The sequence below is a fragment of the Malania oleifera genome, chromosome 2, assembly GCF_029873635.1.
Source record: "Malania oleifera isolate guangnan ecotype guangnan chromosome 2, ASM2987363v1, whole genome shotgun sequence".
NCBI lineage: Eukaryota > Viridiplantae > Streptophyta > Magnoliopsida > Santalales > Ximeniaceae > Malania > Malania oleifera.
In genome coordinates, this window is record NC_080418.1 from 103,954,543 (window position 1) to 104,026,631 (window position 72,089).

A 72,089-nucleotide genomic window follows, 5' to 3' on the forward strand; every position below is an offset into this window, starting at 1 on the left:
AAGGATACTATCAAGAAATTTCTGAAACAAACTTTCCAACAGAATCTCAAATTTTAACTAAAGATCAAAGAGAAATTCTAAAGGAGGAACATCAAAGAAAAAATATTATGACTATAACCAAAGTTTTTGAACCAGTCATGGAAATAATTAGAAGAGATTACAAGCATGAACTTAATAAAAGCAATAGAGAAAAATTCTTTAAAAAATTCAATAAAAAAGAAAGAGAAGAAATAAAAGATGAATGGTTTAAAGAAATGCAAAGATTAAAAAAAAATCCCATTCTTTAAATTTATCAAAGAAAGACAGTCGGTTAATGTTATTCATGATTGCAAGAAAAATTGGAAACTTATGGACAATAATCTTGTCACATCAATACATCCTCCACAGAACTCATTAAAATTAAATTACAAAGGAATGAAAGTTGTTGCTTGACCATTCAAAGAAGTAAAAGGAAAGTCAAAAGCTGATCAAATAATTAGCTACAACAACTATACAAATCAAATGCTTCGAACAATGACTGATCAATCAACAAGAATTGAAAATCATTTAGAATATCATTCAAAAATAAAAAATAATAGCATTTACGAAATAGGAGTATCTAACAAAACAAAACCTAAATTAGAAAAACCAATACCAATTAATACTTTAGACAAAAGTTTAAAAAATTTCAAGTTCAAAAAACAAATTGAATTACTTACTCAAAAAATTGATGAACTTATTAATAAAACTACTAATTTAAAAATTAATATGCTATCAAAAGAAGAAGCTATTAATACTTTAGAATCAAACTTTAGAAATGAAGAAGACTTTGAAATCAACAAAATCAGGAACTGAAAAAATCAAAGTCAAATAACTTATTACAAAAAACCAACACCTCCTAGCCTCTTATTTGACGAATCAAACGAAATGTTACCCCAAAAGATATTTCAAGGTAATGAAATTCATGAATGGAGAATTGATGGTCTAACAAAACATTGAATCCATGCCTTACTTCATCAAATGTCAGTTGCAGCAAACAAATTTTAGGCTTCACTCACCAATAGTTAGTGAAGGTCAAATTGTTGCCTTTATCACTCATGGATTCGTAGGAACCCTCAAAGAATGGTGGGATCATTATCTCACTTCTTATGAGAAAGATCAAATAATGGAAGCAAAAAAGGTCAAAGAAGAAAATGGAATTCAAACTCAAGAACGTGATGTCGTCGCAGCACTCATTTGGTCAATCTTTAGGCAATTTATTGGTGATGCAAGTAGTTAACATGAAAAAAGTAGTGTCATACTTTTAAATCTCACATGTCCAAAACTATTAGATTTTCAATGGTACAAAGACATTTTTATTGCAAAAATAATGAGCAGACCAGATGGGAGATCTGAGTTCTCGAAAGAAAAATTTATTAATGGTTTACCAAAATTATTTGCTCAAAGAGTTAGAGATTGAGTCAAAGAAACCCTAAGATCAAATTATGAATCAATTACTTACGGACAAATTGTTTGTGTAATCAATCATGAAGGATTAAAACTTTGTAATGAATTGAAAGTCCAATCTCAAATGAAAAATGAGTTTAAAAGAAATAAAGGAGAGTTTGGAGATTTCTGCGCTTAGTATGGATATGAAAGAATTAGAGCACCTTCTAACAAACATCACAAGAAACAATCGCATAGAAATATAAACCATCAAAAGGATATTACAAAAAATATGATAAAAACTATTATAAGAAGAAAAAGAGAAATTATGAAAAAACTTCAAAACCACAAAAAAAGGATAAAAGTCAAAATAGAGACAAGAGTCAAAGAACTTGTTTCAAATGTGGAAAAAGAGGCCATTATGCAAGAGATTGTAGAGTTAAACAAGAAATCAAAGAAGTGAATATTGGAAATAGGCTCAAAAAATAGATGTTAAACCTTATTATTAGCAGCGAATCAGATAATTCTGAAACTACTTCCTTTTCTGAATCAGAAAATGAATTTATCAATGATATTCAAACTATTTCAGAAACCTCGAGCAAGGAAATGTCCTCAGAAAAATCATGTCAAGAAGATGTTGGATTTTGTAAGTGCAATAAATGTTCCAAATCAATTAATGTAATTTCAAAAGAAAGTGAAATCATTTTTGAAATGATTGAACATATCAATGACCCAAAAATAAAGAACAAATATTTACATCAACTAAAAAGAAACTTAGAAAAAGATAAAACTCCAAAGATTAACAAAGGATTTGATATAAATGAAATTATTAATAGATATAAAAATAAAGAATTCAAATCGAATAAAGAACCCAGTATTCAAGACTTATAAAGAGAAATAAATCAAACTAAAGAAGAAATTAAGTTGATAAAAGAGCAAAATGAAAAATTTAAACGAAATATGTATCAACTATAGTCAAGAATTGACAAAATTGATACAAAAGGAAAATAAAAAATTGAAGAAATTATCAATTCTGAAGATGAAGAAGAATTTCAATTTCAAATTGACCAAGGATTCCTCGGATATTTATCAAAAATCAATATTCATAAATGGTATTCAGAGATTAAAATCGTGATTAATAAAACATTTGTTCTCAAAGCTCGTGCTCTATTGGACAGAGGAGTTGATATGAATTGCATTCAAGAAGGACTTATACCAACTTATTATTATGAGAAAACAAAGATGCAATTATACAGTGCAACTAATTCAACTTTGAGAATCCAGTACAAATTTTCAAATGTTCATGTCCGTAATCAAGAAATTTGTCTTTAAACAACATTTGTACTTGTCAAAAATATGCAGCAAGATATTATTCTTGGAACACCACTTTTTACAATGATTTATCCTTTCAAAGTTGATGAAAACAGTATTCATATGACAATTGGTGGGCAAAATATTTCATTCGAATTCATAGATAAAATGCAAGAAAAGGAAGTGAATACTTTAAAAGATCTAGCCGTCAGTAGAATTAATCTTATTCAAAATAAAGAAAAACACATAAAGTCTCTATCAAGAGAAATTCATCATAAAATAATAGAGGAACAAATTCAAAGTTCGGAAGTCAAATCTCAAATTGACTCATTCAAAGAAAAACTTGAAAGAGAAGTTTGTTCAAATTTACTAAATGCCTTTTGGAATAGAAAGAAACATTCTGTTAAATTACTTTATACAAAAGACTTTACAGAAGATAAAATACCTACAAAAGCAAGACCTATTCAAATGAGTAAAAAACTCCTTAAGTATCGTAAAAAGGAAATTCAAGATCTACTTAATAAAAAATTAATACGAAAAAATAAATCCCCGTAGAGCTGTGCAGCCTTCTATGTTCGAAATCAAGTTGAAATAGAAAGGGGAGCCCCTAGACTTGTTATCAATTACAAGCCTTTAAACAAAGTCTTTATAATGGATTAGGTATCCAATGCCGAACAAAAAGGATTTACTCAATCGATTAAATATAGCCTCAATATACTCAAAATTTGACATGAAATCAAGATTTTGGCAAATTCAAATAGCAAAAGAAGATAAATACAAAACAACACTTATAGTTCCATTTGGACATTACGAGTAGAATGTGATGCCCTTTGGATTAAAGAATGCCCCTTCAGAATTTCAAAACATAATGAATGAAATCTTTAATGCTTATACAAAGTTCACCATTGTGTACATTGACGATGTCTTGGTTTACTCAGAATCAATAAGTCAACATTTCAAGCATCTCAACATCTTTTATGACATAGTCAGGAGAAATGGATTAGTTGTTTCCCAGCCAAAAATCAAATTATTTCAAACTAATATTAGATTTTTGGGACAACAAATATATCAGAATAAAATTACTCCTATACAAAGATCTTTAGAATTTGCAGACAAATTTCCTGATGAAATTACAAACAAAAATCAATTACAAAGACTTTTAGGATGTCTCAATTACGTTGCAGATTTTATTCCAAACATTAGGATTTTAGTCAAACCATTATTTAAAAGGCTTAGAAAGAACTCTCATGCTTGGATAGATGAGTGTACCCAAATTGTTATCAGGGTTAAGGCTTTAGTTAGGACCCTTCCCTGTCTCAGTCTTCCTGAACCTAAAGCCTTTATAAGTGTTGAAACTGATGCCTCTGATGTTGGATTTGGGGGTATCCTTAAACAAATAATTGATTCAAAAGAAGCTCTTGTAAGATTCCACTCAGGAGCCTGGTCAGGTCCTCAAGTCAACTATTCAACCATCAAAAAAGAAATTTTATCAATAGTCTCATGCATTCAAAAATTTCAAGACAATTTATTCAATAAAAAATTTTTACTCCGAATAGATTGTGCAAGTGCCAAAAATATTATTGAAAAGGATGTTAAAAATATAGTTTCAAAATAAATATTTTCAAGATGGCAAGCAATTTTATCTGACTTTAATTTTCAAATTGAATTTATCGAAGGTACTTCAAATTCAATTCCAGATTTTTTAACAAGAGAATTTTTGACAAGTCAATATTCCAAGAATAACAACTAAATACCTTTATTCAAAGCCCCAAGACTCAAAGACCCAACTGTCTAGTTCAAAAGCCCATCAAACCCAAATTCCTATTCACAATAGGTTCAATCCCCTTTTGAGGCCACAAACTATTCAAATCCCTTCTTTCAAAGAAGTTATGGAATCTAAAGCACCTTAAACTAGCCAAGCCCAAGCTACTTTGAATCAAAAGGTGTCAATTACAAAAGGATATTTTTCAAAAGGCTTCGAAGATCTTTTTCCTATTGAACCTGAATGGGATGATTCCACTCCCTTCGAAGTCATTAACAATTATTTTTTCTCTAGGTGCCACTTTGGTACTTCGGACCCTCTGAAAAATAGAAAATTTTACGAATCAATTCTTGTGGAAACTAACTCGATTGTAATCGATCATAATTACGACCTTCAAGATTCCTCAAAAATTAATTTCTCAAAATTCAAAATTTTTAAAATCATTTCTCTCACTGATTGGGGAAACCATCCATGAATCTCAAGACGTTTTAAAGGGAATTTTATTCTGCAAACTTTTGACTATAAGGATTACATTGACGCTTGGTCAAATGTAATTTTCTTCGTAATTATTCTCATTCATGGTTTATGCATTTTTGTCCAAAAATTAGCAAGGTCTTCCCTTCAAGGTTTCTCAAATGGTTTAAAAGTTTTGGCCCTGAAAAAGAAATCTTCCCTGAGATAATTCAAGATGATCATGAATTATTTCCAAAGAATTTTTGTCCTCCTCAGGATCAATCTGACCCTTTCTTCAAACTTCTTCAATTTTGTTTAAACTTTGGAATAACTTGGATTTTCTGCTGGGACTACGTTTTTGCTTCCCCAGAAGAAAGTACTCTTTGTTTTTCAAAAACTTTAAGAAGACTTTTTAAAGTCCGTTGGTGGGAAAAATTTACTCTCCCTGAAGGACAAGTTCGTGCATGGCTTATTCAACATGATACTCAAACTTTGAATTCTCAAGGTTCTTTGATCAAATCAAAAGACAGATTGAAAGTCCTCGAAGACAATGACACTATTTCAATCTCCTCTTCAAGAAAATCAAAGTCTTCAAAATCAGGGAAAATGAAGATCCAATTACTCAAAATGATCAAATAGTTGGAAAAATCAGATAACTCAGGTTCTGCCCACAACCAAGATTCAAGCAGAACCGTTGATCTTGATCTCGGTTCAGATTTTTATCAATTACTTCAAGAATCCAAGAAAAGTCTCTTTAAAAGGAAAAGCAAAGAAAGAGAAATGAACTTTGCTCTCAAATTCAAAAACTCCGACAACCACTTCAAAGGCCTCGGCCACCACCCTTCAAGAAGTGACAGACCACCCTGTCTTTTATTCAAACCTTTCAAGAAATTTTTGCAGCTGGCAACCATTTGGCCCAGCTTGTAATTTTTGTGTCTGTAATTATTTTACACATGTCCACCTTATGGCCAGGGTTGTATTTTAAATCATTATTTTATTTAAAGGTGGTGGGTCCCCACACAAATGCAATCGTCCATGTGCTGTCACCTTTAAGTAAAGTTCTTTGTCCTTTTGCGTCAGCTCGTCTGTCATGTAAGAATCCTGTGTTAAATTTAGTGGTCGATGGGGCCCAATGTGTCACACCTCGAACCCGAAAATGGGACCCGAGAGTGAAAATATAATCTAACCTATCCCTGTATCATACAAATCATCACAGATACAGTACAAAGGATGAGGGTCCAACCCCGTGGGGTTCCAGGCACCCTAAACACATCCAATCATAATCATATACGCAACGAAAAAAGTCATTTATATCAACATATGCAGTACCATACCAGAGTTTATACAAGAGCAAAACATAACTCTAACAAAACATACAAACTGGGTGCCCAAATACAACTCAAAATGGCAACCCAACAAAACTACAGTCCTAACACTTATACAAGCGCTAATGCAGTACATTAGCCACTATGCTCCCTACACTAGGATGCTAGTTCTGGTTACCCGAAGGACCTGTAAAAATGTACGTACAGTAGGGGTGAGACACCTCTCAGTAGGGAAGAACACATGTTATATCGGTGTGTGGCATTTGAGTGTTATTATGATACAACATACACATAGTTAAATGCATTCCAGTACTAATTTACACAGTGCATACACGCACACATACGGTGGCCATTTATACGCAGCCTCATCAGAATACATACACATGATCAGTAATCCTCAGTGTCGTCACACTTTTTGGGCCAAAGCCGGCCCGTGACATACGGCGTTGGCTCGTAGCCAACCCGCGAACACGGCGCCACCGGCACATGGCTAGTCCCCGACTCCCATGGCATCGTACCGGCGCTAAACTAGTGGATCCACACCCTTCACCTTGATCTGCCGGAATAGGCTCACACCCTTGGATATAGAGCCAGACACTCTTGCCTACATGGCAGGTGATAACACACCCTCAGATATAGAGCCAGACACTCTCAGTACCTGGGACAATTTCGGAATCGAGTTCCTACTAGCATTTCAACAATTCACACACACATGCATGCTCATATAACCAAACAAACCACACTCATTTGGTAATCTAAATCATGGTTTTCCAAACAAATACAGTTTAAACAAAGTCAAAGTACGGCCATCCCAATATCACAGTATAAATCACACATATACTCTGTTTTCAACAAAAACCAGGATTCAAATTCGCCCCCTTTTTCCCAAAACTGTAATAATGAAAAACCCATAGTTTTCCCCTTTAGATCCCCCCAAATGAGTAGCCAAAATACACACAAGACCGTGGACCACAGTTCCACCAGTTCCACCAAGTCCGATTTCAAAAATAACCAATATAAACATAATTCCCCTTCCCTTAACCCCGTAAGCAAATCCCGAACTCCAAGGTCCCTAAACAGCGAACCGAGTTCCAAAACCTACAAATCACAGTACAGAATATGTTCACAATACAGTTATCTACAAATCTACTGGATCAGAATTGAAAACCGAGCCTTACCTCAATTTTACGCCAAAACCCGAAAATCTTCAAAACGAGATTCCGATCCGTAGAAGTTGTAGAGAATCCTTCCACGATCCTCGTGGTAGCTTCCGTTTTCCGATTCCATCAATGATCAGCGAAGAATTCTAGAGAGAAGCAGTTGGGAGAGGTTTAGAGAGAGAGAGAGAGATAAAAATCTAAGTTTGCTTAGCTCAAAAGAAATGAGAATTTCCTTTTATAGCCCTTTGACCCGGGCAATTTCCAATTTTGCCCTTCTCTTAATTTTTAAACCCATTTTTCATATTTCGGGTTCTTACAATCTCTCCTCCTTACAAAAATTTCGTCCTCGAAATTTGCTATCTCTTATTCCCAAATTCATACATATAATCAAATACATAGACACAACTTAAGAGCGAACTGGCGATTATCATAGCGTAGTCCCATTATACACATACACATAGACACAACTCAAGAGCGAATTGGCGATCACCACAGCGTAGTCCCATCATACACATACACATAGACACAACTCGAGAGAGAACTAGCAATCACCACATCGCAGTCCCATCTTACACATAAACATACACACCCTCACTTATGGCTGAGGAATACCGTGGTTATATATACAATAGTCTCAGGAGTTCACAATACTCACACTCCCGACGACTAACCACCTATCCCAACCCACAGTAGGATCATGTACAAGTGCTCAAAATAACTGTGGATACTTCCGACATATTTTCGTTTCCAATTCCCAAGAAGCTTCCTCAACCTCGTAGTCTCGCCACAATACCTTCACTAACGGTATCTCTCTGGTATGAAGCTTCTGAACTTTACGGTCCAGATGCTGAACAGGTATCTCCTCATACGCTAAAGTATGCCCAATTTCCAACTCATCATAACTAATCACATGTGAAGGATCCAACATGTACCTCCTCAACATGGAGACATGAAACACATCATGGACCCTCAAAAGTGCTAGAGGTAATGCAACTCTGTAGGCTACCGGACCCACTCGCTCAAGTATCTCAAATGGTTCGATATACCTCGGGCTCAGCTTGCCCTTCCTGCCGAATCTCATCACTTCTTTCATCGAAGCAATATGCATAAATACCTTACCTCCCACTTCAAACTCTAACTCATGGTGGCGAACATCGACATAACTCTTCTGCCGACTCTAAGCCGATTTAATCCTCTCCCGGATCAAACCCACCTTCTCAGATGCCTGCTGCACAAGTTCAGGTCCTAACACCTGACGTTCACCAACCTCATCCCAACACAAAGGAGATCGACACCTCCGACCATACAAAGCCTCAAACGTTGCCATCCCGATACTAGATTGGAAGTTGTTGTTATAAGCAAACTCCACAAGTGGCATAAACTGTATCCAACTACCACCGAAGTCTAACACACAAGCTCGTAACATATCTTCCAATATCTGTATCATCCTCTCCGACTGTCCTTCAGTTTGGGGGTGGAATGCTGTACAAAAAGTAAGCTTCGTCCCCAATGCCTTCTACAAGCTCATCCAGAATCGGGAAGTAAACCTCGAGTCCCAATTTGATACTATGGACACCGGTATCCCGTGCATTCTCACAATCTCATGCACATACAAATTTGCTAGCCTACTCAAAGGATAGCTAACTTTCATTGATATGAAATGAGCAGATTTCGTCAATCTATCCACGATCACCCAAATAACATTCTGTCTGTGAAGCGCTGGTGGCAAACCGGTCACAAAATCCATGGAAATATGCTCCAATTTCCACACCAGAATAGGCAAAGGCTGCAACGGCCCTGTCGGCCTCTAATGTTCAGCTTTCACCTGCTGACACGTCAGACACTGCTCCATGAACTGAGCAATCTGCCTCTTTATACCAGACCACCAGAAGGTCTCGCGCAAGTCCCGATACATCTTTGTACTACCAGGATGTACCGTATACATAGAACGATGCACCTCCTCTAGAATCGTACTTCTGATCTCATCATCGTTCTAAACACACAGTCTGGTCCCAAACCTCAACACACCTCCTTTATAGATGTTAAACTCTGTAGCCAATCCCTGCTATACCTTTTCCATAGCCTCTGCCAACTCTGCATCACTAGCCTGCGCGACTTTTATACGCTCAAATAGGGTCGGTTGGACCAACAAACTAGCAAAATAAGTCTGATGATCACCAACCCCAACTCTATACCTGAGCTCTCCAAATCCCGTCTGATGTGACACTGAGTTACAACCGTAGATACAGCTGTAGGTCCTAACTTCCGACTCAATGCATCAGCCACCACATTTGCCTTCCCCAGGTGATAATTGATCGTGCAATCGTAGTCCTTAATCAACTCTAGCCACCGCCTCTGCCTCATATTCAACTCCTTCTGCGTGAAGAAATACCTGAGGCTCTTATAGTCAGTGAAGATCTCACACTGCACCCCGTACAAATAGTGTCACCAGATCTTCAGTGCATACACAACAGCAGCCAACTCCAGATCATGCGTAGGGTAATTTTTCTCATACTCCTTCAATTGCCGAGAAGCATATGCCACAACCTTACATTGCTGCATAAGCACACAACCTAAGCCCTTCAAAGACACGTCGCTATAAATCACAAATCCACCATCCCCCAAAGGAATGGTCAACGCTGGAGGAGTAACCAGCTGGTGCTTCAACTCCTGAAAGCACTGCTCGCAATCATTGGTCCACTTAAACTGGACTCCCTTCCTGGTCAATCGAGTCAGAGGTCCAGACAGTTTAGAGAAATCCTCTACGAACCGACGATAGTATCCCGCCAATCCTAGAAAACTCCGAACCTCTTGCACATTCTTCGGCCTTACCCAGTCAACCATAACTTCAATCTTACTAGGATCAACTAATATTCCATCCCCAATAACCACATGGCCTAAGAATGCAATCTGACTCAACCAGAATTCACACTTCTTTAACTTAGCATACAACTTCTTCTCCCTCAGAATCTGTAACACTAACCTCAAATATTCCACGTGCTCTTCCATACTTCTCGAGTATACCAGAATGTCATCAATGAATACCACCACAAACCGATCTAGGTACTCATGGAAAACTTTGTTCATCAGATCCATGAACACCGCCGGAGCATTCGTCAACCCAAAAGGCATGACTAAAAACTCGTAGTGGCCATATCTGGTTCGGAAGGCCATCTTCGCTACATCCTCCACTCTAACCCTCACCTGATGATATCTTGACCGCAAATCGATCTTCGAAAAGACCCATATCCCCTGCAACTGGTCAAAGTGATCATCTATACGAGGTAAAGGATAACGATTCTTCATAGTTACCTTGTTAATCTCACGGTAATCAGTGCACATCCGTATCGACCCGTCCTTTTTCTTCACAAATAGTACTGGAGCTTCCCAGGGCGAATCACTAGGTCGAATGAATCCCCTGTCTAGTAATTTTTGCAACTGCTCCTTCAACTCCTGAAATTCTACTGGAGCCATCCGGTACGGAGCTTTAGAGATCGGCGCCTTACCAGGCAGCAACTCTATCGCAAACTCCACCTCACGATCTAGAGGTAAACCGGGTAAATCATCTGAGAACACATCTGGGAATTTGCTGACTACTCGAATATCCTCGAGTCTCAACTCATCCTGCAGAGGTTCCTTCACACAAGCTAAGTACCCCTGACATCCGTCCAAGAGTAGCCTCCTCGCCTGTAGTGCTGACAGAATCTGCGGCGCTGAACGCACACACGATCCCATGAACTCGTACTCCTGCTCCTCAGGATGTCTGAAAACTACCACCTTTCTACGACAATCGATCACGACATAACTGGAGAACAACTAGTCCATCCCCAGAATGACATCGAACCTTGACATGTCGTATACCACAAGATTCACCAGTAACAGCTTTCCCTGAATTTCAACTGGGCAGTCTATCAACATCTTCCTACAGAAAGATACACTCCCAAATGGCATAGTAACAGCTAATACCTCATTCATGTCTCGGGTCTCAATCCCACACCATCCCATAAAATTTATAGATACAAAAGAATGGGTTGCACCCGAATCAAACAGAACAAAAGTTTTATTCGAAAGCAATAATAAGGTACCTGTCACCACGTTACCTACATGCTCAGCATCTGCTGGAGTAAGAGAGTATACCCTGGCCGGAGCTGTATTCATTTGAGCGGTTCCCTGAGGTATCTGATTACTCCCTCGGTCCCCACTAACTGCAGGCACGTCTCACCTCGGTGCTTGACAATCACGAGACAGGTAGCCTGGTTGGCCACAGTTGTAGCAACTACCCCCAAATGACCAACACTCTCCCTCGTGCCACCTGTGACATTTGGTACAACGACCGCCAGTCTGGCTCATCTGAGAGTCCTAGCGCTCGGTATTTTGGCGGTAACCCGAGCCCTTGCTCCTCTTCTTCCACGATCCCTGATGAGATCCTGTCTGAGAACCAGAAGGTACCGTCCTCTTCCTCGATTCCTGATCCACCTCGTCCTCTCGGATACCAGTCTCGATCATCGTGGCTTTATCCACCAACACCGAGAACTCGCGGATTTGAAGCATACCCACTAGTCTGAGGATATCCTTCCTCAAACCCTTCTCGAACCTCCGAGTCTTCTCATACTCGCTCAAGATCATACATGGTGCAAAGCGGGATAGCTCTATGTATCGAACCGCATACCCCTGCACCGTCAAAATCCCTTGAGTAAGCTCAAAAAACTCATTTGCCTTTGCATCTCGTATAGAAGCCGGGAAGTATCTATCAAAGAACACCTCCTTGAATCGGCTCCACATCATCTCCTCAGGACCAACTCTCTGCTTCTCTAACTGATTCACCGTAGTCCACCATCGACTTGCTTCCCTAGACAGCTGGAAGGTAGCATAAAGAACTGGCTGCCTATCCATGCATTGTAGGACCTCCAAGATCCTCTCAGTATTTTACATCCAGTCTTCTGCTGTCATCGGGTTAGGTCCTCTAGAGAACGTCGGAGGATGTATGTGTGTGAACCTCTCAATGGTGCACCCCGCAGTAGTAGGAAAGTGCTCATGTCTCCTCACACTCCACGCGATCTCCTGTGATACCTGCCTCGTCAAACCCCAAGGCACAGAAGGAGACTTATCACTCGCAGTCTCCTCGGAGCCACTTTCCAGATTATTATCCTTGGGCTTCATTCTGTAATACAATAGGAATCTATCAGTATCCCTATAACACATACAGTTAACACAATGATCTACACTAATTGTGTTAACTACTTCTTGCTAGGTTTAGGTATGTCCTATCACACTGACACGAAAGTCATCAATGATCTACCCTACTTTTACTGGAATCGTCATCCCAGGAAAAACACGGAATACCATCGACAATTCCCGGTCTAGCAACCGAACAACCCTCAACCAACTCTACCCATATCCACATCCTATACTCTGGTATGTACTCATAACTAAGCCTAATAAAGTCTACAAGATCTAGTAACCTGGTTAGCTCTGATACCAAACTGTCACGCCCCGAACCCAGAAATGGGACCCGAGGGTGAAAATATAATCTAACCTGTCCCTGTATCATACAAATCATCACAGATACAGTACAAACGATGAGGGTCTGACCCCATGGGGTTCCCAGGCACCCTAAACATATCCAATCATAATCATATACGCAGCGGAAAAAGTCATTCTATATCAACATATGCAGTACCATACTAGAGTTTATACAAGAGTAAAACATGACTCTAACAAAACATACAAATTGGGTGCCCAAATACAACTCAAAATGGCAACCCAACAAAACTACAATCCTAACACTTATCCAAGCGCTAACGCAATACATCGGCCACTACGCTCCCTATACTAGGACGCTAGTTCCGGTTACCCGAAGGACCTGTAAAAATGTACGTACAGTAGGGGTGAGACACCTCTCAGTAAGGAAGAACACAGGTTATATCGATGTGTGGCATTTGAGTGTTATCATGATACAACATACACATAATTAAATGCATTCTAATACTAATTTACACAGTGCATACACGCACACATACGACGGTCATTTATACGCAGCCCTGTCACAATACATACACATGATCAGTAATCCTCAGTGTCGTCACACTCTTTGGCCCAAAGCCAGCCCGTGACATACGGCATTGGCCCGTAGCCAACTCGTGAACACAGCGCCATCGGCACATAGCTAGTCCCCGACTCCCATGGCATCGTACTGACGCTAAACTGGTGGATCCACACCCTTCACCCTGATCTGTCGGAATAGGCTCACACCCTCGAATATAGAGCCAGCCACTCTTGCCTACATGGCAGGCGATAACATGCCCTCAGATATAGAGCCGGACACTCTCAATACCTGGGACAATTTCGGAACCGCGTTCCTACTAGTATTTCAACATATCACACACATATGCATGCTCATATAACCAAACAAACCACACTCATTTGGTAATCTAAATCATGGTTTTCCAAACAAATGCAATTTAAACAAAGTCAAAGCATGGCTATCCCAATATCACAGTATAAATTACACATATACTCGGTTTTCAATAAAAATCGAGATTCAGCCCATCGCCCCCTTTTTCCCAAAATTGTAATAATGAAAAACCCATAGTTTTCCCCGTTAGATCCCCCTAAATGAGTAGACAAAACACACACAGGACCGTGGACCACAGTTACACCAGTTCCACCAAGTCCGATTTAAAAAATAACCAATATAAACATAGTTCCCCTTACCTTAACCCCGTAAGCAAATCCTGAATTCCAAGGTTCCTAAACAGCGAATCGAGTTCCAAAACCTACAAATCACAGTACAGAATATGTTCAGAAGATAGTTACCTACAAATCTACTAGATTAGAATTGAAAATCAAGCCTTACCTCGATTTTACGCCGAAACCCGAAAATTTCCGAAACGAGATTCCGATCCATAGAAGTTCTAGAGAATCCTTCCACGATCCTCGTGGTAGCTTCCGTTTTCTGATTCTGTCAATGATCGGTGAAGAATTCTAGAGAGAAGGAGTTGGGAGAGGTTTAGAGAGAGAAAGATAGATAAAAATCTAAGTTTGCTTAGCTTGGAAGAAATGAGAATTTCCTTTTATAGCCCTTTGACCGGGCAATTTCCAATTTTGCCCCTCTCTTAATATTTAAACCCATTTTTCATATTTCGGGTTCTTACACAATGAGCACCCGCACTAATTTTCTCCGGATTCCAAAATGTTTGAAGTCCGAGCCTGTATGTCTATATATTGAAGTTTTGTTTTATTTGTTCCTTGCACCAATTCAGGGGTTTCTCTTAGAGCAACCTAAGACGCCTTGAGCTCCACCTGAATTCTCTCGTCTCCCTCTTCTCCCTCTCTTTTGTTTTAGGACTTCTGTCAAGTAAATGTAATACAAGTAAGCTTTTAAATAAATTCAAAGTTAAGCTTTTGTGTTCTATAAGTATGCTCTGTACTCGCAGTCTATGACTGATCTTGTACAACAAAAATTTGTTGCATCCATTTGCATTCATGAATTATCAATTGATTGTTGTTTGATAATCCTTTTTATAATATCACTTGTTTGAAAATATTCAGGTTGTTTAAAACTTTCCTCTTTTAAGGACGATCCCTGTAGATAAACACTTGAAATACTTTTTCTTCCTAAGTCTTCTGTTATTCTTGAACTTGGTCGTCCTACACTTCTATTTCTTGTTAATAATGATTGAAAATTTATTTTGACATTTCCAATTTGATTTTGAATAATACTTGTGGCTATAGTCTTTTGAACACGTCTAATTTTCTCTTCATTATTTTCATTTAAATTGTCAAATTCTCATTCTCCCCCTGTTTGAATCTCATGCCAAAGGAGTTTCTTTGGTTGAGATACTAACGAGGTCCTTTCATAATTAGCTTGGAGTAAAAGAGTTTAACCTTTTAGACTTTCTTTAATTGCATTTGGAAAAACAGTTGAAGTTGTGACTTTGTAGTAAATTCTATAAATCATTTCTAAATTTGAAGATCTTTAATCCAAATTATAATTTTTTGCTTGAATATCTAGTGTTAATAATTTGTAAATTGACTCATCATGCAAATTTGCCCTAATATTTGGATAACATTCAAAATAAATTGGAACTTCTGCTATATTGGATTCTAACATTCCTTATAATGAATCATTAAATTCGTGATGTCTGGCATTTCTAAGTAAGATGTAGACGGGTTGGTTAAAAGCGGTTCTTGTTAAAGGAAATAGTCCTACTTGGACCATCCCTATATGAATTCTATCATATTTTGACCTAAAAACTTTTAAATCTTCTAAATTTAGTAATCTCTTTTGCTGCCTAACTTCATTCGTAATTAAGGAAATTGACTTATTAACAATTTTGACTAAATATTCTTCATTGACCTCTAATGATCCCTTTTGCTTAATTATTTGAGCTTCTGTTTTAGTCATTTTCCAAATTTCTTTTGGATCTTACTTTGGTAAGTCTTTACCATTCCAGTTTGCTAATCTCTTTTCGATTTTGCCTAACGAAATTTGAATTTCCTTTTTGTTTGTTATTTTGTTTGATGAAGATTCCTTTTGTTTCGTATCAACTTCCTTAAAAACCTTTCTTTAAGTTTTAATACTTCTAACCAATCTATCCATACTTCGTCTTAAGTTTTCTTATTTTGCAACTCTAGGACTCTTAATCGGGACCACCACTGGGACCACCTTTGCATGCTCTCCTGGCTCAATGGGCTGACCATCGGATTTTCATTAGCTGAACGACACTTAGGTGAATTAAATGATGCAATTTTCAGAAAATTTTAGAAAATTTTTGAATAGTTCTAGCTCTGACACCAAATCTTGGCAGGATCGTTTCCTAATGTATCTTTAATTCTATCTCTAACTCTTTGTGCAAATAATTTTGGTAATCCTCCTATGAATTTTTCTTTCCAAAATCCACTTATTCCATCTGGTCTGCTTAAAACTTTTGCAAGAAATATGTCTTTATACCATGAGAAATCTGATAATTTTGGACAAGTTAAATTGACTAATATTATACTATTCTTTTCTGCCACATTATTTGGTTCTCTTACGAAAGCTTTTAGTATTGTCCAAAGTAATGCTGAAACAACATCACTAACTTGAATTTGTTGACCATTTTCTTCTTTAATTTTGACTACTCCATAAATTCCATCTTTTTCGTTTTGAGTAAGATAATTGTCCCACCAAAATCTTAATGATCCATTAAATCCTTGCACTAGTAATCCAACTATTGTAGCTTCTCCAGTTCTTTCATCATTAAATTTGTAGACAGTAATTGCCAAAGTCATTTGTTGTACTAATCTAATAACTTGACATTTAGTGAAACCATCGATATTCCACTCATGTAAAGAGCTTCCCCTAAAACTTATTTCTTCTTTTATAGGTTCATCTTCGAATAATAAGCTTGGAAATTTTGGTCTTTTGTAATAAGTTCTAACACTTTCATTCTTCAAAGAATTATTGTTTATTTTGTTAATTTCAAAATCACTTTCCTCTTTAAAGCTTTTTTCCAAGTTATGAATAGCTTCTTGTTTTGTTAGGGTATTTATATAACGCTTCTTAGTAAGTTCTTCAATTTTTCTTGTAATCTGCTCTTCTTTAGATTCAAAGCTAAATTTAATATCAGTCATTGAGAAAAATTTGAATAAATGTTCTTGTTTTTTTAACTTTACTTGATTTTCCTTTTTCAAAGACACTATTGATCTTAACTTTTGACATTCCTTCTAAAATATTTCCAATTCTTGTTGATTGGTTTGCAATTGATTGAAGCATTTGATTTGCATAATTATTTTAACTAACTAATTGATCAAAATCATTATTAATATTTTTAACTTCTTTGAAGGGTGATGCAATTACTTTTGCTCCCTTATATGTAATTTTGAAATAATCTTTTGGCAGATGTGTTGAAGATGCGTAATTATTATCTAATAACTTCTATTTATTATTATGAATAACATTTACAATTTGTCTATCCTTTAAATATTTTAAGAATAAAAATTTTTCTAAGTTTTTTGCATTTCTTCTAATCATTCTTCTCTTATTTTTTCTCTTTCTTCTTTATTATATTTCTTAAAAAAATTATCTCAATTGTTTTGATTAAGTTTATGTTTACAATCTTCACTTAAAACCTCCATATTTGGTTCAAACTTTTTGTTTATGGTTAATAAACCTTCTTTTAAGGTTTCTCTCTGTTTTTCATCTAGAGTTTGAGACATTATTGGTGAATTAGATTCTTCAGAATAATAACCTTGAGGAATTTTTGGTTCAAAATTGATTCCTTTTAGGTTATAATACTTGTTAGGTTCTATATAAACACTTGAAATACTTTTTCTTCCTAAGTCTTCTATTATTCTTGAACTTGGTTGTCCTACACTTCTACTTCTTGTTAATAATGATTGAAAATTTATTTTGACATTTCCAGTTTGATTTTAAATAATATTTGTGGTTATAGTATTTTGAACACTTCTAATTTTCTTTTCATTATTTTCATTTAAATTGTCAAATTCCCATTCTACCCCAGTTTGAATCTCATGCCAAAGGAGTTTCTTTGGTTGAGATACTCACGAGGTCCTTTCATAATTAGCTTGGAGTAAAAGAATTTCACCTTTTGGACTTTCTTTAATTGCATTTGCAAAAACAGTTGAAGTGGTGACTTTGTAGTAAATTCTATAAATCATTGATAAATTTGAAGATCTTAAATCCATATTATAATTTTTTGTTTGAATATCTAATGTTAATAATTTGTAAATTAACTCATCATGCAGATTTGCCCTAATATTTGGATAACATTCAAAATAAATTGGACCTTCTGCTATATTAGATTCTAACATTCCTAATAATGAATCATTAAATTCATGATGTCTAGCATCTCTAAGTAAAATGCAGACTGATTTTTTAAGAGCGGTTCTTGTTAAAGGAAATAGTCTTACTTGGACCATCCATATATGAATTCTATCATATTTTAACCTAAAAACTTCTAAATCTTCTAAATTTAGTAATCTCTTTTGCTGCCTAACTTCATTCGTAACTAAGGAGACTGACTTATTAATAATTTTGACTAAATATTTTTCATTGACCTCTAATGATCCCTTTTACTTAATTATTTGAGCTTCTGTTTTAGTCATTTTCCAAATTTCTTTTGGATCTTACTTTGGCAAGTCTTTACCATTCCAGTTTGCTAATTTCTTTTCGATTTTGCCTAACAAAATTTGAATTTCCTTTTTGTCTGTTCATTTGTTTGATGAAGATTCCTTTTGTTTCATATCAACTTCCTTATAAAACTTTCTTAGAGTTTTAATACTTCGAACCATACTTCTTAAATTTTCTTATTTTGCAACTCTAAGACTCTTAATCAGGACCACCATTACACACTCTCTTGGCTGACCATTGGATTTTCACTAGCAGACCGATGCTTAAGTCAATTTAATTTATATTTTTTTTATACAGAATGTAATATTTTACTAGGGAGACATAAATATAAAAATAAGATACTATAAATAAATATATTATTTAAAAAATGAAGTGGAAAATATAAATGTTTAAAATTATTTAAAGATTAAAATGAAAAATGATTTATTTTTTTGTAAAAATAATATTAAAATTTTTATCGAAGTTTCTAGGCTTACATAGTTTACATTGTTAAAAGAAAAAGAAATAAAATTATATAAAAAAATTTATTATAGCACCCCTTATTAATTTTATTCCTCTTTCCCACCCCCTCCCCCTCCTTTACTATTTACAATCATACAATTATGAATTAAAAAAATATCAAATACTAAAGAAGTAATGAAAAATTCAAAAATTAAAAAGCATAAGAATCAATTAATAAACATTCGATAAATTAATAAATAGAGGAAAAAACGGCTACACCTATCATCAAACACGTCCGAAAGCCATACGCGCGCCCTGGGTAGATGGCAGCCCTGGGCCAACGTGCCGAAAGCAGATCTTTCCGACACGTTTCAAGTAGACTGCGCGAGTCTAATCTTTTCTTATTCGCAGCGAATGGCCTCCGCGTGGTCACAGTGTAAAACGAGGCCGAAGGTAAATGTGAAACGAGGACTGCTCTTGGTGCTACTGTAGTCGCTCTCTTCTTCCTCTTCATCTTCATCTTCATCTTCGGCTCCATCCTCGGCTTCGCCTCTCTGTTCCTCCGCTTCTTTGAGGTGGATATCGGCTATGTAGGTACGCATCACGATCTACATCACAATTTCTGCGAAGTTTCGGTGCCTTCTTACTATTTTACGGTTTTATTTTTCCCAATTCGATACTTTGTTGTTTGCTTTGTCTTTGATTGTTGTTTTGGCATTCAAAGTGTAACTCTGATCTGGGATATGGTGGGTTTTGGGTAGGTGTCGTTTGTTTGTCCGGAAAATGACTCAGTAAGGCACGGAATTCTGGGGAAGTATGAAGTTTCTATTTTTAATTTTAATGTTCGAGGTTCTGTTTCTTTGGTTAGAAAATTAGCGAAATGACTAAATTGAGAAATCGATGAATTTCTGCTTTGCGTTTTGATGTGTTTGTTTTCCGAGGTTTTAGATGATCGGAATCCTAAATGTGAAATGTTGATTTTTTTCCTTTTTTGGTTTACTACATTGTCTGAGCTGCCTTATTGAGCATGATTGCATGAAATATTGACCTTTTTCTTGGGGTTGTTATTTGTGGAAAGTTCAGCGGTTTTAGCGTAGAGATGCTGGAGGGAGTGTGAGGTTGAAGGGGTTTGAACTCGGAAGAGTGTGTGGTACCCAAACAGTTCTATGTATATGGTTCGTTTTCTTGGACCAAATCGATTGAAAAGGTTTGGAATTTAGCTTAATTTTAGGTTTATTATTTTTTTTATGCTCTGTTTGGTTGCTAAGAAATTGATGAAAATGAACAAGTTCATTTTTGAGTGTTAAAATTTCTCATACTTGTTGGGAATCTGAAGGACCAAAGCCCCATCTTCAAACATCCCTCCCCCCAACAAAAAGAAAGAAAGAAAGAAAGAAAGAAAGAAAGAATGACATTTACTCTCTTGAAGTAAAATCACCATGTGGCTTATTCAGTTTGTCATGTTTTCCCTTTACATTTGCCTCTCTTTTTTCCATTTTCTGGCAGCCAAATAGTGGATTAAGGCTGTCTGTTTGGATCTCAAACTGTTTCTTCACCGTTTATTGATTTTGTGGATGTTTTGGATATAGGATGGTGAATATGCTGGGAAGTTATCATGGCATGAAATAATTGCATAGCGTTGGAAACCAGAAAATCTTGCATCCCTGGTAGGGTTGGTTGAAGATGGTGGAGGGTCCAAAGTTTGCTGGAATTATAGGAGGCCACAATAACAACAATGATAACAACTTCTATGATTTAACTCAAGGGTTCTACCAAAAACTTGGCGAGGGTTCTAACATGTCCATAGATAGTTTACGTACAAGCAATGCTGGTGGATCTGTCTCAATGTCTGTGGACAATAGTAGTGTTGGATCAAATGATTCCCTTACTCATATCTTGAGCCACCCAGGTCTGCGACCCATCACCCATGAGTATTCCATAGGGCATAGTGTCCTTCGCCCGGGAAAGGGCAAGGTTACCCATGCTCTAAATGATGATGCATTGGCCCAAGCATTGTTGGATAGTAGGTACCCGACTGAGGGGCTTCAGAATTATGATGAGTGGACAATTGATTTGAGGAAGCTTAGCATTGGGATGGCATTTGCACAAGGTTCTTTTGGGAAGTTGTATCGAGGAACATATAATGGTGAAGATGTGGCGATTAAGTTATTGGAGACACCAGAAAATAGTCTTGAGAAGGCACTTGTGATGGAACAGCAATTCCAGCAGGAAGTGATGATGTTGGCAACACTCAAGCATCCAAATATTGTTCGGTTTATTGGTGCATGCCACAAACCGATGGTTTGGTGCATTGTTACTGAGTATGCAAAGGGAGGTTCTGTTAGGCAGTTCCTTATGAAGAGACAGAATCGATCAGTGCCACTGAAACTAGCAGTGAAGCAGGCATTGGATGTTGCAAGGGGGATGGCATATGTGCATGGGCTTGGATTCATTCACAGGGACTTGAAGTCTGATAATCTTTTGATTTCAGCTGATAAGTCAATAAAGATAGCTGATTTTGGGGTTGCACGGATTGAGGTACAAACTGAGGGAATGACTCCAGAGACAGGAACATACCGCTGGATGGCTCCGTAAGCGTTTATACCCTTTTCTTTATAATGCAATGACATTTCTTAATTATAGCATTATTTTTTTCATCTGAATTCCCTTTGACACTTGTTTCAGTGTCAACGTTATCATATTTAAGACCATTTTACACTGTTGAGAAATAGTCATATTTTATCTAGAGATAATCTTTCTTCATCCTGTTAGATGATTTAGCCAACAAATTCGTCTAATAGTAAATAGAATATGGTTCTTTGCATTGTTCCAGTAAGCATGATAAAGAAACATTTGATTATTGTCTTTTGAGAAATCTGTGTATAACATTGTACTGGGGCTTATGTTCTATACTGTTTTATAATGGTGGGAAAAAAACAATTGAGCAAATCATGTAAGAAAGTATCTGCAGTAGTTCATATATGTACTTGATGAGCTTCTTTTCCAATGGGAATGGAAAACATGCTTATTGCATCCTTTTCCTAAACAAATGATGGGATTGCCCTTTGGATGTCAATTTGTCTTTTGTGTGGCCCTAGAAAGGCGTCAGTTTTTCCTCGGAGCTTATGTGCAATTCCTTCCCCTAATGGTGGATGAGTCATTTGTGTCTTGAGATCCTTTTTTTTTTTTAACCCTTATGTCCAGGTCATATAAAATAAGCTTTTAGCTGAATCATACTGTTGCATGCACCGAAATATTGATGCTTGATCTGACACTATTCATAATGTAACTAATGTAAGATACTTGTATCCTTATTGAGCGTTTTAGATAGGTGAACAACAATTTTGAAGGTCCAGATATTGGACAGTTCTGACATCTATCAGGGTAGTGCCAAAATTGTTAGAAGGATATAAACATAATAAATCCTGGTCCTCCATTGAGTGTTGGCAATTTCTGTAATAAGTGTAGGTTTCACACAATGTTTTAAAAGGCAAGGGCGTAAGGTGAGGCTTTTTAATGGTTAAGACGTGAGGTATAAAACTTAAGGAATTGAGGCGTGAGCCTTTTGATGATTTTATTTCTAGTTAAAAACATGTAAATAAACTGCATACATTTTAAAAATAAAGAAAAAATTAAGAAAATTACAAGTAAACTGCAACGAAGAATCGAACTTGATTTGTAAACTACTTGTTGGCCATTAAAGTAAAAAACACTAACTTGAATCATTTATTAAATCATAACAAGAGATAGGTATAACTGTATGAATTTCAAATTATTTTTAGGATCTAAGATGCACCCTTAAATTATTTTAGAAAGTTTGAGATTCAAAAATTTTAGTGATTAATTCATATCATGATGACATTCTTTTCACATAAGCATGTTAACATTTTCTAGCCAATCTAACTTGAGATTCACTCGGGCAAAATGCATAAGCCTTAACTTAAAAAATGTAAAAGGCATGCTATTTGGACAAATGCATAAGCCTCAATGTGTAATGTGTTGGCTTTTGTGGTATTTGGTATTTTAGCTTGAGACTCTGGATGTTTTAGTATGTTCCGTCTTGAGGTGAGCCTCAAGGCAAGCCTCAATTAAGCCTTTTTGAAACATTGGCTTTCACATATCATTCTTCATAGTATTATGCATGTTTATGAATTATGATGTGTGACATCGACACAATATTTGCCCTTTTTTTAATTTTAATTTTAATTTTTAATTTTTTTAGCAAAAGAAATTATTTGATAGGTTAAGAATGTGCAAATAGGAGAATAAAACATCTCCTTAACAAACTCTAGGATACTCCACTAAAAAACCAACAAGCATCAAGAAAAATCCAAAAAAAATCAGCACACATTAACAATTCAACAAAGAATGCCAATTGAAGTTCCCATTACCCACACACCAAAGAGAAGCCAAATAATGAATCTTCTTCTAGACCAACAGAAACGACAACTTCTTCCTTGAGAAAACATGCGCATAATGTTCTACCCACATACCCCAAGACACTGTGAAGAAAGCACATTTCTGTAACGCTTTTCCTTCTTTTTTCGTACCAAAACTAACAAAAGAAATTGCCAAGAACTCCTCCATTATCAAAATAATTGATCAACTTGTTCCATGCCTGCAAGGAAAAATCGCACGCATGAAAAGATGCAGAGCAGATTCTGAGTAGTTAAAGCTAAGGACACAAACATATGGAGAGAGAGCCTTCAAAGGCCTTCTAATCTGCAACAAGTTGTTGGTACCAACTAGATAAAAGCTTTGTAGAGAGGAAAGGAAAAATCATTACTAGTCAAGAATTCACAAAAATATTTGCAAGAATATACCCTTGAGTAATCAAAAGACCAGGATCTACTATATACTTCCAAAGAGATCAGACATTTATTCAACAAGATTAACAAAGAGGTAACTCCTTTTTCTCCCTACCGTTCAAAGATCTCCTAAAGTGAAAATCCCAAGAAGGTAATGGACCACCTGGATCTGCAATAAAATAATAAATGGACCATTTTGTAGAATTGGTGTATTCCCAAGAAAAAGGGGGGGGGTGAATTGGGTATTAAAAATTTCTTCCTAGGTTAGGCGTGTTCCACAATCAATATACCACAACCTAGGGTTTGTCTAAGCATTCACCAATTCAACAGATATATATAACATGTATGGCAATAAATAATTAAGCATACATGCACGGAAATTAAATTGCGACGAATAAAGAACTGACACAAAATATGTTATCAGGGTTCGGCCAATTCTGCTTACGTCCCCGCTTCAAGCTCACAAGTAAGAGGATTCCACTAGTTGCTCACTTAAAGGATGGAGCGTCACCAATTACAATACCCTCTCCTTACTGGGCAAGGGAATACTCCAGGTCACATTACAGGGCTGACGCCAACCTACTACACTTTACAGGACGGTGCTCCTAGTTCTCCTAATTGGGTCTGAACTAGTCCGAGACTTTCTTAACTGGGTCTAAGTCTATCTGGGACTCTTAACAGGGCGAGTTTCTTTCTTCATGCCATGCCTGGAATACAATAGATAAGAAAATATTTGTACAAATAAATTGCTTCTAAGCTAAGCAAATGTGTACACAATATAGCTCAATGCACTTAGATATGATATGAAGATAAAAGCTCAATGTGAGTATGGGTTTTCTCAAAATAAATTTGCAGTCTTTGAAATAGATTTATATGATAAACACTTCAAAGATTTAACCCTAATATGATTTTCCTCCAAAAATATTTATCAATAAAAATTATAGGAGAATCTAGGGTTTTGCTTTCAAATGATTTTTCCCAAAATAAATAAATATGATCTTTGACAAAAAATGAAATATGAAATATGTGCTTTTCAAAGTTCTTAAAAACCCTCAAATGATATCTCCAAAAATTTATTTCAATGAAAAGTAAAGTGCTGTAGATTTAGGGTTTATGCTCAAAATATTTATACAATAAAAACAAGTGAGCTTTAGGGATCTTGCAATAGATGTGCAAGATTCTCAAGCTAAGATAAGTTTTCTCCAAGAAAAATTATGAAGAAAAATGCGGAGAAAAACTTACGATCAACTCTCAAAATATTTTTGAAAGATATATGAGAGAGTATATGATCTTTCAATGAAAATGTAAATGCCCAAAATGAATGCTCTCCAAAAGAAATTTTTCAAAGAATAAGTGAAGGAGAGTGTAAAATGAATAAAGAACAAAAATTATTTTGGGAGGATTTTCTCTCTAATCTCTCTCTTTAAATTTGAGTTATGAGGAGGTATATATAGAGTCTGGGGAAAATCTAACCGTTAGGGACATATTAGGAATTTGTAAAATTGTTTAATAAAAATTAAACATGTTTTAAGCGCTTAAAATACTTGAACCTGAGAGGTTTAGTCGACAGAGGACAAGAGTTGGTCGGCCGAGCCAGGGTGATTTCCGAACCTTCGTAGGTTCGGTTGACTGGGGGCTTCGGACTATATACTGAGTGAACAAGTTCGGTCGCCCGAGGCTTATTTGATCTATGTGGTCGGTTTGCTGAGGATAGTAGAAAAAGCCATGTTCATAGTTCGGTCGGCTGTAGGAGTTTAGTTCAAAACGTGGTCGGTTGACCGAGCCTTAGTCAAACTTTTGACTTTCGACCAACAGTGTGTTCGATCGATTGAGCTGATTAATATTGGAATTTTTCGGTCAGCTGACCACGTTTTTGACAAATTCATTTTAGCCCTAATTTTTGACCCTAATCGATTAGTTATTAAGAAAATGTTTTTCTGTGAAAAGTGTTGGTCCCTAGGATCTGTCTACGATCATTAGAGCTTTCATTCATACCATGCATGCCATGCATTATTACAGACCAAAACAAAAACTAAAATGCATTTACAAATAAATTCTATGTCTTCTTTCTTCTTTGCTCTTCTGTCTTCAAAGGAGTGCGCCAGATTGTATAGTCTTCAAGTTCCTCCTGGCTTCCATGACCCTTTAATCTTATGTGTGTGCCAAGATATAAACTTGCTCAAGCACTTAAACACACATAAGATCCTTGTGCTTTGTCAACTCAAAACAGAGATCAGACTCAAAAAGTCAACACCATTCTACCTTGAGCTCAGACTAAAGAGACAAGGAAAAGATGTGGACAAAACAACATCCCCCAACCAAGGGTCTTACCCAAAAATGGATATCACAACCCCTGCCCATCAAAAAATTAGTATGGGTATAAAGAGGTGATAATATGAGAAATAGCTTTCCACAAACTTTCCAAAGAACATCTAGAAACCAAATTAGTAGCCCACCCATTCTTATAAAGTCCAAACATGCCGAAGCCACAAGGAAGAATCTTGTAGTGGGAACTACCAAAGCCATTTGGCCAAGAGAGCTGTGTTTATAGACACCAAATTTCCAAGACCCAAATTGCCCTCCTATTTAGACCTACAAACCACCTTCCACCGCACAAAATGGTCCCTAAATCCCCCTACCGCTGACCATAGGAAATCTCTCATAATTCTCTCAATCTTGCTAGCAATCCTTGTAGGAATTTTGCCAGCAGATCTAGAGTTAGCCCTAAAGAAACCCCTAAGTAGGGCAACTACTAATCCGACGCAACGTACCCTACCTCTGAGGATAACTCCTTGATGCGCTCAGCAAGCACATTAATTGCTGCAATACTGCTCTTCCCCAAATTAACCTTAAGCCCCAATAGGTCGATACCCTTTCAAAAATATGGAGAAGCCCCAAAATATTCAAAAAAGAAGGCCTATGATCCTTCTAAGTAAAAAGATTGTATTGAAGGTGCAAAACCGTTACCTCTTCCCTCCCCACTTCCAATCCTTTCACTAAACCTCTATCTACAGCCCTATCAACCATCTTACTCCAAACAATAGCCACTAAAATAAACAAAAATGGGGAGAGAGGGTCCCCTTGTCTAATCCCCCTTCGTAGCCCTAAACCAAGATTTAGGTTCACCATTCACTAACACCAAATAATTCATATTTGGCGTGCAGCTTTCATCATCTGCACCATCTCCCTCCAAATCCAGCCTTCTAAAAATCTTATCCAAGAAGCTCCAACTCACTCTATCTACGCTTTTTTCGAAAACTAGCTTAAAAATGAGCCCCTTCTTCCCCTTCTTCTTTCTTCTCCAAATGTCCTCAACGACTTCATTTGCAATTAGAATGGCATCCACAACTTGTACTCCCCCCCCCCCCCCCAAAAAATCCCCAAACGAAGGCACTTTGGGCCTCATTAAATCTCTTCAAGCACTTCTATATATAAAAAAAAAAAGTCTTATCAAGCACCACACTTGACCTATTAGCTAGTACTTCAGTGATTATTTTGTACACCGGGTACTAGACTAATAGGTTTATAACCAGATATCTCAATAGACTAACTTTTCTTCGGCTCCAAAGTTATGAAAGGTAGAGTTAATACTCTTTGCTTAAAGTCACATTCCATTAATTCATTAAGAACCTTCAGCAAGTCATCCTTAATCACCGCCCAACAATCTTGAAAGAAAGCCATGTTGAAACCATCCAGCCCTAGTGCTTTATCCTTCTCCATCCCAAAGATGGTATACCTGACTTCCTCTATCTTGAAAGGCCTCTGTCAATGAGATATCTTATCATCAGAAAAATGTCCCACTCTAAACCTTCCACAAGTATATGAGATAATTTCCTCCCTGCCCACCTCCAACTCCCTAATCAAATTCTTCCTCATTTTCCCACTTGCCATCCGATGAGAAAGTTAGAATTACAATCACCATCTCTTATCCATTTAAACTTTGTTTTCCATCTCCAACTTCTCATTTCCTTAAAAATCGCCTCTTCCAATTTGTTCTTTAATGAAGCCCTTTGCAATTCCTCCTCCCTTGAGAGAGTGACAACCTCTTCCTTACTTACTCATCTGACTGTACTAAAATATTAGTCTTTATAAACCTAATTTCTCCAAACACCTCCTTTTTATTGGCTGTTGGAGCATCCTGACTGTAATCGTGAATATGGTTGTGTACAGTGGCAGTGCACTGCTTTTGTGCTAGTTTTTTACTAAAACCTCCAGTCAGCTCACCATCTCTTCATAAGTCTTCAATTTTGTTGACAGTCTTTAATTATTACAAATCTTTTTAAATCCAGGTTTGTATTTGTGTTGGAGCATGTTGGTCAGGAGCTTGATTTACCTTATGATTATAGAGAGGGAAATCTATAGAAAAATGGAATTCCAGATCACCATATGGGCTTCATTGAGAAGTCTGATGAGGGATCATCTCAATATGTATGAGAAACATTACTAAACTTTCGAAGAATTGTAAAACAATTGTAAAGCTGTATTCAATTGTGAAAAAATAGAAAAGCTGTATTCAGAAGTTCTGAAAATATTGGGTTAACAAAAAATTACATTCTATAGCATTTATACTTGGGCAGTAAAAGCAGGGGTAAGGCTGCATATACTATGACAATCCTCCCCCTACCCTCGCAAAGTGGGAAGCCTTGTGGCTCAAGGATGCCCCCCTCCTTTTAATTTATACTTACGCAATAGAAAAGTTTTCGGGTAATTTTCAAAGCATTTTCAAGATGTCTCTTGGTGATCTTGCAAACAGTTGCCTTAGGAATTTTTTTCTTGGTAACCCTGAACAGACTCTCTCTCTCTTTCTCTCTCTCTCTCTCTCACACACACACACACACACACACACACACACACACACACACACAAATATGGCAGGTTAGCAGTTGGTGAATCTCCTACTTTTACTCTCCATTCTGTCCTTATTTGATCTTTTACTATTCCAATTATCTCCGTGGATAAATGGAGACATGGCTATGACTGATTGTATTCTCTGGGGATTCTTGTTTTAATTCCATAATTGTCCTTGGCTCCTTGCTTATTTGTCAAAATTCCATTTGGCTCCCAAAAGAAGGACATGATAGCACTGACTTGAATATGGTTGCTAGTTGCCATCTCCTTCTAATTGCATTTCCATTTTTATCTCTTTTCATTTGTAAGAATTTTATTCATGTCCAGTGTTAGCATTTGAAGACATGGGCAACCAAGTTTTCTTGACATTGTAGTTTTGTTGTCAATTACCCTTGGAATTTTTTTCTTGTTCAGTTGTTAAAAATGTGAGCATGTTTAATATTACTTGTTGACCATGCACATGGTGCCTATGTGTGTGCTCTATATACATGGTGCATGTGTCTATGAATTTGTTGGACGTAGATGTGTTAGTGGCTTAATGCATGTGTACGTACATGCATATAAGCATGGACATGTGCGTGTGTATATTTGTTGCATGAGCCTTTGAATGCAGCACGTTTATTCACATGCTGACATGGGGAATTAATTTTATTATTATTTTTTTCCTATTCAGGGTATTTGATTCAGCGTATCTTTTAGACCTTAGAATATTTCTAGGGATAGTATTTAAGTTTATTTATATTTTAATTTTCTTTTGTTCCCCAAAATTTAAGTCTAAATAAAGGTCTTTTATTGGGTCATTTTATTTAGATTTGTTCTTTTGAGTTGGACTTTGGCTCTTTCTCAAGTGGTATCAAAGCAAACTCTGACATGACACAACCTTGAGTGTTTTTAATAGTATTCACAATTTAAACTCAAATTGCCATTATTTTTTATTGTTTGATAGGGTTATTGATGCAGTGTAGAATAGTTGGGAGAAACAAAGAAGAGGTGGAAATATTGGAAGAAAGGAAAGGAGAAGATAGAAGGGGAAGGAGAAGAAAAGAAGTTCTTGATATTGATGTGGGATAGAAGAGTAGTGAAGAGGTGGAAATATGGGAAGAAAGGAAGGGCTAGAAATATAGAATAGACAGAGAAATAGAGAAAGAGAGGGAGGGAGGGAGAAGAGAGGAAGGAAGGGAGAAGAAAAGAAGTTGGTTGAGAGAGAGAGGTTATTAATCTTCTATTATTTAAAATTCAATAATCCTTTACACTATAAGCTTATACGTATGGGCATCCCAAAGATAAAACAAGTAAAACTTACAAAATAATCCTGAAGTAATCAACAATGATAAAGTAACACCAAAATAATAAATATCAAAATAAACCCTACAATGATGTAAAATATCCAGAAGAACCTTAAATTAACTAGAATTCCTTAAGTATTAGATTTCCTAAACTAAGATGACTCCATAATTTCTAAATATTTGAGTAGTATATGATTGTGTAGAATTATCCAATAGGAACTCCATCAAACTCCCCCAGCTAGAAAAAATTCAGCCTTGAGTTTTGAAATGGTCTAGCAGCAGCAACTCAATGGTCTCGAACTACTTCAACCAAACAGAAAAATGAAGAACTTGCGTGAACTATCACGTCCTACTCATCTCCTCCGACTAAGGATTTATCACTTGAAAGCTTCAAATCATCCAGATCATGGTTCACATCAGACATCATATATGACAACAACATAAAGGCTTGAACTTAAGAAGCACTAGCTGATATAGTGAAGTCATGTGTGAGCGTAGGAGGCTCCAATGTCCTTAATAACAACTCCATGTAAGAAATTAATCTAATATCCAAATCTAATGGCTAAATATGTAAATATGCATCAGGTCCAGTTGGAGGGACAAAAGTAGGTCATGGAAGCACATGTTCAATATATAGAGAACTCATCTTGAGGGGATTCTCAACAACAAGTTCAACAACTACGGGCCTCTTTGGTATTGGTATTGTTTTCTATTTTCTGTTTTCTATTTCTATTTCTTCACATGAAGAAACAAATTATAAAAACGCATTTGTTTATATAGCCAATTTTTGTTTCTATTGTTGGTTTTCAGCTATCTGTGAAAAAAAAGTGAAAACCATAACTAGATTTTGTGGTTTTCAGTTGTTTTTTGCAACCTATTGTTAGAAAATTTTATATTTAGAAATATTTTTTAAAAATTAAATCATTCATTTTATATACAATTTTTAATTAAAATAAAAATAAAATGATCAAATGAATTTGAATATAATCAAAATAAAAATATACATAAATTTCAAAAATAATAGTAAAATCCAATTACAAAATATTTGTATTATTTTTCAATTTGTTATTGTAAAGTAAAATTTATAAATATAACAATTAAGTAAAATAATTATAAATAGTATTTTTTAATTTATATAATTTTCAATTTTATTATTTAAACCTATTTTATAATATTATTTGATTTAAAGAAAAAAATGAGTATTTTTTAATTAAGTTGTTAATTTGTTTTATCTTTTTAAATATTAGCCAAATAGGTTGGTTTCTGGTTTTTTGTTTCTGTTTCTAGTTTTTGTTTGTTTTTGGTTTGTGTTTTCGTAATTTTTGATAGTGATACCGAACGGCCCCTAAGAAATCTTCAATAAATTTTCAAGCAACCAATTGTATTCCTTGAGTTCAGAGTGGAAATTGTAGTTTAGAAGTTGAATCATTGACAAGCATTTCAGTCCCTGTAGTTGGCAAGCGAATTTCATTGCAAGTCTCAATGACTTAGGAAAAACCAAGGCCGTGCCTAGTCTAGAAGAAGCATCAACGTGTGTAGGATCACTAAAGACAAGTTTAGGAACTCTTCCGATAAGAACACTCCTGAATTATGTCCATTGAAGGGCCAGGAAGTTGTACACTAATAACATGCTAATCGTTAATGTATTCATGATATTCAATTATGCAATATTTCACACAAGGACTTGAAATATCAGGGTAGTAACCTTCCATAAGTTGGGCCCTTTATTGAACTTTTTGAACAAGTTCATGGCTGTCTTTGACCAGTGCCCACTCTGAACTTACTCTAGGATGATGAAACTTCCGCATAGAGTTAATGCTATTGTGATTGGATGACTTGAGAAATCTCTAAGCTTCCAAAGCCATGTGATAAACCTCAGACAAACAAATGGGAGCCTTTGGATTTTGCCAAGGAATTTGACTCTTAATTTCTTGTCTTAACCCTTTTAAGATCATGATGACAATATTTGCACTCCCATCCATGCCCCACCTAAGCCTAAGATATTTAAATTTAGCAACAATCACTAAATTTGGCAAAATATTTAAACAAACCAATAGACAATGGGTTAATTTTATACAGTTGGTCTGCTAATTGTCTTCAATGATGAGGAACAAATTTCTCTTTGCAAAGGCACTTCATTTCACACAAGCTGATAGTGGTGGCACTCCAAAGTAGTTCATCCTCTCTCAATCCTTTGCCAATATTCTTTTGCCAGTCCAATAAATCTAGATTTAGATGCATTGGCAGTCCAAAAATCCATTCCACTCAATAGACTTTTAAGTCAGTCTGACCAATCTCAGAACTATTGACCCTGCGTTTTAGGAGCTTGGATTTCAAGCCCTAGTTTAGGATATGTGTGGATTTGCACTCCCATCCATGCCCCACATAAGCCTAAGATAATTAAATTTAGCAACAATCACTAAATTTGGCAAAATATTCAAACTAACCAATAGACAATGGGTTAATTTTATACAGTTGGTCTGCTAATTGTCTTCAATAACGAGGAACAAATTTCTCTTTGAAAAGGCACTTCATTTCACACAAGCTGATAGTGGTGGCACTCCAAAGTAGTTCATCCTCTCTCAATCCTTTGCCAATATTCTTTTGCCAGTCCAATAAATCTAGATTTAGATGCATTGGCAGTCCAAAAATCCATACCACTCAATAGACTTTTAAGTCAGACTGACCAATCTCAGAACTATTGACCCTGCGTTTGGGAGCTTGGATTTCAAGCCCTAGTTTAGGATATGTGTGGATTTGAAGAAAATGCAGAGCAAAATTGTAAATCCACACATATCCAAATCCAAGGCCTGAAATCCTTGCTCCCAAACACTGCCTCAGGGTCTGCACAGCCATCAAAGCCGAAGGGGCACCTAGGATCATTCATTTATTGAGAATTACCAGCTACTTGATAAACAAATATGTAGTCTCTCTCTCTCTCTCTCTCTCTCTCTCTCAATTTTTTTTAAAAAAAATTTCTTGGAATGGATGAAAATGCAATGGTGAAGGGAGAAAAAAAGAAATAAAATCAAGATTTGATTGAAAGGAGCAACGCAATGAATATATGTATTTTTTTAAAATGAGAGCAAGGATGAGGAATGTATTGTCTATAGTTCATATTCACAGGCTTATCAATTAGATAAGAAACATGAAATTAATAATTAATTTTCAAGGAAGTACTAGTGCGTACAGATGTCCATGTAAGTTGTAACCTTACCAAGTTCCTAAAGCTGTGCTTTCAAGTTTCAACTGTAGGTCAATTTTTTTTTTTTCTTTTTGTTTAAATTTCTCAGAAATTTACTTGATTTTGCACAGCCAACTGTCAATTTCTCACAGAATATTCCCAAAAAAGCCAGTAGATACCTGAAAATATGCGACAGGACCAACTTCTCTTCTGAATTCTGAAAATATCTTAGTAAATAATCTCTTACGGAAGTCCAAAATATCACAGAGAAACATAAAATGATGCTGGTAGGACTATTTCTCTTCTAAGTTCTGAAAATATCGCAGCAAACATCCATTTTCTCACAGAACAGATTTACTCTCTTCAGTTTCTATCCAAGTCTTGCACTAAGAGTCTTTAGGTCTAAGAAGCACCAATAGTGACGCGTGACATGGACACAACATGATTATGACAGTGATAATTAAATTTTGAAAAAAACTAGGATACAATACAGCAGGGATACGTTAATTACTTGATGTAAAATATTATATATAGGCATGTTTTTCCTTTTAGATGACAAATATTGAGGTACTTCTGATTTTAAATGAAATATAGCCATTATTCTTTTGCATTTAAGAGATTCCATGTGCTGTTATGCACTCATTAGCTACATTCATGTTAGGAATAATCAATGTAAAAAAGCAGAAAAAGAAAAAAAAAAAAGAAGAGGAAAAACAGAGGGAGAGAGACAGGCAGGCAGAGAGCTGAGTGGCTCTGTTGCATGGTCTCGTGGCTGATGGGTGATGGCTCATTGAGAATTTTTTTATTTCTAAAAGGGAAAAAATAAGTGGCTGATGGCTGGTCCCCTGGGGCGGGGTTGCGTGGAGGGGAGAGAAAAGGTATCATTATATCAGCTAGGAAATATTAGAGCCAGAGAACTCTAGAAGAAAAATCTTCCTCAGCAACTAACTCCATCTGGTCTATTGCTGCTCTGACAACTGCCTGTAGCTGTCGCTGTCTGTTGGTGCAAGGGAAGCCTGGGAGTTCTTGGTTGAAGCGTGCAGCTGTGTAGAGTTAGGGTCCTTTGGCTCAAAGCATTTCTGCATCTCTTGATTCTCTCCTATACAAAGATGGAACTGAAGGGACGAAAGGCAGCAATGTGGTCTCAGATTTGTCCTGGTTGTATCCCAGCTGTGTCCGTCCATGTCCAAAAATGTCAGAAAATTTAAAAGAAAATAATTCTGACCAGCCGGTCTGTGTCAGGCATGTGTGAAATGCTGGCATTCAAGCCTTCTTGGAGTTCCTAGGTCTAATAGTAACTTGCTTGCAGCACATTACAGCTTTGCTTCAATTTTTCTAAAATCTCGCACAAACGATGAAATCTCGCATAAACGATCACTTTCTCATTCTACAAATGAAGGTTCTCTTCAATTTCTTCAAAATTTCATGAGAAAGCCTCAATTCCTTGTAACCAAATTTAGTCTATCTTTAGAATTCCATTGTTGCAGTCAATATCTCTTTGCTTTGATCACTGTGACTTGGATGGGCTAATGGAACTTACAACACAAGTGGGATTGTGATGGTAGGGAGAGGCTATGATGGGGTAAAGGGGTTTTTTGGGTGATGATCAAATGCCTGCAATGATTAGGGTTTTGCAATGGTGGAAAGGATGTCAGATGAGGTTAAGGGCTTCAATGATGGTTTGTTGACAAATTTGATGGTGGTTCTGACATCAGGGGTTTGAGCGAACAAAAATCGATCAGATTTTAGCAGATGAATGTAGATTCAGATACAATATTTTTTCTTATAATTAGAATAAAATAAAATGTTGTATTTTTTTGATAGCAAAAGGAATTCATTAGATATAATAAGAATGTACAATCAGGAGAAAGGACATCTCCTTAGCAAAGTCTGGGTAACCCCATGGAAGACAAAATAAGAAAACCACAAAATGTGAAAAACAGCCCAAAGAAATCAGCACATTCTAAGAAGTCAACAGAGAGAGCCAATCCTGCTGAATATCTGAGAAGCATATCCCCTTGAAATTTCCTTTACCCATGCACCATAGAGAAGCCAGAAAATGAATGTTCTCCCACACCAACAAAAATACTAATTTCGTCCCGGAAAATATAGACGACTTACTTTTCTTCCACAAACTCCAAAATACTGCAAATAAAGAACTAATCCATAGCGCTTTTCCTTCCTCTTCCTACCAAACTCAATAAAAGATATTGCCAAAGACTCCTATACTGTCCCTGGACAAGCCCAACTTTCTCCAAAATAATTGAATTAACTTATTCCAAACCTTCCATGAAAAATTACGATTAAAGATGCAGAGCAGATTCTGAGCATTTTAAACAAAGTATGCATGTATCTGGTGGGAGAGCCTTTAAAGGCCACATAATCTGCAACAAGTTATGAGTATTTATCGTATTAAGCACAACCAACCAAATAAAAGCTTTGATTTTAGGGGGGAGTTTGGCTTTCCAAATAGTTTTGTAGAGAGGGAAAGAAAAGTTAGTGCTGACCAAGAATTCACAAAAAAGTTTGCAAGAATAGACCGCCGAGGGATCCAAAGGCCAAGCTCGACTGTCAGCTTCCGAGTATACCCAACAATTATTCAACAGGACCAACAATGAAGATGACTCATTTGTTTCCCTATCATAAAAAGGATCTCCTAAAATGCAAATTCCAAGAAGGTAAAGGACCATTCGGATCAAAAAAGAAAGAGGAAATGGAATCATTTTATCCTGTGCTCAATTGAAATAGGTGAGGAAAAGAGGAAACAAGACAATATTCCCCAACCAAAGATCTTTCCAGAAACAAATATTACACCCCATACCTCAACACAAGTTTAGAATGGGGAATAAAGAGGGTAAATATGAGAAGTAGTTTTCCAGACTTTCTGAAGAACATCTAGAATCCAGATTGGTAGCCCAGCCATTCTCGTCAAGTCCAAACTTGCTTTTGATATCTTTATGAGAAGAATCCTCTAAAGGGAACCACCAAAGCCATTTGGCCAAGAGACTTGTGTTTTTAGACGCCAAATTTCCAAGACCCAACCACCCTCCTGTTTAGACCTGCAAACTACCCCCCAACTCACCAAATGATCTCTAAAACCGCCTACCCCTAACCAAAGAAAAACTCTCATAATCCTCTCAGTCTTACTAGTGACACTGACAGGAATTTTAAAATAGAAAGATAATACAACAGGATGCTAGAAAGACTAGTCTAGATTAGAGTAATCCTACCTCCCAAGTAAAAAGAGCTTTCTTCCACCCATCTAGACGCTTGGACACTCACACAACTACCAGGTCCTAAAAACTAACAGACCTAGGATTACTACCCAAAAGAACCCCTAGATAGGACAACAATCACTCCAAGTCAACACACCCTATTTCCAAATATAACCCTCTAACATGCTCTGCAGGCATGTTAATTGCTGCGATACCACTCTTTCCCATATTATTCTTGAGTCTTGAAATCCTTTCAAAAATATGGAGAATCCCCAAAATATTCGACAAACAAGGCATGTGATCCTCCAAGAAAAAATGGTATCCTTAAAAACTAAAGGCGAGAGACCGTAATCTCCTCCTCCCCACTTCCAAACCTTTCATTAAATCGCTATCCGTTGCCCTATCAGCCAACCTGCTCAAAACATATGCCACTAAAACAAATAAAAACGGGGAAAGAGGATCACCTTTTTTAATCCCCCTTGTGACCATAAATCAAGATTTATGTTCGCTATTTACTATCACTGAGTAAAACACGTTCATCTCTCTCCAAACCACTTCCTCATAAAAATATTATTTTAGAAAGCTCCAACTCACTCAGGCCTTCTTGAAAATCCAACTTAAAGATGAAGCCCTTCATCTTCCTCCTCCTGATGTCCTTAACATCTTCATTCACAATTAGAATGACATCCATAATTTGTCTCACCCCTGCAAAAGCACTTTGGCCATTAGAAATAGTCTTATCAAGCACACCACTAAACCTATTAACTAGTACTTTGGTGATTATTTAATAAACAGTGTTTACTAAACTAATAGGCTATAATTAGAAATCTTAATTCACCTACCTTTCTTCGGCAATGAAGTAATGAAGGTAGAATAAAACTCCATTCCCATAAAATTCGTTGAAAACCTTCATCAAATCATTCTTCACTATTGGCCAACAATCATGATTAAAAGTTAAATTAAAACCATCTGACAATAAAAAGGAAATATTGTTATATTGAAATTACTTTTGAATTATTAAGGCTATAAACCATTTAGTCTACATGCTTTGATTGATACTGATGCTACAACATCAGTATGCCAACCAACTACCATTCTAGTTGAATTATGGCAAAAGATGAAAAATCTAGTAGTTGCATAAAATGCGAATAATGCCACAAATTTAACGGAATATAAAGCAAAAAATGTTCCATTTACTATCATGATTTCTAAAGTAAAGAAAACCTTCCAAATGCTTAAAGTACCGTGTTTTTCTTGCATGCATGGATATAGAATTTTAGGAAATAACTTCCAAATGCAATATTATTTAAATGTGCATGACAGGAGACCATGTTATGTTAATTGATGAGAAGAAAACCTTATTATGTGCCATGGACCCAAACTCATCAGTCCATTTGTAATAAAGGATTCAATCCCGTTAAGCAGGGAGAACCAAGCCCAATTTTAGAAAAAAAAAAAAGGAGAATCTGAAGAAGTTAATTTATTTTGAGGGACAGATGTGAACCCTTGTTTTTCTACTGGTTCCATCAGGAACTTATACTTCTTCTTCTTAAATGAGTGATTCTATTTCATAGAAGACTTCATCATCGTAATCAATTTCTTCTCCTAGACAGATTTCTAAGTTTGTTTTCCTTGGGAATTTTATCATCTTATTATTTTTCTTTGGGTAATTAGTGGGAACATGCCCTTTTTCATTACAAAAAGTAGCAAGAGTAGGATTTTGTGGCTTGCCTCTTTTTCTTCATTTTTTGTTTTATTTATTTATTTATTTATTTATTTATTTTGCATATTTCTTCTTGAGAAACTTTTTATTTTTTCCATTTTGTAAATCTATAAATCCTTTTTTTTTTTTTTTTGTTATGGGATTTCTTTGTTGGACATCTTAGTTCTCAATTTTCTTTTAGGATATCATCACAATAGGTTTGTCCTCACTAGTTTTTTCTAGTTGATATTTGTTAAGTTTTGATTAAAATGAATGACCTAACTTGAAGATAGGTCTCTCCCTTTATTTATAATACAAATTTAATGCATTCTAATGATAATAATATCCTTACTAACTCTCACTAATTAACTTACTAACACACTAATAATAATAATAATAATAATAATATTAAAAGACATAAATAACCTCCAAACACTCCCCCTCAAGCTGGAGCATAAATGTCATATGTTCCTAGCTTGTTACGAATGAATTTAACACGAGCACCCCCCAATGCTTGGTAACCAAATCAGCAAGCTGCATGTCTGAGTTCACATAAGAAGTTGTAATGAACTTCTACACAAGTTTCTCCCGAACAAAGTGACAATCAACTTCAATGTGCTTCGTCTGCTCATGAAAGATTGGGTTGGAGGCAATATGAAGAGCATCTTGATTGTCACACATCAACTGCATAGGCTGAGAATGAGAAATGCCCAATTCTTCCAACATGTTTTCCAACCAAAAAAGTTCACAAGTAGTGTGAGCCATAACGCTATATTCTAATTTAGCAATTGACCTTGCCACCAAGGTTTGTTTCTTACTCTTTCAAGAAACCAAATTACCACCAAGGAAGGTACAGTACCCGGTTGTGGATGCAGTTGGAAGGCGATTCAACCCAATCTGCATCTGTATATCCATTGATATAAGTGTGACCTTGATCATGATATAAAAGGCCTATTGAGTGCACCTTTGTGATATCTCAAGATGCGAATTACTGCGTTCTAATGACTTGTCCTCAGAAAATCTAGAAATTATCTCACAACACTTGTTGCAAAAGATATAGTTGGCCGAGTGACTCGGAGATAATTATCTCAACTTTCCAATAAGTCTCCGGTATTGTCTAGGATTAGGTAGCAAATCACCCATATCCGACACTAACTTGCTGATAGGATCCATGGGTGTATCAACCGGTTTAGATCCCAACAAGCTAGTTTCATCCAACAGATCAAAAACATACTTCCTTTGTGACAAAACAGTTTCGATATGCGATCTAGATATTTCTATATCTAAGAAGTATTTCAATGGTTCCAAATCTTTGGTCTAAAACTTAGTCTGTAGAAAAAGTTGGAGACTCTAAATACCTTTATCATCATCACTTGTAATAACAATATCATCCATTGTAATAACAATATCATTCACATAAACAACAAGAAGGATCCTACTGATGAAGTATGACGATAAAATGCTGAATGATCTACAGCACACTGTCGAAGACCAAACTCAAGTACTACAACATTGAAATGATCAAACCATGCTTTGGAAGACTATTTTAAACCATATAAAGCCATCTTGAGCTAACACACTAAGCACAACAAACCCAAGTGGTTTCTATATAAACCTCCTTCTCAAGGTCACTATGGAAGAAGACTTTTTTCACATCGAACTGATGTAGAGGCTAGTGACAAGTAGTAGCCAAGGATATGAATAGACATACTGATGTATATGTCTCCTACCAACGCCTTTAGACAAGCCATAGAACCATTAGGGTTGACTTTCACAGTGTAAACCTAGCGACTACCAACCACAGACTTGTCAGGAAGAAGAGTTACCAAGTCCCAAGTACCATTGTCATGTAAAGCATTCATCTCTTCAACAATAGCTTCCCATCACCCATAGTGGGCTAAGGCTTCCGAAACAGATTTAGGAAGGGTAGTAGATGACAGAGTAGTAACAAAACAATAACATGAGGGTGATAAGGAGTCATAACAAACATAGTTGGAAATGGGATGTTGAGTACAAGTGTATTTACCTTTCCGAACAACTATAAGAGGATCAATATCATGGGAAGTATGATCATCAGACGAGGAAACCAAAGGCATGGTAGTAGAAGCTAGAGGGGACTCTCTTCCTTGGAGCCGTTGTCATGAATACACTTGCAAACGAACAACAATAAGAGGATCAATATCATGGGAAGTATGATTATCAGATGAGGAAACCAAAGGCATGGTAGTAGAAGCTAGAGGGGACTCTTTTCCTTGGAGCCGTTGTCATGAATACACTTGCAAATTAGGATGATCAAGATGATGAGGACTCAAACTACATGGAGACTCAGATGGTTGGTTGGGTAAGGACAACAATGTAGAATCTGGAAAATTAGGCTAAGGAAGAGACTCATTGAGCTAAAAAATGCTCAGTGACTTGGTGCAGTAAGGTGTAGACTCAAAGAAGGTAACATTGGCAGAAACTAGACCTGGCAAAATGGATAAAAAATCTGTTAATCCGATCCGTTTTAATCGATTTATAATCAACCGCTTGTTAAATGAGTCAAATATGGTTTTTATTTTTCATATCCGCCTCCTTAGCAGGTCGGGTTGGGCTTATCTAGCGGATATCTGCCAACTTGCTTAAAAGCCTATTACTAATTAACCCATAAAAGCCCAACTGCCCAGTGCCCACATAGCCCACACGACACACGCCAGGAGACAACCCACACGCCACACGGCTACAGACCCACAGGCGCCACAGTCTATCAGCGGTCAATCCCACTCCCATCCCCTAGCCCAGGCCTGCCCAGTCCCAGATCTCAAATCTTCGATTTCACGGCACCTCACGAAAATCTCCTCCTCTCAAGCCCTAATCTTTCCTAAGTCATAGTAGCTCATCAATCATCTACAACCATCTTCAGCATACCATCCCTCCTCCACCGATCACGGGTAAATCTTCTTATCTTCTTCCTCATGTTTATTTTTTTTTGTTGCGTGGTTGCCCTCCCTACGTTGGTCGATGTCAATTGGGGAATGCTTGTATTTTTTTCGTTGTAATTTTTTTTTCTGTGATTGCAAATAAGTAATCGTTTTACGGTTTGTTCGCTTGATATTTTTTGTGTTGGCGTTGGTTCATCTGCTTTATTTGCTTTATCAAGCATATATAATTTAGGTTTGAACTTCTGGGCGACGCTTCATCTGTTATGAAATTGAGAAATTCAGTCTTTAGATCTTGCTAGGCATTTACGTAGTTCCTGCAACAAAATGGGGAAAATGAAATTAAATTGAACATGGAAAATTAGATATTAAGTCGCATGTAAAATATGAAATTTTAATTAATAATCTAAAAGTTATTATTGTAATACTTTATACTTATAATTAATGTATTAAATAAAATTTTGATTTTAAATTTATTTCTTGATTTTTTGGGAAGAAGGAAAAAATGAGAAGCAGAAAAAGAAGTCCTATGGTGAAAATAGGGAGAAGTGTTATTTTTTTTTAATAATGTTAAATATGTAATTGTAAATTATTACAATTATAAACAAGAAAACAATCCTTTAAAACGGCTTGAGTTGTTTTTTGAATCTTACTTTTATTTTAATACCGTGGTAAGATTTAATATCTAATATATATTGCATAAGAATAATTAACATGTATTGCATGCACTGATAATTCTTTGAAGTTGAGACATAATCTACTTACGATTTTTTTTTGTCCCTGCGTAATGTACCTAAACAAATACATTGATAACTAAGATCAAATTTGAACTCAAGTATTTTTCTTTTTTCAATTATTTCTTTGCCACTCAATAGATTGTGGAATTTTTTTTTTTTTGAAATTTGAATTTGATTCTTATAGAATAATTAGTTCTCTAATAGTTTTTAAGTAGCCTCCCAACACATTACCAGTTACCACCTCCTTCATAAAAAAAAAAAAAAAAAAAAAAAAAGAACTTGGTTAATATTATACAGATTCCTAATATTAGATTTGAATTTATGTATTTAAATGAAGTTTAATACAATTTCGTACTGTATTTTATTCAAATTTATATAAATTTAAATTTAAGATCAAAATTTGAAACTTCTAACTGGGTAAGCAGATTATCCGCCCATCCGCCATGAATTATCCGATTCGAAACGGCCTAATTCGCCACTTAAACAAGTCGAATATGGATTATGATTTCTCCACCCGATAATCCGCCTTATCCGCCACGGATTATCTGACCCGATCCACTTTGCTAGGTCTAGCAGAAACAAAGAAGCGATGCAGCATAGGACTATAACAACGATATCCCTTTTGAGTATATAAGTAGCGCAAAAGACACATTTATAGCACAAGGATCCGACTTATCCACCCCTGGAGTTAGTTGATGAACAAAGGACACACCCAAATACACGAGGAGGAAGATAAAATAAAAGTGAGTTAGGAAAGAGAATGGAGTAGGGAATTTTATCATTAAGAATAAAGGATGACATTTTGTTGATTAGATAACAAAGCAGTAAGTACAACATCACTTCAAAACACTTTAGGTACGTGCATTTGATAAAGTAAGGTGCGACCGTGCGAGTGATTTCAAGAAGATGCCAATTTTTCCTCTTTGCAACCCCATTTTGTTGAGAAGTGTGGGCACAGGATGATTGATGAACAATACCAAACTAAGTCATATAAGTACTAAATTGTGCACTGAAATAACTCTTTAGCATTATCACTTTGAAGTATTCAAGCTGGAAAACCCAATTAAGTCTTTATTTCAAAACATAAGGCACAAAATACATGAAATAACTCAAAACAATCTTTTATTAAATATAACCAAGTCATTCTTGAATTCATCCACAAAGGCTACAAAGTATCGGAAACCCAACTTGGACACAACCCTACTAGGACCCCAAACATTAGAGTGAACTAACATAAATGGGCTTGCAGCCTATTTATTGACTCGGGAAGCGAAAGGAACATGATGGTGCTTTCCCAACTAACAAGACTCACAATCGAGAGTAGACACAAAACTCAAATTAGGAACAAGACATTTTAACTTTTCCAATGAAGGATGACCAAGGGACAATGAATTTGGAAAAGTGTGGCATTAGCAGTGCAAGTGGTAGAAGGAAATGGCGGCTCAAGTGATAAGAGTCCACTAGCTTCACGCCGTTCGCCAATCATTTTCCTTGTCTTCATCCTGAATAACCATAGAATCAGGGAAGAATGTCGCTGAACAATTCATGGATTTAGTAATTTTGCTAAAAGACATAATATTGAAAGGAAATTTGGGAATATATAAAACCGAAGGAAGAAAAATAGAAGAAGTGGGATTTATAGTCTCGATTTCCTTGACTGCAGCGATGGATCCATTAGCAAGAGTAACACAAGGTAAATTTGTAGGATATTGAAGAGTGAAGAAGTTAGGTATACCTGTGATATGATCAGTGGCAGCGGAGTCTGTGATCCAAGGACTAGGATGACAACTATTGATTACAGACATACCGTGTGATTACCTGTTTGGGCAAGAGATGCAATGGGAAGTGAAGCTTGTTGTGACGCTTGATACTGTTGGAACTCGGAATAGTTTTCCTTTGACATGGATATAGTACGCTGCCCCCCACTCGGCCCCAAAGGTGAGGAGTCGGTGGTGGCTGCATTGGCTGCCCCTAAAGGTGTGAAGTCAGTGGTGGCTGCATTGGCAACGCATGAAGGTCTGCCGTGAAGATCCCAAGACTACTCAATAAAATGATTACTTCATCCACAATGAGTGCATTTGCAAGGAGTACCTTTACCTCATTTGTCTTTATCACTACGACCCAATGTTTTAAAAGGCGAAGGCATAAGGCGAGACGCTTTAACCCTTAAGGGTCGAGGTGTAAGCTTGAAGGCGTTGGGGTGTAAGCGTTTTGAGATTTTATTTTTAGATAGAAATATGTAAATAAGTTACATATTTTAAAAATAAAGAAAAAATTAAGAAAAACACAAAAATAATGTAAAAAAAATCAAATATAATTTGCAAACTACTTGTTAGCCATTCAAAAAAATTACTAACTTGCCCGCATGGGCATGGCGCGGTGGAAAGGCATCAGCAAGTAAGAAGGAGTATCGGGAGTTCAATTCCAGGTAGATACACTCACGGAGCCAGCGGTACCTGTGGATGGTGAGAGTTTACTCTGTGAGTCAGCTGGGACTGTGGATGGTGAGAGTTTGCTCTGTGAGCCAGCGGGGAGTGTGGATGGTGAGCGTTCTCTGTGAGCCAGTGGGGACCCTGGATGGTAATTCTCGGGGGTCGGGTTGGTCACATCCAACTGATGCACAGAAGCCGTGTCCGCATTTTAGACTTTGCTTTGTTTAGCAAGACCTGGGGGTGGAGGACGTTGATCCGTAGGTTTGGTGCCGTATCAGGGGTTCCGAAGGGCTCGTTGGTGGCTAGAGTTCCTATGTAATTAAAAAAAAAAATGCTAACTTAAATTCATCATGTAAATCATGACAAGAGGCAGTTATAACATTGCAAAGTTCAAATTAATTTTCAAGATCTAAGTTACAGTTAAATTGTTTTGGGAAGGTTGAGGTTTAAGAGTTTTAGAAATCAACTCATATTATTATGACATTCCTTTTATATAAACATGAAGTTAATATTTTCTAGCCAAATCTTACTTGAGAGTCACACACCCAAAGTGTGCAAACCTTGAGTAAAAAGGCTCAGAAGGTGTGTCTTGAGTAAAAAGCCTGAAAAGGTGTGCCTTTTGTACAAATGCGTAAACCTCAATGTGTAATGCGTTAGCTTTTTTGGGTTTTGGTATTTTAGATTAAGTCTCAAGGTGTTTTAGGCATGCCTTGCCTTAAGGCGAGCCTTGATTAAGCCTTTTAAAACATTGCTACGACCACTCGAACCGCCTTGATAACTTTTGTAGTTGTTTGGTAGAGAACTAGAACCATCCCTGTATAGCAAAGGTTGTTCTCTTAGAGCTAGATGTAGGGGTGTGGCAAAACGGGTCAAAATCCGATGGATGACCTATGACCCGCTCGTTTAAGCTGGGTTTGGGTTCAATACAAGTTGACCCATATAATAAACAGGCCGGGCGGGTTTGGGGTCGGGCACGCACGGAATGACCCCGTATATCTTTATATATATATATTAAACCTAACCCTCTCCCTCTCCCTCTCCCTCAGTCGGCAGTCACTTGACTCGCTTAGTCCCTCACCTCAGAGCTCAGATCTCACTCCTCACGCCTCACGGCCTCACTGCCTCAGCGCCTCACCCTCATGCCTTACAGCCTCACCTCACCTTGCCCTCTGCCTCTCCCTTAGTTGGCAGTCGCTCTCGCTCAGTCCCTCATTGCACTGCTGTAGTCACAAAGTGCCTGAGTCGCATATGGCAGACTTGTCACTTGACTCACTCCACAAGACCACAACTCCACTTGTCAGTTCATGTAATCGTGTTTGAGAGTTCGAGATTCAAGTGTTCGCTAGTTTGAGAAGGACAGAAGGTGAAATTTGGTTTTTCTTTGGAAAATTCGGTTTATGAAGTTCGATTTTCTAGGGAAATCGATTTTTGTAGTTCGATTTTTTAAGGGATGAGGTTCTCTTGTTTGGTTCGATTTTCTGAGGCTTCGAAACAAATCGAACTAGCTGGTTCAGTTTTTGTTGGTCCAAGCTGATGGGTAACCCTCATTCCCCATTTCCCCCAAACCCTGTTTGGCCTTCGACCATGGAATCGGCTGTTTGGCACCCAGAAAATTGAAAACCCTAAACTAGTACATTATATGGTAGACTTTATCCCAAAGCTAGCACTTGCACAACACCATTCCACCTGATTATGAAAAAGAAAGATGTGCCTCCTTGGGAAGCTAACACACAGAGGTGGTAAAATCATTCAAAGAAATGACCACAAAATTACCACCACTTTAGATTTTTGACAAAGGAAATAAAATCTTGTAGATATATGCTAGTGATTTCTATTGGGGAGCAGCTTTAATTGAGGAAAAAGAAGACGGGACTAGACATATCTGTGGATATAAGAGTGGAGCATTCAAAGAATCAGAATCGCACTATCACCCCACCTTCAAAGAAAGGTAGTAAAAAGAGGGATTGAAAAGTTTGAATTCGATCTGATTGGACATACTTTTATGATTGAAATGGATATGTCCTTTTTAAAGATGATCCAATTTAAGCAGAAGATCCTCCTACAAGGACAACTTATTAGATGGGCGAATTGGTTTTCACAGTATAATTTTGAAGTAAAGCACGTTAAAAGGAAACACAACATCCTTAATGACTTCCTCTCAAGACCAACAAATCCCCAAAATCATCCTAGGTTCTCTTCCTCATAGCATCCTCATCTTCCTCATCTCTTTCACAACTTGTCAAAGGTGAGATCCAAACGCAATACGGGAATATGTATATTAATATCTCTCCCATCTATAAGAGGATACGGAGCTTCAAAGAAAATCCCTTTGCGGTTCCGCACTTGTCAGCACATAATTGGATTGATACAAGGAAAAGTCTATGTCACATAAATCATATTGATCCGGACAAATTACCACAAGATTTATTCAACCTAGTTCAATTTCAAGATGACGGGAGAGCCAAAAGCTCTCATTACCTAGTTTTGTTTCCCCATTTCTACAGTATCTACCTAATGAACAGGCTGACATTTTATTATGTGGAACAAACAGAGAGTAATGGTACAATCGAAGACCTGGGGATAATGGCAGTCTACCCAGTGGAAGAAGAGGAGGAATACAGGGCAAGAATGGACCACTGAAGGACCACTGAAGCAATGGATCACTAAAGCCATTGTGCCCAAATTTATCTTTATCTTTATCTGTATTATCATTTTCAGCTTTATCTTTATTTGTATTGTCATTGTCAGTCAGCTTTAGCTTTATCTATATTATCATTTTCAGCTTTAGCTTTATTTGTATTGTCAATCAGCTTTAGCTTTATCAAAAGTTGTGTAAAGGAGATAAAGAAAAAGATTATGTTAGGGGAATATGCCAAGATGCCATGGCACATTCCCTCGCTCATCTATTTAAAGGAGGATCCAACCTCTAGCTAGGAAGAGCAAGTGAGAGCAAAGCATTCTCTTGTAAGAGCTCCAATGTATTCCTTTTGTTCTTGTTGTGAGCCTTTTGTGTAAGGAAATTCCTCTTAGTGTGTTCTTATTGCATTTTGTTCCTTTCTTCCACATCATTACTTACGATACTACACTGAGTGCTTATTTGGTGATGTGAGAGCAGGAGAATGCCTACTAAAGGAAGCACGAAGGACTTGAGAATAAACATCGACAAATGATGGCAGCTCGGCACTACTAAGTATCTAGTACTGGATTGCCTCAAACTCAGGTCTCAAGCTTGTTAGATAACGAAGAACTGTCATTTGCTCCCTCTGCTTTTGCATCTCACAAACGTCAGTAGTTTTAGGTTGCACGGTGTTAAGCTCCTTATGAATACGCTCCGTCTCTCCAAAATATTCTGCAATACTCCTAACTCCTTGTAACTAAAGGTACTTCTAAGATAATCATACATACATTTAATGTTACTGGAGTATAGAAGTTTGACATAATCCCAAATCTCCTTGCAGGTATCTAGATACATGCACATCTGTGCAATTTGTGGCTCCATTGAATTCAATAAGAGGGAAACAATCAAGGCATTTTCTTGAACCCACACGTCTTTTCTCATTAGAAGGAGCAGAGTGGAGCAAGTGGGCAGATTTCCCTAATCTTGCTAAATAAATCCGAACAACTTTAGACCATTGAACATAGTTCTTTCCATCAAACTTGAGTCGTTATTTGTGGCAGCGATGTAGGAAACAAATTTTTGGGATTCATAGATTCCATCCCAACACTCACAAATCAGCAACCGCACCAAAACAAGAAGAACAATCAAAACTAATCGGGACAATCACAAACTATGTGAAGCATCATCACAACCACGGACGAGGTGAACAACTCACCGACAGATATAGCACTGCCACAGCCTCACAACTAAATATACGAATGCTGCCACGGCTCCAAAAAACTCACAAAGAAGCCTTCAAAAACCCTGAACAGAGATTAATGGAATAACGTGAGTGCGTGGTTGAAAAAGGTTGAATTGAGCAAAAAACTGGCCCAACAGCTTGTTAATATAGTCTAGAGAAGGATTCAGAACATGGCAGGGGAAAAGAAAAGAAAAAAGTGGTCAGGACTTCACTCACGCGCCGGCACGTGGGGCTGGCCCTGCCAGCATTTGGCTGGCGCGTGGGAGCGTGTGGGGGCTCTTTTGGTGATGGGGTTTTGTGGGGTTAGGCTTCGAGGGGTTCTGTTTATGGGTGTATGGTTGGTTTTGTGAAATAATATGGGATGGAGGTGGATCTGGGAAGGACAGCTGTGGGAATGGTGTTTTCTGGCAACGACCGAGGGGAATAGGGTTTAGGTTGGATCACGCTATGATATCATGTTAAGATTTGATTAAAATGAATGACCTAACTTGAAGATAAGTCTCTCTATCTATTTATACTATGAATTAAATACATTCTAATGACAATAAGACCCTTTCTAACTCTCATTAATTAACATATTAACACACTTAATAATAATAATAATACTAAAAGACATAAATAACCTTTAACAGTATTTAACCTTTTTTTGAGCTTTTCTAATTAGATATTATTCTGTTAAGAGTTATAATTGAATAATATCCTTATTCCTAAAGAATTGACACCTCTTGATCTTTTCAGAAATTTAGGGTAATTTCTAAGATTTCTTTCCATGGTCTAGATAACTTTTGGAGCTATTGATTTAACCAATGAGGCATTTCCTAAAGTTATAATTTCTAGTATTTTTGATATATTTTAGCGTAGTCTGTGTAATGACAAATATCGCACAGCTTAAGCTTTGCTAAGGCATAAGTGACCTCGCTATTACTAGCTCACATTGAAGGCCCTCCAAGTTAAGCTCCAAAGTCCATTGGACAGCCAAATAGAGCATGGGAGTTTAGTTCATTGTCACTAGAGCCTTCATCATGGGGTAAACTTGTTGCTGTCGTCATCAAGCACTCAGTGTAAATGACTTCGCTGGAGTTCGCTGCTCATCAAAGCAGCTACCTTGCCATTGGCTGCAGTCCTAGCCTATTCCTGTTTGTAGAAGCAAGCCAACAAGTTACCAACTTCCTTTGCCACTCATCAATGCTGCCACATCATCTTTCACGCCTTCACAGTTTGCCTCATCCCTGTCTGTCACTCATCCAACCTTACTGTTGTTCAAAGAAGCAAGTCATTGTTGCGGGTACCTTCTTCACCATTAAGGTGACCTTGTTGCTTGCCACTTGAGACTTTTGAAACCCTAGTTCTCTCATTTGAAACTACCTTTGCTTGTTAATGAAGCAAGCTTACCCTCGAATGAAGAAGATAGGAAGTTTACACTTGTCAAAAGGAGCTGGTTTGAACTGGTTCAATTGGGTCAAAGTCAAATAGTTAGTGAAATTGGACCAAACCAAGCTGCTAGGATTTGATTTGGCTTGATGATAGGGAAAAAATAGTAACGAAGTGTCTGTTTCATTCGATTACTAACAAAGTAGCTCAAACTCAACTCGTAGGTTGTTTTCAAAATCAAATTATCAAGTTTTTGATAGGAAGTTTAATGCTGTCAAGTCCAATATTTCTTGTCTCATAAACGTTGTTGGTCCTAAAAACAAATAGAAGGGACTTATGGAACCCGATGTTCTTCCTAGGAGCCCTAATACTATTCACACCCGTAATAACTTACCTCATATTTTGCAAGCCTCTAGCAAGGCAGATTATGAATTACTTTACATGAGTTCATGAGAGAGGGTGATCTACAGATGGTAGGTTGAATCAAATTGAAAAAAGAAAATGTATTTGTCTAAGATGCCAAACTGAAAGAAAAGTTGGGTATGGCGGTTATTTGACTCAAAAGATCTTGCATGCATTTGGTGGTATCACCTTGTTCATTAGCGCTAACTTTATAGGCAAACTTGAATCACTAAGTGGAATCATATGTGATGTGTGATGGAAGAAAAATCCATTCCAAATGGTTGGGAGTGAGAGATGCACTTCAAGCTCTGTGGATATATATTTTGATATGTACATGCTTGAGTTTTAGAAATTGATTCCTTGATGTTCTTTTGATGAAGATAAACAATAACATATCATTTAGAAGATTGGGTGGCTTCGCTATGGATATCTCATTGAATTACAATTCTACGGTTTTAATTCAATTGATCAAACCACCATTTTGCTTAGAAATATGAGACAAATGAGAAATATTGGAAGGATACTTGTAAGAAAATACTAGTGCCATATTAGCCTCATCCTACTGCACCATGCTGCCTCATTCAAGTGGGGTTAAATACTTTCAGATTGATTTCTATAATTGTGGGCAAAAGGAACACCCTTATCGCAATTGTCTTATGAAGACTTGTGTCATTGTCATTGTATTGGAGACTGTTGAAGAATTTTTTAGTCAAGCCTAAGGTTGTTGGAGATTTGGAAACTGAGGCTAAGACATCAGGGAGCTCTACCATCGATCAAAACTCTGAATACACTTGTATTTTGGGATGAAGATAAAAGCACTAGTGAGGGTGTGTTCACTTTAACTCTAGGTCAAGTTCTTTTTCCAACTTGGGGAGATTGTTGCTGTTGGCATGGAGAGTTAATTTAATTTTTTGTTTTTGTAGTAAGGGTGAATTGGAGTTATATCTCTTAGATCTTATAATCTTTTTGTTTAGGAACAAGAATGGCTTACAAGGGACTGCCCTTGTGGGATTTGCAATCCACCAATCATAGAATGTTACATTAATGTGTGAAGCCACACAACTCAGAGAGATGCTTTGGTGTGGGTACTAGTAAATGGGTCCCACACCATTTTAATGGCCAAACAATGACATGAGATCTTGTGATTGATGGACTACCAATACTAAATGGGGGGCTGTCCTTCCTAAGTATCTTTTTGAAAGTAGTATTAAGTTTATTTATTTATCCTCAATTTTCTTGTTCTCCAAGCCTTTTAGGCCTATAAAGGCAAGGCTGCATACTATAGACCCATACGCGAGAGCTTTGTGCATCAGGCTGCACTTTTTTTTTTGGTTCTCCAAGCCTTTTAGCCCTATAAAGGGCCTTCTATGTAGTTGTTTTATTCAGAGTTGAATTAATGTTTTTTTTATATTGGACATTGCTCCTGCATCATTTATATTATTTTTTTTGTTGGTTTTTTTTTTCTTCTTTTAAACATAGTTTTAAACTTCTGTACGGTATTAGTGTTGATTGATTAACTGTGATAGCCATAATTTGGTGGAAGTAATCTAGACAAGTAGAGATTAGAGTAGATAGGAAGGGATAATATGAGGAAAGGGGAGAAAAATTGTTCCTAAAATAATTTCCTTTAAATTGTCAATATATTTAATGGCATTGATTGATGATGGGAGAAAAGATTGTGGGAAGAATGACTGCCTAGTAAATGTATGTTAAAATAGATGTAGTTGATAACATCGTTAATGTATTCACTGTAGATTACATACTTCCAAAACTTGAAAACTCATTAATGAAAACTGCAATATTTATTTGTTTTGGAATGATTGTGGCAAAATAATTTTTCCCTATATTTTAATAAAAAATAACTATTATCACGTGAGTAAATTGAGGTCTTAAACTAGTTCCTTAATGTCTCCGTGACATTGTGGTTGGTCCGGATAGTTCTTATTATGGGTTCTTGAATTTAAGATGTATGGTCATTAGATATTTGGTGGTTATTCGTATATGGCCGAGAATACTTCGAAGAATGACTTTTGAGAAAACACCAAGTGTGCATCCTACCTCCCCCGATATCCTAATGGATACCAAGTAAGCAACCTTGAGGAGTGCTTAGGGGTAGACCCTTGACACCCTCGCAGGGTGCCCTAGGCATTGTGTGGGATGGGAGCCCCATAGATGATCCATTTGGGGAATGGGATTGTGCGGGTCTCTCGGGCTTGAAGGTTTGGGTGTATGTCCTTTTTAGCCGTCGGCTATACAGTTGGATGGTACAATCTAAGACCCAAGTACTAAGGGGATGAGGGTTACCCTCAGTACAAGTGGAATGCGAGTTAGTTCCCTTACCATTTGGGAGGATTTTGGCAAGGGTGATTCCTTTTGGCCATTTAGAACTCCATTTCTGTGAGACAACGCTTTATATGTGTGGGTAAATCCTAGTCAAAATTTGAGATTTTGTTGAGCAAGAGACTTATTAATTTGGTAATAGTCTTTCCCTTGTTATGCATCTCATTGGCTTTATGGCCATGGACTCTTAAGAATGAATATATAATAATCTTATTAACCTTGTGTTTTGTGTTAATTTGACCTCAAAGATTATGGTATTCCAGCAATCTATGGCAATAAGTGTGGTCATATCTAGTGGGCATGAAATAACGATTTTTGTTTCCCACATTAAAGAGAGCATGGTGTACTGAAGGCTAGAGGTTCAAGTCTCAAAATGTGGGGATAAGATTGTGAATATCATGCCCTCCCTAGACCCTAATAGTGTTGGAGCCTAGTGCACTTGATGTTGATTATATATATGAAGAGAGCATTGAGGAATATCAATGCTAGTTTGAGATGTTCTTTGTGGAGTTTGTGAAGGTCTATTTTCCTAGATTTACTCTCTTTTCAACCCTCACACTAAATTTGAGGTGGGGAGGGGGGTCCTAGATTCATTTTTGAAAAGACCCATGGCTTGGGAATGTTTCTATTTCCACGGCTTTCCTTGTCTTTTTAGACTTTGCTTTGAGCCAAATAGTTGTGTGTGTGCCTGTGGATGATGCGAGTTGCTATCCGGTCTCTTGGAATCTCCATCTTAGGACATCTCTAAATGATAGGGAGATGGTGGTATTGTCCTCCTTGTTTTTATTGAACAATTGCAACTTACTTTGGGAAGGGATGTTTGTTGGGGTGTTTACTGGTATGATAAAAAATACCAATACATGGGGCCAAGAGGCCCTTGCCTTGCCAGGAATAGTATATCTTGGATCTCATAAGCAGGCTCTTAGTTTCACTGTGTGCTTTTGTAGGGGTTAATATTACGCACAAAGGTTAATATTATGCACAAGGGTGCAAATTTGAGCCATCAGATTTGAGCAAGTGTGCAAATTTGAAGGCTCATGTCATCGAATGACGTGAAGGCTCAAATTAAAAATAATTTTGAGAAGTGTGCAAAAGTGTGCAAATTTGAGCTTGTAGTATTAGTAGTACACATCAGATTTGAAAATTTGTTTTATTGGACCCAGCTAACATAAAGAAGATGAGACATGAACAGTCATTGAATGATGCATCACATTAATTATTATTTGATTTATAAGTTTAGCTATGTAATGAAAGAAATCTGAGGAAATCATATTTCAGACCTCCCACCTGCAGATCTGCTATTAAAACCAATTGTTCTAGCACTAGTTTGTAATTGTTCTCTTATTTTTTATTCTATCCTGCTCTATGACCTTTTCTTCTCATAATTTTGAAAAATTTGTTATGCTTATGCTTCATTCTTTATTGATTGTGCATGAAATCAATAGGAGTTATTTATTTAAATTTCTCATGCTATAGCGTTTATGTCTTAAATTGATAGTATATATTTATCAGAACCTCTATATTTGAACCATGAATAAATGAATTCTTAAGCATGTGGAGATTTCCCAGACCTCGACCCTACCCCACCATTTTCCATTCTGTTTCCTTATTCTCTTCATAAAGTTCCGAACAAACATGAATTTTTTCTAGGTTCCGTTGGTAGGTTGTCATCAATGTCTTGATGTTGCTTACACGTCTTTTTCGTTAATATTTCTCATTTATTGCATGCAATGAATTTCAAATTTTTTGAGAGTTTTATCATTTACTTAATATTGTTACTGACTACAACCCATACTATGCACATGGAGCTATGTGCATGGAATCAAATACATCGAGAAGTGAATGAGTTCTTTGGGGTCTTGGCATTACAAAGGTGTAAGATAACCAGTCTACTTTCTGTGAACATAATGGTGGAACCGTGAAAATTTGTCTATGGGTGATTCTCTATTGGGATCAATGCGCTGGTTTTTCCCAGTTCAGTGGTTGTTTCTGGTTTTGTTTTCTGCTGTTGTCAAAGTAGTCGTCATTTATATTTTACATCTATTTCCTTTGAAAATATTGTTTCCAATTTCAAAGAAAAAGATAGAAAAATGAAAATGATGATGGCATTTCAAAGAAAATAGATGAATAGAAAATAATGACAACGGTATCTCTTGAAAACATTAAGACAATAGTCCATATCTGCCATGCAGATGCAGATATTAAGGAGGGAATTTGAAATGTAATATATCTCATCTGTTGGTTTTGATGTTTTATCTTCAACCAAACACTGCTTACCTAGTAATTGAATATCTAGAACCTGAAACAAAGAGGAAATTTGTCAGTGCTGATTTCCCTAGATTCTATTTGACCAGGTGTGATATTTACCTCTTCTTTTTGTGCTTCTTTTTCCTATCATTGTTGCAGAGAGATGATCCAGCACAGGCCCTACACACAAAAGGTAGACGTGTATAGTTTCGGGATTGTCCTGTGGGAGCTCATCACTGGTTTGCTTCCCTTCCAAAACATGACAGCGGTGCAGGCAGCATTTGCCGTGGTGAACAAAGGCGTCAGGCCAATTATCCCACACGACTGTCTTCCTGTGCTTAGTGAGATCATGACTCGCTGCTGGGATGCTAACCCTGAAGTCCGCCCACCCTTCACCGTCATTGTTAGGATGCTTGAGAATGCAGAGACAGAGATAATGACCACCGTGCGCAAGGCACGCTTCAGGTGTTGCATCTCCCAACCAATGACTACGGACTGATACAGAATAGAGGACAGGAGGAACAAATGTTTCTTTAGTATTGAAGAACAAATACGTGGTTACTATTATGGAGTATGTAATTATCAATATATTTTTTTTTTTTTTTTTTTTTTCCAAGATAGGGAAATAAGGTCCTAAAAATTGTTTTTTCAAGCATTGTCTATATTTGTTGTAGTACTGACTATGTGCTGATGTTAGTTGTGGGACTTCTGGAGAGCATTTACATGTACCATTCTGTGTTAGTAGTTCTGCCTCCTTGACTGGAATTGCTGTTTTAGCTCTCATGTTTTCTAGTCAACAAAAGGAGGTTCACTATTAATGCCATTTTTATGAGGTGTCCTATCTGCTGTCCAATCTTTTGTGGGGAGGGGATGAGTTTTACTAATGATGTTTTGCTTTGTATATGCCATCAAATCTCAACATCTTCAGTGGATGGAAATGAAGACGGGTGGAAAGCTTGTATTAACTTCAGCTGAATACCCTATTATTTTTCAAATATAGGGTTTACATCTTCAAAAAGTAGAGACTTAAGATGTAATGATAGAAAAATCTTCATGCATTTCCATATTGAAACCATCTTCCTTTGCATCCCTCAAAACAGATTAATGTAGACTATATCTATGTAAAGTCATATAAATGTATGCACAATAATTGAAGGTAAACATGATTATTCCACTACCTTTATATTAGAATTTGTAACATGCGACTTGCTGTTCGTCTTCTATTAATTTTTTATTTCACCTTTTATGTATTGATTCGTTAATTAGCATATTAAGTGTTTTAAATTTTGAAAAATATGAAATCTAACTACGCTAATTCATTTAATTATGCATAGTATTAAGGGTTGACAGTATAATGTGGGTTAAATGAAGGAGGAGAGATGTGGAATTACTTGGATTATGACTTGTATGGTTATCCTATTAATTGAAAAAAATCAATAGTCTCACTTATCATTGGGTATGAAGAATGTCTCTTGCCTTCATGATTCACTATTGTTGAAACTAATATTCTCATACTTATGAGTGACTTTAGTTAACTTATCAGGTGTTCATGTTCGTTGGTTTGAACGTGTAATTGTTAGGTGACTCTGTGAAGAGAGAGTCTGGCAAGTGCGACACGACCCCTTAATTAAGCTTAACTTAGGGGTCTGTGACCCATAGCAGAACCTCTAATTCATACTATTATTTGACAACTGTTAATATATATATATATATATATATACCCTCAAAATAAATTAACGCAAGTCAATCCTCTCATTTTCTTCACAATTGTTTTCATTAATTTAGTTAGACAAAAGAAAGAAAGAAAAAGAGTAAAGAAAAGACAGTGGGAGGTTTGTTAAGAGATGGTGAGTGTGCGATGGACCAATCGATAGGGTCAGGTAAAAAATTGGCTCCCCACCTTTCCCATGTGTGACCCAAAGCCTACTTCTTATAGTCAAAGTTAATTAAGTTTATTAATAGAATAATGAACTAGTTTGACCACACCTTTCACATGCCTGCCTCAAGTTGATCTAAACCAGATTAGCACATTTTTTAAAGATATTTAAATAAATTATTTGAAACAAGAATATTGTTTGAAAAAAAAAATCATTTCACTATATTTTTTCTCTATTTAAAATACTATAGAAAATAATTTTTTTTTTTTTTGTAATAGGATTAAATGTTTACAAATCAAAAGTTAATGATGTCCAAATCATTTTTTGTTCATTAATTTATTAAGTGAGATTGAGCATTTCAGGCGTTCATCTTCTCTCAAAGATTTAGAATGACTCTTATTCATTCTCATTCACAGGTTTGAGTTATTCAAATATTTGTCAAAATTACTTATAAACTTTTATTTTTTTATTATAAATATAATATTGTCATTTTAATACATAAAAGGCCATTTTTTTTATTCAAATTGATATTTATCGATAGTTATTTTTGTCCAAAAACCAAAGAACCTAACTAAAGCATTTAAATTTTGAAAATGAGGAAAAATAATAAATCTTTTTGTAGGAGGTTTATCGATCGCTAACGAGTGATTAGTTGGTCCCCTTGTACGCATGAGACCATATGCGTATGCTCGTGGTGGTTGTCTTCAATCTACAGGCAGTCGATCAGTCCCTCGAGAGTGATTGACAGGTTTGGTGTGAATTTTGAAAATCAAGCGTTTATGGTATTGACTATTGAAATTAAAGATGTAATCTCAAGAGAGGGTGAATTGGGTATTTAAAAATTTCTTAACTGAATTTTAATTTAGTTTAGCTCTTTTAATTTATATCACCACAATCACACAATCACAATATCTAAACAGCAACCTTACTATACAAATAGGGAATCCTATATATGAATATGAATATGAAATTTGAAATTATAATTCAAATCTCAATACTTCATTCTATGCGGTTGAACAATTTATCAAAATCTGATTTTCAGTAATAATCAATATTTTTCTCAAGATATAATTTCAGTAATGCAACATGTATTATTTGAGCACTTATATTTTAATCGGATAATCGATCACAAATATTTTACCTAAGCAACTTTGCACCTAAATTCAGAGATAATGCTTATTTGATTTTCAGTCGAACAATACAAACCAATCTTCAAAATACAACTTGATTTAATCACCATCAATTTCCAAACATTCATCAAATTCCCAATATTCAGCAATTTTCAATATTCAGCAAGTTCTCAATATTCAACAAGTTGTCAATGAGAATAAAAACATACACGCTGGTTATAATTTTGCAAGAATTTAAAGAGTAAGGGAAGAAGAGCTGAATACCAGATTTTTTATAAGGTTCAGCCAGCAGCCTACATCCTTACCTCAAGCAACTCGCTTTTGACGAGTTTCATTTCCACTTCGTTACCAAGTGAAGTATTTCTCTCTCTCCGTTTAAGGTGGAGATGTCTCTCCAATGAGAACCCTCTCGTTAGGCAACAATTCAACAATCCTGAATCATCAATAACAAAACAAGAAACAATTTTGTTTGTACAAGAAAAATACTCTCAGCTAGAGCAGATTTGTACATGTTAGAATCATAATATATACTTCAATAAAATTAATAAAGAGATGAAACTCAACAATATATCATCAGTAATCTGATTATAGATTGTGGATTTCGAATGAACAAATCAGATTTTTGTGAGAAATCAACAAGAACACACAACAGCCTTTTTCAGAAAACTTTCAGCAGTATAACACAAGATTTTGAATTTGGATGTGTGTATGAGTTAACCTAATATGCGAAAATATAATTTATATATAGAACAAAAAGGTTTCTTACCGTTTTCCCCAATCTTTCTTTGAGTTTGGAAACCAATTATTCAATTTTGGAAACAAAATCAGTGCTTGTAAAAAGTTTAAACACAGACATTAGTCGACTAAGCCATAGGATTAGTCGCCCGAACTCTTTAAAAATAGCGCATTCAGAAATTCAATAACTAGGTCAGTCGATTGGTCACGATAGTTCAGTTACCTGTTCCTGTTCTGTTTGCTCATTAACAAAGTTAGTAGCATATCAGTCGCTTGACCACTTAGCCACACTTTGTTTTTCAAAATTTGGTTCTAAAACTTAAATTTGTATCTTAGAAAACTTAATTTAGACTTTATGAAAATATTTTCCATGTATAAAAATAGGTCTCTAAGTTTATAAGTTTCAATTATCAATAGTGAAATTTGAAATACTTACATGAGACTTTAACAAGATGAATCTATTTAAGTTTCTAAGTTTTCATGTTGTGAAGCTTCCAATATCCTTTTGAGCTTTAATCACTTGTTCAATAACCTTCATGTTCCTCATGATTTGAAACTTTATGTCCACCATGACTCATAACTTTAAGTGTAAATTTCATTTAAGTTCTTCAAGCATATTTACTTGATTTCATAAAATTACTTTAGTCCTGAAACTTAACTTAAATAAACATATTAAGTAACCTTAATTTGTTATCATCAAAATAAGATTAAACCTTATTAGGCCAATAACTATTACACTTTGATTTGTCACAGGTTCCTGACAGTTAACAGGTGTCCTGCAATGATCTTAACAATCACGAGACAAGTCACTACTTTATCTCACAAAGATAGTCTTACCTAATTTTGAATTGGAAGGTTTTTTCCTCTCTAATTCCTCTCCCATGCATGTCTATAAATAAGTATGCTATGGGGGAATTTGGGGGCATGCACAGCATGGGAAGTTGACCATGCTTCCATATAAAGGCCATACTTATTCCTTCATCTCTCTTTCACTCTCTTCACTTCATTCATCCCATACTTTTCTTCTCCGTCGTTTTACTTTTTAACATTTCATTCTCCATATTTCTTGGCCATTCTTTCTTATATTCCGATTGTATCATCTTTGGAGCGTATTTAGTTAGACTAATATGCAAATTTGTGTATTATTTATTAAATGCAAAGATATGTGTGTGACAACATGAGTGCTCTAGACTGAGTGCATGCATGTAGTAATGCAAATTCGTGTTTTGAACTTGTAGCATTTTGTTTTGGTCTGCAAGCGGTCGAATGTTTCATTCTGGGTGGCCGATTGAGATTTTAGTATAGTTAAGTAGTTGACCACTCTTTAAAGGTCGGTCGATCGACCATATTAGAGAATGGCGTTTTTGACATTGCTTTGTCTTTTTGGGTGCTTTTAGGGTGAATTTTTTTTTTTTTTAGTGAATTTATTCATGTTTACATGATGAATTTATTGTGTGATGTCATTTGTTGGAATTTGTTGATTTTTTTTAAAAAAATAAAAATTCTTTTTTCAAGGGTTTTTATAAAATTAGTTTTTTCAAAGTTGATTTAGAATTTTTTTTTTTCAAAATTAGAGTTTTCAAGGGTGTTCTTAAGGATATTTTCAAGGGTGCTCTCAAGGGTGTTTAGATGGATGAGTGGTATAACATTGAAAGATAAATTAAGGAATAAACATATTCGTGGTAGTTAGGTGTAGCTCCTATAGAAGATAAGATAAGGGAGGGACGACTCATATGGTATGGACACTTGCAACGTAGGCCTTATAGTACACCTGTGAGGAAGAGTGACTTAGTTACTGTGGGGGGCAGTAGAAGGGGTAAGGGTAGACCTAAAATAACTTGGTAAGAGATAGAAAGTAAAGATTTAATATCCTTGAATTTATAAAAAGAAATGGTCCATGATCGCATAAATTGACGGAAAATGATTCATATAGCTGACCCCACTTAGTGAGACTAAGACTTGGTTTTGTTGTTATTGTTGTTATTTATAGTTTTTTTTCCTTTGGTTTATTATGTAAATATAAAAAATGGAGAAGCAATAAAGTAGTAGTCTTCGTGAGGTTGATTTCTTTGCATAAACTATAAAATACTCATCCATCGAATAAAAAGAACGAATGTGTATATAACTTTCTATAGTTTGTGCAAGTGACATTCTAGAGAGATGAGGTGGTCGATCGAACGTAACGGTGTCAACCGTTCCCTATTTTTCTCTTATTTCTTTTCCATTTTAAAAGAATTTTCTTAAATAATATTTTTGTGACACACACATACAGATACATGATTAACCATTCTCTAAATGAGTGTCGATAGGTTGCCGACAAATTAATTTTTCATTTGAAAGACCATTTAGTTAACTTCTTATGCAATTGTACTTGGACCTCAATTTTTTTTAAAAAATATTTTTTCCTTATCTTTTTAAATTTTTTTTCTAAAATAAAAATAAAGTAACAACTTCATTCCTTGTAGATAAAAAAAAATCCAAAATGAACGTGCTAGGATGGCCGATCGGTCAATTTCCTTTACATTTTTCTTCAAATTTAAGTCTCCAACGATGGGACTGTGCCCCAGCATCGGCAATATTCTCGCACCCATTTGTAAATATTTCAATGCAAATTTATAAGAAAATATCAAAAGGTATGGAGATTTTCAACTCTCAAATGGACTTTAAAAAATTTATTTCATAGGCCTCTTTTAAAATTCGAAATGAAAGCGTGGACCGTGAATGGTGAGAGTTCTCTGTGAGCCAATGGGGACTGTGGATGGTAATGGAGATGTGTCCCGAGAGTCGAGTTGACCGAACGTCCAACTGATGCACAGAAACCTTATCCTCATCCAGACTTTACCCTAATCAGCGAGATTTGGTGGCAGAGGACGCTGATCCGTAGGTTTGGTGCCGCACCAGAGGGTTTGAAGGGTTCGTTGGTGGCTGAAGTTTCTATGTAATAATAATAAAAAAGAATAAAAATCATTTATTTTTGTTATTGTAATAAAAAAATTAGCATTTTAGTATCATTTTGTAAAACATAAAAACACATCCTTCTTCATACCCGGATCGATGCTTCCTCTAAAATTTTCATTTCATCAAGAGTTTTGAAGGCCTAATTTAAAATTGTAAAAATATGAAAATGCATGCTAATGCGTTGACAGGGTGGAGGAGAGTTGGGGTGAGCCATTCATCATTGTTGGCTTCCGGTGGGAGCAACAGAAAACCGACCGACAGCCGATGCTGGGCTGGCGGTCTCCTCCATTAATTGCAATTATAACCCTCTAATCATCTCGATATTTTGGCGCTATATTGCTCAATATCTCTCCAGTCCTTATCTAAAATAATGCGTGATTTCTCTTTATGAACGCAACATTATGTTTGTGGGTCAAACTTTTGATTAATTTACAACTATTTAAAATAAATTTTATTTGCGCAAATTGTGGTTATTTTCAACGAAAAATTTATTGCTTTTAATTTTTGTTTAGTTAATATCAATTAGTTATTTTTTTCTTCTAATTTTAAATAAATTTAATGTTTATTATCTAATCCCATAGTTTCACTTCAGTTATTTATTTTTTCTATTATTTTTATCTAAATGATATTAGAAAAATTTACAATACTTTTTGGTGTCAATATAATAAAATTGTATGTATAAAATTTCTTTTCCCTCTGAACAAAAAAAATAAAAATAAAACAAAAAGACAATATCATACAAATTATACGTATGGTAATATAATAATTTACAGGAAAGTTACTCATAAAATATTTTGTGATGTCAACTAATGCGGAATAAGGTAAAAATAGATGTATTTAATGTTAAATTTGGGAATACTTATTCTTTATATGTTGAATTCGCCTCTGTATAGCAAATGATTTTTTTTTTTTCTAATTTAGTGGGATTTGATAAAGTTTGGTAACTTCATTTTCTTGTTAGCATATATGGAAAAATAGCATTTTATCTATGTTGTGTTTAAATAATAAGATATCTCTTTTTTTTTTTTTTTTTTGAGTACGGGTAGTATCATTAATTTCAAATAAAATTTTTAGTTATCAAGTTATTGCAAATTAATACCAAACAAGTAACTTGACTTAAAACAGTCCTCCTATATAAATAATGTATATTATATATATATATATATATATAAATAATATTACACCAATTTCATTTAAAAAATTACAAAGATGCTCATGAAAATCACTTATATAAACAATTAAAAGCAAAAACATTGGCCCCATTGGTGTTGGCTTTGATCTCGTTCGATCTCTTTGTGCGCTAGGTTATGGGGCTTTTTGGCAAACTCCTTTGGTGTTCTAGTCCAATTCTCTTTTGTAGGACCTTCCTATAAGATGACATGGATGACTTTTGCTGCTCAATCCTCAACTCCTAACCTACCTTGGATTGGTTCTTTGACGAACTATATTGCACTAGGGTACCATCTTGGACAAAGGCCTCAATCATGTCACTCAAACGATGACAACCATATGTGTCATAATTGATGGGTGGAGGGGACTCACTTAATCACTGGTTGTGATTGAAATTCAGTAAGGATTGCACACAAATACAAAAAACAATTAAGTTCAATCTGAAAAAAAATAGAGAGGCGAATTCAAGATATAAATTTCTCTCCTCTCACTGGTTATTCACCCTCTCTACACCACACATTACATTACACACACACAACTATTTATAACAGAACAAGTGAAGATTAAAATCAACAATTGTGGGTTGGTCGGTGAGGTTGGTGGCCGACTCTGCCCAAATTCAACAGAGGTGGGCTACCGGCCATGTTTTGTTACCATTGTTCCACTGTCAAGTTTACTTTTCAACATCCCCCCTTAAACTTGACTCTCCTGACTTTGTCATTCTTAGAATTGTCTTCAGTCTTGAAAAAATATTATGCCTAAGTGGCTTCGTGAAAATGTCAGCAATCTGATCATACATTCTGTAAGATATCAACTCCACTTCTTTCTTCTTAATATGCTCCTTAATAAAATGATACTGAGTATCAATATGCTTGCTTCTTTCACGTAATATTGGATTCTTCGCAAGTGCAATCACTGATCGGTCGTCGATGTAAACTTCTATGGGGTCATTTTGAAGAAATTCCAGATACTTCAGTACATTCCTGATTCATATACCATGACAAATAGCTGAACTGGCAGCAACATACTTAGCTTCACATGATGACAGCATTACAATGTGTTGCTTCTTTGATGACTATGTAAACGCTGTATGTCCCAAGAAGAATGTGAATCAAGTTGTGCTTTTTCTTTCGTTAAGATCTCTTCCCCAATCGCTATCTGAATAGGCAATAAGTTTGCAATCACCTCTTAATGAATAAAACATACCATCAGTGATGGTACCCTTGACATAGCGGAGTATCCTCTTTGCTACATTCAGATAAGAATGGTCAGGGGTCTCCATGTACCTGCTGACAAGTCTAACTCCATAGAGTATGTCTGGTCTAGTGCACATCAAATACCTCAAGCTTCCAACCAAACTCTTGAAGTATGTGGGATCAACATCTCCTTACTCATTCTTTCTCAACTACAATCCCGTTTCAACCGGAGTTGTCACAAGGTTGCATTTGTCCATCCCAAACTTTTTCAATACTTCTTTTGCATAGTGGCTCTAGATGATGAAGATTCCCTTCTCACTTTGTACGACTTCTATGCTAAGAAAATAAGCCATCTAGCCAATATCTGTTATTTCAAATTCTTTGACCATGCTCCTCTTGAAAGCGGCAAACATCTTTGGATTGTTGCCGGTGAAAATTAAATCATCAACATATAGGCAGACAATCAGTATGCTTCTATTGTCTCCATCTTCATGTATAGCGCATGCTCGTAGGGACACTTCTCAAATCTATTCTTATGGAAGTAGTCATCAATCCTTATGTTCCACACATGAAGTGTCTGCTTCAAGCCATAGAGTGCTTTGTTTAGTTTGTACACTCTATCTTCTTTTCCCTTCTTCACATATCCAAGTGGTTGATCAATATAGATCTCTTCTTCCAGAAAATCGTTCAGAAATGCTAATTTCACATCTAGCTGGTAAATCTTCCATCCATTTTGTGCTGATAGTGAAATTAGTAATCTGTTGGTTTCAAGCTTGGCAATCGGGGTAAAGATTTCTCCATAATCAATCATTTCTTTCTGCTTGTAGCCTTTGGCAACAAGTCTTGTTTTGTATCTCTAAACTTCTCCTTAAGCATTCTTCTTGGTCTTGTAGACTCATTTTACACCAATAGTTTTGCGACCCTTTGGGAGATTTGTCAACTCCCAAGTATTATTCTTCTTGATGGACTGAATCTCCTCATCCATCACTTTTCTCCATTTGTCTTCTTTGTTAGCCTCCTCAAAGCTAACCGGGTCGCTTGTCAACAATGGACAATATAGTGTAACATACTCCTTTATTGGTTCTATAGTTTCATATAGATCGACCAGATTACGAGCTCCTCTAGGCCTTATGTTTGAGATTTCATACTCAATTGGTGATGGAGATTCATTCCTCTGTGGTGAACCATGTGGAGGTGTTTGCAATTCTGGAACTTGTAACTCGATAGCCACTTCTCTTGTCTGTGTGAGTTCTTCTCCTTCAAGCATCAATTTCGCATCTTTGGAAGATTCGGTCTAGTCCCACTTCCAGGATTCATTTTCTTAAAAAATGACATCCCTACTATGAATAACTTTCTTATTAATGGGATTGTGTAGTCGATATCCCATGGTACTGTCGCCGTATCGAACAAGGATATATTTCTCTCCTTTATCTTCCGACTTTGTCCTTCTTGCTTCTAGGATCTTGGCGTAGGCTATGGAGCCAAACACCCTAAGATGACTCACACTAGGCTTGTGAGTACTCCAGACTTCATGTGGTGTCTTTGTATCAAGACTCTTCGTAGGACATCGGTTGAGTAGATAGACTGCACATGATACTGCTTCTGCCCAAAAACTCTTGGGCACATTCTTATCCTTTAACATGCTTCTGACCATGTTAAGGATCTTGTGGTTCTTCCTATCAACTATACCATTCAACTGGGGAGTGTAGGTCGGTGTGAACTATTTTTGAATCCCTTGTTGCCTAAGGAATTCTAGGAAAGCTTCGTCCTTGTACTCTCCTCCTTGGTTTGATCGGAGTGACTTGATGCGATAGGCACTTTGTTTCTCCACAAGAGTTTTGAACTCTTAGAACTTGTCTAACACCTCTGACTTCCTTTTCAGAAAGTAGACCTAAGTCTTCCTGCTGTAATCATCAATGAAGGTGAGGAAGTATCGGTTTTGTCCATTTGAAAACGGCCTCAATGGACCATACACGATTGTATGTACTAGCTAGAGAGGCATGGTAAATCTCCAGTCAACTTACTTTCTAAAGCTATTTTTGTGTTGCTTGCTCAGAACACAGCTTTCACATATCATATTTGGGTGGTGGATGTTGGGTAAGCTTTTCACCATCTTCTTGCTTCCCAACTATTTCAAACTTTCAAAATTTAGATGTCCATACCTGAGATGCCATAGCCAGTCTTTGTCTTTGATGATAGTGCTTAAACACCTTGGTGTATCATGTTGAATAGTGAGCGGAAACATTCGATTCTTGCCATTTGTACTTGAGTAACAACCTTGCCTTGAGCGTTTGTTATCACCATCTGCTTATCTTTAAGGCTAATTCGGTAGCCTTTCTCCACAAGCTGTCTGAGACTAAGTATTTTAATTTTCATAGCTGGCACATAGTACACGTTGAAGATAAAAGCATGGTCTCCATCCTTACTCTTGATTAAGACATTTCCCCTTCCTCGAACTGGGACTTTAGAGAGATCACCAAATGATATCTCTCCCTGAACTTTCTCATCAAGTTCATTAAATAGGTTCTTTCTACCAGTCATGTGATTGCTGGCTCCAGAGTTAAGGTACCAAATATTTTGGTCCTGGTGGGTTGAACTATGTGCCATCAGCATCAACGATTCTCCTTCAGCTTTCTCCTTTTCAGCAAAGTTAGCATTTTCATTTATTTCGTGATTTTGGGGATTACCTCTGCACTCATTATTGTAGTGTCCATACATGTGAAAGTTGTAGCATTGAACGTTTCTCTTGTCTACATTCGGATAGTTATTGTATCCCCCTCTTATTCCTTGCCCTCTGCGTTGATTGCGTCCTTCTCTAGTGGGACCTCTTCCGCCTCTGCCACCTTCTCTGGATTCAAAATTTTCATAATTTCTTCCATGATATAATCGGCCTCGTCCTCTTCCTCTCTGTCATGTTCCCCCTTTGTTGTATATATCTGTAGTGCGGGACAACTTCGTTTGGAGGGCTTGCTCTAGTGCTTTATCTTCACTCCTTCTGTTGACTTTTTGCTCATGGGCTTGGAGCGAGCCCACAAGTTCTTCTACGGACATGGGTTCCAAATATTTTGTTTCTTCCATGGTCACCGCTATATAATTATATTTTAGATCCAAAATCGCAAAATTTTCTCACAAATTCTCTTGTCATTGAGAGTTTCTCCATTTCTTCTCAATTGATTTGATACTACCATAACTCGTGTATAGTAGTTAGCAATAGATTCAGTAGATTTTATTCTTAAGGATTCGAAATCACCTCGCAATGTTTGAAGAAGAATCTTCTTTACTTTGTATGTACCTTTGTTTGTTCGATGGAGAGAGTCCCAAACTTCTTTAGAAGTCTTGGCGGAGGTGATGATTTCGAACGTGGCCTCATTAAGGCCTTGGTAGATTATGGACTTTGCCTTACAATCCTTCATTCGATCGAATCGCAAGGTCATTCTTTGAGTGTCAGACATAGTTGCTTCGACTTCTTTTGATGGGCTTTCTCCGTACCCATCTTCAACGATGTCCATGACATCCTAAGTAGCTAGTAGGGCTCTCATTTGAATAGACCCGTTGTCATAATTCTCTCGTATCAACTTTGGAATAACAGCTTGTGTAGTACCGTTAGCCATTAGATTTAATATGTCAAAAAATAGAGTGATAAAGACTGATTTTGGAAAATTTGATGACACCAATGTGTTTAGAAGGATGAAAAACCTTAGGAACTGGTTTTGGGTTGCAAAGAACCGGTTTAAAAATCACTGAACCAGCCAAAAATTCTGGACCGATTTTTTTTTAAAAAATAGTTTGAATTAATGGAGGATAACGACATTAGTTATTACCATTAAAACACATGGCGGCATTTGTGCATGCTGTGTGTCGATGACTGGACGCGGTTCGGTCAACCGGGTCAGGTTATGTTCACAGGTCACTGGTTCGGGTTGCTGGTTGCTAGGCCAAGTCTTAGATTGGGTTTCGGGTTAGATCTTCCCCAATCGAGCGAAGAAGATGCGTGCCAGGTGCGTGTAGTGCTTGAAATCATCGGTTAACACTCTCACCGAGGTGTGCAATGCTTTTGGATGATGCTGTGTCATCTGTCGACGCGTGAGAACCCGTGTGAGGTCTTCCAGACTCCATTTGAAGCACGACTTTCACCGTTGGAATCGTATCGATGCGAGTTTCACAATGGTATGCTCAATTTTGGATTTTGAGTAACTTCAAATTTGGGAAAAAAATTGAATTTCCCGCCGTTCGCCTTTGTTTGGCAAGTTTTAGCGAACTTGGATGCTCTAATACCATTGATGGGTGAAGGGGACTCACTCAATCATTGGTTGTGATTGAAACTCAGTGATGATTGCACAAAAATACAAAAAACAATTAATTTCAATCTAAAAAAAAATACAGAGGCGAATTCAAGATACAAATTTCTCTCTTCTCACTGGTTATTCACCCTCTTTACACCACACATTACATTACACACACACACATCTATTTATAGCAGAATAAGTGAAGATTAAAATAAAAAATTGTGGGCTGGTTGGTGAGGTTGGTGGCCGACTCCTGCCCAAATTCAACAAAGGTGGGTTGTCACCCATGTTTTGCTGCCATCGTCCCACCGTCAAGTTTACTCTTCAATAATAACTATGGTCATGGTGAAATTGGATGTGCAATTTGAGAACTTTATTTGGGCTTCAGGCTTGGCCACACTTAGCTAGCAAGTCTAGGGATCGTTTTGAATTTACATCAAGATCTAGACGAGGGAGTTATTAAGAGGAGTAAAAGGTTCGAATCTCTTCTCCTAGGCGCAACCTTTACTAGGGGGTACTGTTTGGTTGTTGTCGTCTTCTCTTTCTAGGGTTTCTTTTTATGGCTCCTCAATTCATTTGTTCCTTTTCATCGTGCTACTCAATGGTTGTCACAAAAAAATATGGTTTTGTAGCCTTTAATCATGGAGAGTCCACCTCCCATGCCCATCTCAATTGGGTGAGTCAATGAGAGGGTGGAGTATTATCTAGCATGGACAAGGGCAAATGGTCCATGGATGCCTTAGGGAAGGATCCTCAAGTGCTCAAGGCCAAGGCCCTAAACATTGATGGGTTTTTAAAATGGAACAAAGTGGCTCCCTTGGTTTTATTGTGCATACTGAAGGAAAGGGACCTTGTTTGGCAAGCTCACAATGTCCATATCCCTTTGAATTTTCTTCTTGGTGAGGACCTAGAATGCTTGATTGGCTTCCACCAAGGTGGATATATGGGTGCCACTGAGTTTCCATGGGCCTCTAGAGGTATTTTTTTTTTCATTAGGGCAAAGATTATGATGATTATATGTTGTTCTTTCCCTTACTTAAGGGATTGCACTCACGCAAAGCCAAGACATTTTTGCTAAAATCTTCATTTGTTCTTTGATAGCCCGTGGAAGAAAGGCTTAAAAGGATTAGATTTACTACCCATATCAACAAGGTGCACCTTTCTTTTTGGGAGTCTTCCCTTAAAAACTCCACAGTTAAGCGTGTTTGGCTTGGAGTAATCTTGGGATGAGTGACCTTTTGAGAAGTTTTCTCAGGAAGAATGTGAGTGAGGACAAAACACATTGAAAATGATACATGTTGGTTTATGGTTCCAGTCATTAGTCAGATAAGGCTCACCCCCCTGTTGTCTGGTCCAGGTGGAGGAGGAGAGACATAGTGCTCCCTGGCAGACCCAGGTTGGGGCGTTACATGTTCCTACATGACCTAGAATTCTCCCCGCACAAGGAGTTTATGCCCTGATGGATCTTGAGGCATGAACTCTTTTTCTAAGAAGGATTACTAAGGTGGGAGAGCATAGAAACGTACCCTTAACCATCCTCAAGGATAGCTTTCCCCCTTTACACTTGGTGGTTACATGATCTTGCCATGACATTTTGTTGCATGTATATACAGATGACACCAAATTGTAGATGCTAAATTTGGTGAGATACACCAATTATTGATGGTCCTAGAATTTGGCAATCTTGAAAAGGTGGAAATCTTTCCTATTAAAGGGAGCGTTCGCATAAAAGAATGAATAGAACCACCAAACTAGGGCTTCTAAAAAACTATGCAATGCTAAAGTCAAGGGATATTTGATCAAGAGTCAAAAGAGTTGTACTTAACTTGCTCATTCCCTCATTCTTTGATTTTATTATAGGGTGCCCAATAACTCCTTAAGTGGGAAGTTTAGGATCCATCCATGAATATATATATAAGAAGCCATTATTGCAGGATTGTGGGAGACCATGATAGCTATAAGAAGATCTATAACTGGACTTGGTTATTTTTACGAATGTCATGGTTGAGTTATGCCTTCATTATAGGGCACGTGGAAGCATAGCAAGTCCAACTTGAGGATTATTTCATTTATGGGACACACACGGTTGAGAATTCCACTTGTGAGTTTTTCTCACATTGGAAAATTTGAGTGGATGATGGGTGCTTATATACATGGTTGAACCCAAGACCCAATAGGCTTAAGCTTTTGGGTCAAGTTTGTGTTTACCCATGTGTATCAAGCCCACCCATGGGCTCCTTCGATCCTAACACACACATGCTTCTATGCATAATTTTTTCTATGTTTACCCCCATCAAAAGAGATGTAGGATGATAATGCACTCTTTTTCATTTTTTAAATAATAGAGGGTGTGATCATAAACTATTCATGGACTTTCTAGCTTCCTATTCCAACACACCTTATCATGGTAAATTATCAATTTAGATACAAGTTTGATCTTGTAAAGAATTGAACCTAAGATTTTCAAGTTGATGACTCATATAAAGACTCATTTTTACCGCAAGGTTGCCTATGAGTGGAAAGGAGAGATGCATTATTATTTTGTATACAGTTAGATTCAACTATATTTTCAATATATCTATTGTTGGAACTTGCAATAGTATTGTTACAAACAACAATAGGATATTATATCTATAATGGAACTTGTAGGTTTCAAGTTCAATCTTTGTACTGAAGATGGGCAAGAGATTCTATGCTCATGTCACGTGTGTAACTTGGTATGTAACTTGACCTTCTAAGTAGTGTTAGCCCCAAGGTTTCATTAACCTGATTTTCATGATAGCAAACTATTTAGTACTAATGGCTTGGTGTTTAAGTTCTTCTTCTATAGGATTTAATGTAACGACCCGAAGAAATGGTATTTAGATAATAAAGAGGAAGGGAAATGGAAATAGAAATAGAAGGAGACCGGGGATTCGTCGATGAGGGTACAAGAGGGTCTTGTTGATGAGGACATGTTTCGTCGACGAGAAGATACCGAGAGGCTGTTTTTTAAGCTCTGAATTTCATCGACGAGAAGGTGGTATTCGTTGACGAACATCCTTCATGACCTCGTCGATGAGATGATAATATAAATAGTGTGAAACACAGTTTTTTTTTTTCGCAGAAAACTCACCAGGAACTCTCTCTCTCCTCTCCCCTACGGTTCTTATTCCCTCTCTCCTTGATTTTGGCCCCTTCTAGATCTAAGGCCACCACGACGCTCCTGGGGAAGTTCTCCCTAAGTCTGTCAGAGCGGATCATCGGTGGGACGAAGTTGGATTTCATCCCAGATTCAGGGTAAGCATTTTTTATTGAAATTTGGCTTTCTAACAGTTGTAGGAAATGCAGTAGACGTAGAAATAGTAATATTTTGTTCTGGGATATATGATTTTCAGGGTGTTGAGTGGGAAGCCTTGCGGGTGTAGGACCCGATACAATAGGGGGTTTTAGCCAGAATCAAGTAAAGGAAATATGCTATGCTAGGTAAACCTGTTGTGATTCTGTATAAATTATATGTTTTTCAGCAAATTATTATTCAAATTATTTGTGCTATTTTAGAACCTAATAATATTAATGCTTAATTGTGTGGCATGAGTTTATTATTAGCCTAGTACAAGGTTTCCATAATTTTCAGAATACCATGATTTTCAGCATATGCGCAGAAACTCGTATTTTATAGTATTTCTCATAATATTATGATATAGCCATTTCAAAACCATAACATTCAATTTATACAGTTAAATAGAAAATTCAAGTATTCAGTTATGCAAACATATAAGCTATCCATTTATTATAGTTTATTTAGCCTAGTATTTATTGTGTTATGGTTATTTCAGCTATTGCAAAATCATGGTAAAAACAGTATTTTAGAAATATCAGTTATGTATATAATATCAGACCTTGATGGATCATATTCAGCAGTAGAGCACGGTACTATAGCTATATTCAGTTCAGAGTGCAACCCCTATTCAGATAATAGGTGGTATTCAGAAGTCGGTTGTGCCTATGTTGTGGATAGGCTCCCCATCAGATATGGGTTGAGGGGCACGATCTGACTGTTGGAGTTCAATTAACTTACTCTGGTCAGCTAGCCAGGTTAGGTCCCGCCTCCGGGCCGCAGAACCCTATTATGAGGGATTAATTCATGACTTCAGTTATCCATCCAGGGAATTTTCTTAATTATTATATATATATATATATATATATATGAGCAGATTTATAGAAAATAGACATACGTATAGTTATTAGCAGTAGTATGAATAAGATATTCAGAAAACTCAGTTTATGTTAAGTAACATAGGTATGATGTATTTTGCAGCAGGTATACAGGTTTCATTCAGTTATTTTTTTTATGGTATTTTTCTAAATTAGATTTTGCAAGCATGTAGCTCATCTGCCACACACTAGCAATAGCA

General features: G+C 36.5%; 1 protein-coding gene across 9 annotated transcripts; it reads left to right on the forward strand.

The window, feature by feature from the left end:
• Window positions 1–19,274: 19,274 nt before the first annotated feature.
• LOC131149137 (serine/threonine-protein kinase STY13-like) lies at window positions 19,275–55,179 on the forward strand. 9 transcript variants are annotated; one of them, XM_058099266.1, is made up of 6 exons: window positions 19,462–19,584; window positions 19,752–19,781; window positions 20,074–20,197; window positions 20,280–20,418; window positions 20,580–21,581; window positions 54,500–55,179. In XM_058099266.1, exons 5-6 carry the CDS (start codon window positions 20,674–20,676, stop codon window positions 54,837–54,839), a joined length of 1,248 nt encoding a protein of 415 aa, XP_057955249.1. In that variant the 5' UTR covers window positions 19,462–19,584; window positions 19,752–19,781; window positions 20,074–20,197; window positions 20,280–20,418; window positions 20,580–20,673; the 3' UTR covers window positions 54,840–55,179. The 9 variants fall into 9 exon arrangements, with proteins under 9 accessions (XP_057955252.1, XP_057955251.1, XP_057955253.1 ...); XM_058099265.1 differs by lacking the exon at window positions 19,752–19,781 and having other exon boundaries at window positions 19,453–19,584; XM_058099264.1 differs by lacking the exon at window positions 20,280–20,418 and having other exon boundaries at window positions 19,752–19,804; window positions 20,069–20,197.
• Window positions 55,180–72,089: the final 16,910 nt, after the last annotated feature.

Coding starts and splice junctions, on each gene's coding strand:
- LOC131149137 (XM_058099269.1), top strand. CDS start 20,674: ATGGTGGAGGGTCCAAAGTTTGCTGGAATTATAGGAGGCCACAATAAC. Junction 21,582..54,499: donor ACATACCGCTGGATGGCTCC/GTAAGCGTTTAT, acceptor TCATTGTTGCAG/AGAGATGATCCAGCACAGGC.